At 38.6% G+C, this 72,089-nt stretch overlaps 2 pseudogenes; both read right to left on the bottom strand.

Moving 5' to 3' along the window:
* Positions 1-24,009: 24,009 nt before the first annotated feature.
* LOC129881243 (5S ribosomal RNA) lies at positions 24,010-24,129 on the bottom strand (annotated as a pseudogene).
* Positions 24,130-27,927: 3,798 nt separating this feature from the next.
* On the bottom strand, positions 27,928-60,719 carry LOC129880541 (THO complex subunit 2-like; annotated as a pseudogene).
* Between the last annotated feature and the right edge of the window lie 11,370 nt (positions 60,720-72,089).

Here is a 72,089-nt window from a genome sequence, read left to right as displayed (position 1 = left end):
AGCAGATGAAGGTTGAGAATCAAAAATTGGGAGGTTTGTCTCAAGCTATTGATATTCCTACTTGGAAGTGAGAATATTTGAATATGTACATCATTATGGGTTTATCTTGTACTCATTGTCAACATGATTCAATTTGGGTTATTGTCGACCGAATGACTAAGTCGGTGCATTTTCTTCCCGTATGACTTCTTATTCAGCTGAAGATCATGCTATGCTTTAAATTCGAGAGTTTTTTAACTTGCATGGTGTTCCATTTTTTATCATTTTGTACTGAGGTATTCAGATTACTTCTCAGTTTTGGACATCATTTCAAAAGGGTCTTGCTACTTAAATTAAGCTTAGTACAACCTTTTAGCCTCATCCTGATGGTCAAACCGAACTGACTATTCAAACTTTGGAGGATATATTGAAAGTTTATGTGATGACTTCAAGGGTAACTGGGATGACCATTTTCCATTAATTGAGTTTTCTATAATAATAACTATCATTCAAGTATTTAAATGACTCCGTTCGAAGCTCTCCATGGTAGAAGGTGTAGGTCTTTTATTGGGTGGTTTGAGGTTGGCAGGCCTATTTGATAGGGACAGAATATGTTCATGAAGCTACGGAGAAAGCCAGACTCATTAGAGAGAAGTTAAAGACTATCCAAAGCCAACAAAAATCTTATTCGGATGTGAGAAAAAAAGAGTTTGAGTTTGAAGTTAATGATTGGGTTTACGTGATACTATCACTTATGAAGGGTATGATGTGTTTTGGTGAGAAAAAAAAAGCTTAGTCCCCATTATATAGGCCCATCTCAGATTTTGAGACGTTATGGTAATGTGGCGTATGATTTGGATTTGTCTTAGGAATTAGCATCAGTGCATCTAGTATTTCTTGTCTCTTTGTTGAAGAAGTATATTGGTGATCTTACTTCTATTATGCCATTGGAGAGTCTTTGTGTGAAACAAAGTATATCTTATTAAGAAGTACCGGTTGTGATTCTTGATCGCCAAGTCTAAAAGTTAAGAAATAAAGAAGTTGCTTCTGTTAAAGTTCTTTGGATGAATCAACTAGTTCAGGGCGCTACATGGGAGGCCGAAGTCAATATGATGTCCCGTTATCCTCATCTCTTTCCCTCTGCTTTAGTTTCAGCTTGAGGTATTAGTTCCTCATGTTCACTCTTTCAGATGCATACATCTTTGTTATTCTGATGTTTCCGTATGTATGCATGTTCATGAAATCTGTTTTAGGTTGGGCCTGATAACTCCTTAGTTTTATGCAATTTGATATGTTTTGCATTCAAGTTGGATTTTTAGATCTCTTTTCCTACTTTATTCATGCTAGCTTGAGTCTCATTTGAGGACAAATATTTCTAAGGAAGAGATATTATAACAACTCAAAAGTGCAAAGGTTGGTGAAATGGGAAAATATCATATCTTGTGCAAGTTTCTGCTTTTTGGCATTTCATTAGTCCTTTCATGGATCATATAAGTTTCCACGATCCATGTAAGGAAACCATGGAAGGAGACTGAGATTTTGAGCATATCAAGTCAGGACTATGAGTGTTCATACAACACATTAAGAGATCTATGGACTGTAGATCAGTCCGTAGAACCATACCTCAAAAGTGCAGGATTTATAGACTTGTACAGGTGCTTATATGCCCGTGAAGCATTCCGCTGAAAGTAAAGACTTCCATATGATTCAACCTTCAGGAGTCCAGATCACCCTCACTTCCATGGAAACTTGCATTGTACATGGTACCTTGTACGGACCGTATAAGGGTCCGTGAAGGGGGCTGCATCAAATATTTTCTCAGGGGTATTTTAGTCTTTGATCACACTTTTAGTTTCAATACCAGTCAGTTTTGGACTTACTTAAAAATATTTTAATTAATTTTCTAAGGACTCTAACCTTTCATTCTTTCACAATCTCTCCCAAAAGATTTCTCTTCTCTCAAGTTTGCTCTCAAGCATTCCTTCCAAGTTAAGAACAAGATCACAAATTGAAGTCTCCCTCTCGAATTTTGAACTAGGATTCTCCAAGGTATGTGAAAATTTCATCCATGGATCCTCTTCCATCGATGGAGTCCTAAAAATTTTTCTACTTTTTCTAAGAATCTCAGTCAAAATTTCTAGGGTTTTTGAGGATCTTACATTGGGTTCATTCAATTATGCTTTTATTCTAACTCAATTACCTTTTATGCATGAATTGACATTGATTACTTGTTTTTGTTGAATTCCTCATGAACACATGCATTATTGCCTGTTTTATGATTATGAACTATGTTTGAAGAAGTATGCATGCATCATGAGTTTATTGACTATAATTTCAAGGATGTTTTTATGAACAGAATCAATTATGATTTCTTTGACGAAAAAGTTTGCTTCATTATAAAGAATGTTATCATAAAGGTTTTCCATAATTTTTCTATGAATGATTTTATCATGATTTGGATTCTTAGATAAGTATCTTTTAAAAAATGTTATGAAATAATGATTTGTTAAAGGACCTATTATTATGATTTTCAAATATGCTATAATGAAATTATGCTTTTCTGTGATATTCCACTAAGAGAATAACCTAGCACCGAATGGATTTTGGGATGGAGGCCCTCCCATTAGTAGAGATTGGTCTCTAAAAACAATTCACTAGTCTTGTAATTACATTCCACCGTAGGAGAAAGGATCACTCAATAGTTGAGGATCGATTCCTTAGTAGATTAGTGGATCCACTTAGGAGATGTTCATGGTCCTTACCTTGAAAAGTAGGATAACCTCTTTTTGGTGTGAGGAAGACATTAGATTCTATGTTATAGGTCACATGGTTTATGTCGGTTAATGATATCTCTCACAATGACTAATGATTCTCTCCCTATGTTACGCTTTCACATGTGATCTTCGTAAAAGTTTTGCTTTGACCATGTCTTATGTTTTCCCATGATGTTTAAAGGCTTACTTTATGATTTAGCTTGGTCATTGCATTATAATGTTTAACGTCATACATTGCATATTCTCCATACTCAGTACATTCCATAGTATTGACCACATACTTTTTTTCCTATATTATTTTATAATATAGGTCATGACGCTCCCCGTCCGGCTCACGGTTAATATAGTCTCTTATTTGCATTTACCGCTCTAGTGAGTCCTCATGATCCAAGGACAAGACCATGATATTAGTTTCTTTATGTCTTTCTTTTCAGACTTAAATTTCTCTAGATTTATCTTTCTATCCTTGCACATGTTACAACCATCACGTCTACATTTTTTTCTTGGCTCTATTTTGACATGAACCCTATTTTAACCTATATTATCCTAAAACATAAAACTAAAAAGAGAAGCTTACAAAGAAACAAAAAGTAAAACATCTTGGGTTGCCTCCCAAGCAGCTCTTTATTTAATGTTGTGGCACGACGCAGGCTCCTTGGTTACTCAGACTTCACCATGAGTCCATACTTCCACCAGCATGATTTCTTCCTCAATGCTCATGTAACCTTTAATCCTTTGCCCATTTACTTTGAACCTTGTTCAATCGTTATTCTCCAATTCAACTGCACCATGTGAGAATACTTGAACCCCCTAAAATGGTCCTATCAATTTTGACTTGAGTTTTCCAAGAAATTAGTGCAACCTTAAGTTGAATAGAAGGACCGAATCTTTAGATGGAAATGCTCATTTTTCGATCTTTAGGTCATGATGCTTTTTGATTCTCTCCTTGTACAAAGTTTAACTTTCATATGCATTTAGAAAAAACTCATCTAGTTATTTAGTTGATTCAACCATTGCTTTGATATAACATCCCAATCTAGTTTTAAACTTTTGAGAGCCCACACAGCTTTATGCTCCAACTCTATATGAAGATGATAAGACTTCCCAAATTCTAGTTGGTAAGGTGACATACCTATGAGAGTCTTCAATGCAGTTTGGTATGCCCATAAAGCATCATCAATCTCTCAACCAATCCATTCTATTCGCATTCACCATCTTTTCTAAGATTTTATTGATCTCTCAGTTTGAAACTTTGACTTGCCCAGTAGTTTGTGGATGGTAAGGAGTCACCACACTATGTCGAACTCATATTTCAGTCCCCAAAATAACTTCACTTTAAAGTTAAAACATGGAAGATGACTAAAATGCCTCTTTAAAAATTACCCAGAACTGACCCTACGACTCTTCCTTATGACTCGTAGGTTTTTCTATGAATTGTAGAGAGGACTCATCCTGCAAGGTCTTAGAAATACCTTGGGGACTGACCCTTAGAAGATTCTCTATAACTTGTCTCTACGAATCGTAGACTTGACAACAAGTCGTAGACTCGAGTCATCCTACAGGGTTTGGGAAACCTGCAAATTGGTGGCTCTGAAGTTTCTCAATGACTCGTCTTCTCTTCTACGATTTGTAACATGGACTCGTAGACTTTTCTTGAATTTGGTCCAATTTCTTTCCCTAGTACCCTCTCTACGAGTCACTCCTACGACTCCTAGAAGTCTATGCGACTCGTAGGTGGACTCGTAGATTTGGGGCAGTTCACTTTTTTAGAGGTTTTCTCCTTTGTTTTGACTTTTGACTTACGGTGCCTTACATCAAATCAATGCATTTAGTTTCATTGGACTCTCCACAAACTCAACTCATCTCAATCATAAAATCAATCATTTAACTCCATGCTCAACTCATTTAGACTTAATGCTCAACTCAATTAGACTTAATGCTCAACTAGTTTAGACTCAATGCTCAATTTATTTAGACACAGTGCTCAACTCGGTGAGAGAAAAACCCTATTGGGTATGATAAAGTACTTATTTTTAGTCCTTAGATATATAGGCATCAGTTGGAAAAAGGTGGGAAAAGACTAGAATGCCCTTCATTAAAAAAACTGTTAGACACTTTCACGGATATCCACCATGGTCTGTATAACTCACCACAATCTATGGTGAGTAGTCCTGGTCCCCGAATTAGACTAGCTTGTGAGGGTGGACACCAGGGAGACCACCATGGGTCATGGTGGTTACCATGAGTTGTGGTGCCCTCCTATGGTCTATGAATGCTCCAAGGTCCTGAGGGTAAGGATCATGGATGATTTATGGTCCATAGTGAGCACCATGGGATGTAGATCCCTCTTTCGTCCTTCCCTTACCTTTTCCGTTTTGTTAGGATTTTTCACGAGCGTTATAGCTCAATACGGCTTAGGAAGGGTCCCGTGGTCAAACTCTGATGCAATTTTCCCAATCATTTCTAGCTTGTTCCAATTGGGGACTTCAGGGGTACTGTATAAAAATGAGAGATTAGGAATGCATCATAGTTACTTGACCAAATTATACGATACCTTATGTCCAAGCCTAAGCTAAAGCCAAAGGTCCTTGAGGATTTTTAGCCTTTTTATTCTATATTAGTGACGATCTATATACAGGGCAAGCCTATGGGTCAATATATGTATACTTGAATTCATTTGTGAGAGTGACTGTCTTTGCATGATCTATAATCCCATAAAAGAACATTCTTAAATGTGTGTGATATTCTCTCTGGTGTGAGTGGTATTTCATCCTTCATAGGAATGGTGAAGTCTTGATTTCAATTAAGTTGCACGATTGTGATAAATTTGTTTGAATCTTTAGACAAGCTGAGAATATTGATGCCATTTAATTTAGATGCTTTGAGATTGTGGTTGAAGGAAATATTGTATCAAAATGATGCTTTAAAAGTGTTTTGCTTGACTTTTGCCTAACAAATAGTGGTGGAACTAATGATGAGTTGTGCTAGTTAATAGAGTCCTTTTTTAGAGTCTTTTATTTTTGTTGTTTTGAGTCAATTATGTAATTGTGCAAATCTTATCTTGGGTGTAGCTGAGCTTCAGTCCTACTCTTAGTGAGTGTTTATCTTGAGGATAAGTAATAATTATAGATAGGGGTTTGATGAGTTGGTATTTTAATGACCCATTGAACTCAAATTCATCAATTATTGACATGTTTTAATGCTATTGAAGGGGTTTTAGGCCCTAATCTTATGTGCAAGCACTCTTTAGAAAAAGCAAGTTTGATGGATTTGGAGCTAAAAACACTGAGGCACATTGGCGGAGGAACTTGGGTCACGAAGAAGCCAACATGCTACTCGTCGTCTAAACACCAGCTTGAATAAAGCAAGGCTGCTTCAGTGTCGGTGGTATAATTGCCTTGGTACAATAAATGATCGGCAGTTCACCGATCCTAATGCAGTAACTCTTGTTTTGAACTGAAGGTTGATGCGAGGAAGCGATTGGCACTCTATAATTTTGGATCAGCTGTCTGTCGGTCCAAAGCAAGCCTCGAAGCTGAATCTGATGGACAAAAACACAATTATGGAAATTAATGATTCTTTTGGAAAGTTTCAAGGACCAAAATAGGGATTTGTACAATTATGTGCTTTATCATATTCCCAATTATAGTTAGAAGAGAGATAATTTTTTTAGTAGAGAGATATCCTTTAGTAAATATATCTTCATGTAGTATAGTGAAGAAATTTTAGCTTGTAGAGGAAGAAACTCCATACTTGTAACCCTCATAACTTGGACTTTAGATTTTGCGAATCAAATTAGTTGAAGATGGATATTTCCTTTATAGGTATTATTTTTCATGACCCAAGCTAGATCCAAGGTAGACCCTTAACATGACATGGTTATTAGAATCTAGAGAAACTCCAATCAAGCCTCTTAGCATACATTACATAACATGAGATAACATAAGATAAAAAATAAACGTAAATGCAGAAGATAGTCTCAAAAACATGGAAATTTTGATAAAAGAGAATTCAAAACATCATGGTCTAAATGAAGAAAACATACCCATCTAGTCTAACAATGCTTTTACTATTAATATACACTGGGGAGGGAGGGGCATAGGACAGTCCCTAGCTCACCTAAAACATATAAAACAATCAAATTCTGAGTAAGAAATGACATAATGGGTTTTTGCTCGAAATATAAGGATTCACTAATAAAAGTAAATCTGAGTAGAAACCTAAACTAGCCACAGGAATAGACAAAAGCGTCATGACCTATATTATGAAATAATGTAGGAAAAAGTATGGATTGACACATGGAATGTCACGACCCAACCCCGTAGGCCGTGATGGGTGCCCAAACCGGACATACACGTGTACCCCTGCCAACTATACATAACCCGTCTCCTGTTTATACCCCAAATGCATCAACATGTAAGAAACATACAAGCCGGCAAGGCTGTAGTAACGTATAGGGTCATTCCGTACTATATACATATGCGAGCCGACAAGGCCGCCACAATACAAGGAACGCCCCAAATCATAAGTCATATCAGTACAACTGTACATACATATACAACTCATGTACCACTGATATACAACTCATATATAGATCATACACAACTAATATATAACTCATATACATCTCATACACCACTTATATACACGTATAACCTACATACGTATACCACCCACATATGTATCCACGGACCTCTAAGAGTAAGAAAACTGTAACATAAGGCGGGACAGGGCCTCCGCCGTACCCGTGAACAAAACAAATATGTACAATAAGGTGTAGTACCCCAAAGTCAGGCTCCAGCACAATGGAGCACTTCCGGAACGCTAAGTGGGACTCGTACGCTGGCGGATCCCCAAACTGTGTACCTGTACCTGCGGGCATGAATGCAGCCCCCCGGAGAAGGGGGTCAGTACGACATATGTATAGAGTATGTAAAACATAATATAACATAACTGGAACCATATCTGAAACTGCAAAGCAGGGGATAACATATCATATGAGAAATCTGTACCTGTACCTTGTGAATCATAAAAGCATGCATGTTCAAATTATATCATATAGCCGGCTCTATAAGAGGTCCGGAGGATACATCTACAATATCATCACAACCCAGTGCCATCATCATCTTATTACCACACATTATCATATAAATATATACACACGTATCCCGGCCCTCTAGTGAGGGACTCGACGAATAAGGCAGTGAACTGCGCACGAGAACATATCCCAGCCTGGAAGCATCTTATGAAGAACAAGCACAAAGTTGAGCCTCACATCCAATGGCAAATACAGTCTGGCTCTTGCCTCTTTTGGTGGGACAACTGGTTGGGAGTGGGTCCTTTAGCCCAATTCAACAACAACAGCTGCAGGCTTAACAACACCACTGTTTCAGCCTTCATGGACAATGGACAATGGAACACTGATCTTCTCATCCAGCAGGCCCCTCCACAGATGGTGTCTAATATTCTTGCTACTCACATTAATTACCAACCCCTCCAGCAGGACCAACCATGTTGGACACTAAACAACAATGGGGAGTTTAGTTGTTCTTCTGCTTGGAATATCATCAGAGACAAGAGACCCAAAACCAGGATTAACTCCAATACCTGGCATCAATTCATACCTTTCAAATGTTCCTTTCTTGTTTGGAGAGCCCTTAGGGGAAAGTTACCAACCAATGAGAAAATAACCAGCTTTGGACACTCTCTTTCACAATGCTTTTGCTGCTACAGACCTGGCCAAGACACTATAGACCATATCTTTGTTGCAGGAGCATTTGCCAGGAGTACTTGGAGTATGTTTGCTGACTCTGTGGGCATAAGCAAGGAGTACACACCTCTCAGAAATTTGTTAATGAGATGGTAGACCTCTAAATGCAGGAATGAGGCTCACAAGCTCATGATACAAGCACTCCCTATCTTCATATGCTGGAACCTCTGGAAGAATAGATGTGCTTCAAAATATGGAGGAAAGCATTCTAACCTTGCAAGAGTAAAGTTCTTTGTCTTTAAAGACACTTCCCACTTGCTGCACAGTGTTTTTCCTTATATCAACTGGCCCAACAACTGGAGGGACCTAGTTCTCTTGGTTGAGCAATGCTACCATGATATCAAGGTCTTCCCTGTATGCTGGTCCAAACCAACTGACCATTTGGTGAAGCTGAACACTGATGGCAGTGCTCTCACCAATCCTGACAACATTGGAGGAGGAGGAATCCTTAGGAATGCATCTTGTGATCTCATGTTTGCTTATGCAATCCCCTTAGGATCTGGAACTAACAATCAAGCAGAGATCAAAGCTGCTATCTTTGGTCTCTCTTGGTGCCTTCATCTTGTCTACAATCAAGTCATACTGGAGGTTGATTCCCAATTACTTCTCAAATGGCTGCAACAGGAAGCAAAGCCTCCATGGTCCATCAAAGAGCTGCTGGACAAGCTCAATAACATCATCAACCAATTCCAGGAATTCAGCTGCAACCACACCTTCAGGGAAACCAATTCCACAGCTGATAGCTTGTCCAAACACAGCCACAAATGCTCTGTTCCTGAGCTCTACTTCAACAAGCAGGATCTTCCCAAAGAGGCCAGAGCCCTCATGGAGCTAGACATGCTGGGAATGGCAAATTTCAGAACAAGGAGACTCAAAAGGATTAAGAAGCCCCCCTGACAACTGCCTTATTATTGTTCTAATTTGATCTTCAACTTGGATATGTATAATTACAGCTACCTTGAAGATCCTATAATTAGGACTATTGTAAAGAGGAAAGTCTCCTCTACTTATTGCTTTTTTAGACATAAAAACTTGCCTCTACAGGTAAGGAATAGAGCATTATTTCTTCTTTCTTTTCCTATCTCTGTTGTATGTGCAGGTACATACAAACCTACAACTCATCAGTCCACCAGTGGAGAAACAAATTTAGGTGCCCCATGGTGCAGCAATAGCAGGATGCAACAAACTACAAATGGAAGTTTGCCAAATCCAATTGATGCAACCCCTCTTTGGATGGCTGTTAAAGGATGCAAGAACACAGGATCATGCATAAGGAGTCTTTTGTACTGGAATTTCAGCCTGCCTCTTACCTTTATCAACAACAACATCCTCCAGCAACAAAGTCACAAACCTGCAACTTTCAGGGAACACATACAAGACAATATTAGTAGCTATTATAACCTGCAGAATTACTTGCCTGTGTGTTTTTCTGTTTGTTGGTGCAGGGTGATTTGTACCAAGTGGACATGTCCAAACACCTCCAACTTTTGCAGGATTGCATCATATACTAATTTGGAAAGGCCCAACAAGTTTCAGCTCAAAAGGATAATTGGAGACGTTAGGCGAGCGACCTGGAAAAAATCAACAGTCTTAAGCCTAAAGAGAGAGAAACTTGGTAATTGGAAGCTCCAGCTTGGGAGTCAAGCCCTCAAAATTTGCAGGGATAAAGAAAAGGCCATATATGCAAACCTCATGAAGTTTCAGGCCAAACGGAGAATTGGAGACGTTAGTCGAGCGACTTGGCAAAAGATAATAGTCTCCAAAGCTCCTACTGAGGTCACTTCCTTTTTGCTAGTTTGTGCAAGCCCCCTTTTGTTTGTTTTTGGTTGTTGTATTATTTCAGGTACCTGGAGTGATGTATCAACATTCATTAACAACAAATACATAGAGAAAAGCCCAAATACAACTTCCAACCACCCTGCAGCACTTAAGCTTCAGCAGGGCAGCATGTGCAGGGTGAGGTGCAGCTTGTGGACCTGTCCAAAGGCCTCCAATCATTGCAGGGTGTTAGAAAATAATATAATGACAAGTCCCAAGAAGTTTCAGCCCAAACGGATAATTGGAGGCGTTAGGCGAGCGACATGGAAACATTCAGCTGCCTTAAGCATAAAGAGAGGGTCTTTAGTAATTTGGATCCTCCAACTTGGGAAACAAGCCTTCAAACTTTGCATGACTAAAGGAGAGGATATATATGCTAACTCCATAAAGTTTCAGCTCAAATGGATAATTGGAGACGTTAGTCGAGCAACTTGGAAAATGATGCACACAAACCTACAACAGCTTATCCACTCCACCAAGGCCTTCTCTAATAGCTCAACACCTGAAACAGCTCCTTTCTTGCTGATTCTTGTTTGTTGTGTAGCTGCAGATGTCAGGATGGACTCATCAACATGCTTTCTCAACACCTACATAGAGCACATCACAAATACAACCACCAAAACAAATACCTTCACTAAGAGGCCTACACAAGGACTGTGCAGAATTGCAACTTCCTCCTGGTTTTTGTGTTTGTTTGGTTGCTTGTCTTTGGTTGATTGTTTTTGCTTAGGTACATCAACAACTGGGGAGCTATTCCATCAGAAGTTGGAGCTGATCACCAGGATTTCACAGACACAATCCCATAACATCCAATCCAGCCTTTGGCTTTGTTCATCTCCATCTTTTTGGACATGGCCTTTGTCCATTTATGTAGGCCCTCTTTGGAACTGCTATGAGGGCTGCAATGTCCTGGGGCTTCTAGGGAGCAGCCTTCCATCCACATTCTCTAACATCAACACACCCCAACAACAACTCCACCAACTTGCAGCACACAAGGAACATGGTTACAGCAGCTTGCAGATCTCTTTGGTTGTGGGATTTGTTGTTTTTGTTTGGCTGTGCAGGTACCCCAACTTCAGCTCCTTTCTTGAGACTGCATTGATCCCCAAGATCAATCCCCCTCAGCTTCACCAATGTAGCTGGCAGACTCTCCTTGGAAATGCTAAAAGGGATGCAGTAACCTGGGGCTACTATGGAGCAGCACACTCAGCTTACCATCCACATTCTCCACTATCAACACACCCCAGCAACAACTCATTCAACCTGCAGCAGACAAGAAACAAATACAAGTTAATAGTACTGGTTACAGCAGTGTGGTTTGTTGTTTTTGTTTGCCTGTGCAGGTACCCCAAGAAGTTGATCACAACAAAGGATCTCCCTCCTTGTGTAATTGACACCAACAAGCAACCTAATCACAAAAGAAGCAACAAGGAGATGCACATTTGCTGGTTTCTGTATTCTTCTGGTTTTGTTTGTCTATGCAGGTATCCCAAATCCAAAAGAGGGATCTACAACAAGCATATTACCACTTCAGCTACAGAGGAAACAAGAAATTGGTTACAGGAATGCAGCAATCTTCATTGCTTGCTTCCTTGGCTATTTGTATGTGTAGGTCCACATACCAGGAACTCTCCAGCACTCCCCAACATTCTTCATGACCTGCAGCAACACCAAATTATTTGGATTGCAGCACACAAGGAACATGGTTACAGCATCTTCCAGATTTCTTTGGTTGTGTGGTTTGTTGGTTTTGTTTATCTGTGCAGGTACTCCAAGAAGTTTAACCACTTCAAAACAAGCAACAAGGAGCTGCACATAAACTTGCACCAACCTTTTCACTTCCCACAATTGCTAGACCTTTTTTTAGTTGCTAAGGCAGGTTCACAGTTGCACACCTGCTACAACTTCAAAGTTGAGAATGCTTGGCTTCTCAGGGAACCTGCAGCCATCATCACCCACCCTCTGTACCTCCCATATGCAGCACAGCAGCAGAAGTACCAAAAGAGGGATCTACCACAAGTCCAAAATGCAAGCTCCAGCAACCTGCAAATTGGCAGGTTTGTATGCTTTCCTTTTAGGTGCTTGTGCAGGTATACTAAAGAACTCCTACACATGGAAGCTGCTGAACTGACACACTGCAACAACCGACAACATCAAACAACATATGGGAGTCTCTCAATATTGCAAATACAGAATTTGAGGAAGCCAGCTGCAACAGAGGAATGGCACCACATTCAGAACTTTTGGAACTACTCTTGGAATTGTGTGTTTGCTTGTTTGGTTGCTTGTTTGTTTGTGTAGGTTGTTGGAGATACAGGCAATAGTGGAACTCAGATGGAACTCCAACAACCTCATAGACAACATCCAAGAACCAACAACAATATCATGAGTAGCTGTAACATGTTACATCTCCATCAACTTCATATACATACTGTGGGAACACAACACCAAACAACTGCTCAACCACACACCAAACAACAACTCAACCACAGAGCTGAAGCTGAAAGTGCAGACTTGAAAGATGAAGTTCAACAGCATCAGCAACAACAGATGCCAAAACCAACATACTCCCATGTACAGCAACCTCTAGACTTGGTTGCTTGTGTATGTTTCTGGTTTTGTCTGTCTGTGCAGGTATCCCAAGGACTTGACCATCATCCAACAGAGGGAGAGACAACAAGGAGCTGGTTACAGAACTACAACAACCATGTTTGTTTGCTCCCTTGGCTACTTATAGGTGTAGGTCTGCAGCAACCATACATTTGGAACCCCATGCAGGTGTTCGAATGCAGCTACACTTTTCTCCACAACAAATCCAAGGATGTTGGCTACTATAGCTCCATATACTTCCTCTCCTTTCAGCCTCCTTAGCTGGTAATCATGATACTGATACAAAGGCACACTTCACCTGGATTTACTTGGTACGACAAGACTAAAAAGAGCAAAGATGAAAGGAATTTCCCATCCCATGCGAGATAGAAGTTTCGTATACTTGTTCTTCTTCAATGTAGCTATGTCTGGTACGTAGCATAGTTGAATAGGACTAGTGTAGGTTACTTTCCTTTTTTCTCATTGAAGGGGAGAGTCTCCCTCATTTATGCTTTCATAGTTGAATTGTACCAGGAGGAGTCCTCTCACAGGTTTACTGCTTTCTAGTTATAGTTAGTCTCTTTTTTGTATCGGGGATGAGTTAGCCGACCTTAATAGGTTAGCCGACTTATGAACCACCATAGGATCGGAGGTAAGGTTTATGTCCCCCTCCTTGTATTTTTATTTTGGTTATTTATGTTAAGGCTTGGGGGTGTTGCTTAACCCCTGACTGTGCACGAGAGGTGGGAGCCTCGTGTAGGCTCTGTTCCCATAAAAAAAAAAAAAAAAAAAAAAAACCATGTCCTTAGCATATGCATCTAACCAACAATATAACCATAAGCCCATACATATACATATTACGACAACATTATACAATATAAACCCCCAACAATTCACTCGAAACTAAGATACCAAAACTAGAGTTTTTAATCTTTCTTTCGCGAATTCTTTAATTGCAAAGCGGAGGGTCATGTGGATGAAACCAGCATCCCCCCACGCCCTTATCAACATATGTTTCAGCACCACATCACCTCACCACACTACCAGCAGTCACGCCCTACAAGCGCAACGTATTATTCCATTCACAATAAACTATAGCGATTCCAATTTCGCTTATTTCGAACACCGAACTTTTCAAACCTTTTACCCAACTTCCAGAAGCTCCTAAGGTGTGTAATACACCCTAAATTAACATTATAAACTTCAAATTATAGGGGAAGAACTTACCTTTCCTGAAATTGGCTAAAACTAGCCGAAATTGTATCTCGGAACTTTCTTTAGCGTATAGTAACGCCGTGGCAGCTTGCTTTCCGATTTTTGGATGCACCAAATTAAAGTTTTATACTACTAATACTTCTATATAATCGTAGTATATGCTAATTAATTAATTTACGGAACGAAAACGGGACTTACCTATTTTTCTCCCAAAACCATCGCAATTTTCTCTCCTTAGCTTTACCATTTTTTTTGTTCACGTTGCTTGCTGGAAATTTGATGAATAAACTGAAGTTTGAGCTACATATCACTTATATGGGTGGTACCAAGGGATGACACGTGTCATCCCCTAAGGGGGACACGTGTCCATCCCCTATTGGGCCACCGTGTCTATGCACTCCATGTGGGGCTGCCACATAGAAGTGCCCCCCCCCAAGCAGGTGGGTCACCTACTTGGTGGGTATTCAAATAGCTTAGGTGTGTAAAAATTCTAATTTAGGGGCGTACATTGGTAAATCGAGTCCTACGACTCATTACTTAGCCTCCTACTCCTTCCGACTACTCTTGATCTTATTTCCAATCTTCCCTACTATGGGTTGTCACATTCTCCCTTTTTAGAATTGTTTAATGGTTTCGTAACTTAGACGGCTCACATGATAGCTTTTAAGTAACTTTAGGAACCTTTCGAGTTTAAGAATGTGAGGTGTAACATCCTTTCCCCCTTTAGAACATTCGTCCCCGAATGTTAAATGCAATTTTCCTTAAGACCTTACCTAAGTTATAAAGAGGTTCCTTTATTTTATGATATCACATAAATTTCCATCCATATAATTAATCTACAAGTTCTCAAGAATCAGCGTTACCTGTAGATATCGGGAACAGGTACGGATATTTGTTTTTCATGTCCTCTTCATCTTCCCAGGTCATCTCTTCACGATTCCTATTTCTCCACAACACCTTGACAGAAGCTACGTCCTTAGTCCGCAGTCTTCTGATTTGCCGATCCAGGATGGCGATAGGTTGCTATTCATAGGCTAACTCCTCTGTGACCTAGATATCGTCTACGGGATGTACCCAGGATAGATCACCCACACATTTATGAAGCATTGACACATGGAAGACTGGATGTACGGATTCTAAATCTGCTGGTAAGTTTAGTTCATACGCCACTTTTCCTATTGGGCGAAGAATTAGGTAAGGGAAAATGTACCTCGGACTCAGCTTCCCTTTCTTGCCAAACCTCATTACCCCTTTCATGGACGATACTTTTAAGAACACCCAATCACCTACTTGAAATTCCAAAGGTCGACGTCGATTGTCTGCATATGATTTTTGTCGACTCTGGGCAGCTAATAATCTTTCCCGAATAAGCTTCACTTTATCTACCGCCTGTTGGACCATGTCTGGGCCTATTAATTGTGTTTTGCCAACCTCAAACCAACCGATAGGTGACTTGCACTTCCTGCCATATAAAGCCTCATACGGTGCCATCTAGATACTAGAGTGATAACTGTTATTGTAGGCAAACTCAATAAGTGGTACAACATCATCCCAGCTACCTTTGAAGTCAATTATGCATGCCCGCAACATATCCTCTAGCGTTTGAATCGTACGCTCAGCTTGCCCATCAGTTTGAGGATGAAATGCTGTACTAAGGCTTACTTGTCTCCCCAAGCCTTCCTGGAATGACTTCCAAAAGTGGGCTATGAACTGAGCTCCTCTGGCCGAGATAATAGATATGGGAAGTCCATAAAGTCGTACTATTTCCTTGATGTATAGTTTCGCATAGTCCTCGGCTGAGTAAGTAGTCCGGACTGGAAGGAAATGGGCTGATTTTGTCTGCCTATCCACGATAACCCATATGGAATCCTACTTTCGAAGAGTACGAGGAAAACTTGTAATGAAGTCCATGTTAATCGCTTCCCATTTCCAAGTTGGAATTTCCATCTCCTGTAGTAACCCACCCAGTTTCTGATGTTCAACTTTAACTTGTTGGCAGTTTGGGGATTAGGCTATGAACTCTGCTATATCCCTTTTCATACCGTCCCACCAATACAGACATTTGAGGCTGTGATACATCTTGGTTGACCCCAGATGAATAGAATAGCGAGCGTAATGTGCCTCTCCCAGTACTTGCTATCGTAGTCCTGCAACCTCCGGTATACAGACTCTACCTTAATGTCATAGTACTTCGCCCGATGTGATTTCAAATGGAGTCTTTCCTTTTTGGAGAGTTTCATCCCTATACTGTATTAGAACAGGGTCCTGGTACTGGCATCGTTGTACTTCTTCTAAAATCGAGGACTCAACAACTCCTCGAATAGAAACCCCGTCATCACCTGAATCAGCTAAACGGACTCCCAGATTGGCGAGCTGGCAAGTGTCATGAGTTATCTCTTTCCGCTCTAGTGGTACATCTGTCAAGCTACCCATCGACTTACGGCTGAGCGCATCCGCCACCATATTTGCCTTCCTTGGGTGGTATAAAATGTCGACGTCATAATCCTTCAATAACTCCAGCCACCTTCTCTGTCGTAAGTTCAATTCCTTCTGTTTGAAGATATACTAGAGGCTTTTGTGATCTATATAAATATCAACATGTACGCTGTATAAGTAGTACCTCCATATTTTCAAGGCATGAATCACCGCTGCTAATTCCAAGTCATGAGTTGGATAATTCTTTTCATGTCTCCTGAGCTGCCGGGAGGCATAAGCTTTAACTTTACCCTGTTGCATCGATACACATCTAAGTCCAATACGGGAAGCATCACAATAAATAACAAGGCCATTGGGTCCTTCTGGAAGGGTTAGAACAGGAGCCGTAGGCAATTTTTCGTTTAACAACTGAAAGCTCCGTTCACAAGCATCAGTCCATTGGAACTTAGCCGCCTTTTGAGTCAGTCTTGTTAAAGGCGCCGAAATGGAAGCAAAGCTTTCTACGAACCTCCTATAATATCCTACTAATCCCAAAAAGCTACGTACCTCCGTAGGAGTTGTAGCTCTTGGCTATGACTTTACGACCTCAATCTTCTGCGTATCTACGCGAATACCATCAATCCCAACAATATGACCCAGAAAAGCCACTGAAGTTAACCAAAATTGACATTTAGAAAACTTAGCGTATAATTTCTGGTGTTGGAGTATTCCCAGTACCACTCGCAAATGATCTGCATGTTTTTTTTCTGATCGTGAATAGACCAAAATATCATCAATAAATACGATCACGAACAAATCTAGAAATGGTTTGAACACTCGGTTCATCAAGTCCATAAACACCGCTGGAGTATTTTTCAACCCAAAAGACATCACTTTGAACTCATAATATCTGTATCGGGTTCTGAATGCGGTCTTTGGGATATCCACATCTCTTACCCGTACCTCATGGTAGCCTGACCGCAGGTCTATCTTTAAAAAGCATTTAGCACCCTGTAACTGGTCAAACAAATCATCAATCCTGGGGAGGGGATATCTGTTCTTAATTGTTACCTTGTTCAGCTGCCTATAGTCAATGCACATTCGCACCGATCCATCTTTCTTTTTAATAAATAATACCGGCGCTCCCCATGGGGATGTACTGGGCCTAATGAAGCCTTTTTCCAGCAAGTCCTTCAGTTGCAGCTTTAGCTCCTTTAACTCCGCAGGTGCCATTCTATCTGGGGGAATAGAAATAGGCTGAGCATCTAGTGGCATGTCTATCGTGAACTCTATCTCCCATTCGGGAGAAAGACCTGGAAGTCATTTGAAACACATCTGGATATTCATTAACCATGGGTACCGACTGAAGAGTTGGCATCTCTGCTTCCAGATTGTGCACACAGACTAAATGATAAATACACCCCTTCCTGATCATTTTCCTTGCCTTAAGGTATGAAATAAACTTACCCTTCGACGATGCCGTGTTTCCTGCCCACTCAATAATTGATTCACCAGGGAACTAGAACCGAACCACTTTATTTCTATAGTCTACATTGGCACGACAAGAAGCTAACCAATCCATACCCATAATAACATCAAACTCCACCATATCTAATTCTATCAAATCAGCCAAGGTATGATGACTATATACATTCACCGGACAATTTCTATATACTTGTTTCACCACAAGAGAGTCTCCCACTGGTTTAGCCACCTCAAATGATTCTATTAATTCTGGCTTAATTCCAATTCTATTAGCAACAAAAGGAGATATATATGATAAAGTAGAGCCGGGATCCATCAACGCATATACGTCCCGAGAGAATATTGATAATGTACTTGTGACTACATTTAGCGACTCTTCCTGATCTTGTCTACTGGCCAACGCATACATATGGTTAGAAGGGCCGCCAGAACTAGAAGTTCCACCACGACCTCTACCACGGCCTGCCGGTATATGCATACCCCGCCCTATCGGGCGCATAGCCACAGAAGAAGAAGAACCTGCAACTGACCCAGTTGGCTGAGCCATACCACCAAGAGTACTTTTAAATGGACATTCCCTCGCAATATGGCCTTGGCGGCTACAAGAAAAATAGGCACCTGTACTTCGGCGACATTCCCCAAAATGAAGTCTATTACAATAGGGACACTGTGGTACTAGTGGTCTTGACTGTTAAGAACTCTGGTCCACCTGTGTACCTGAAGCTCTGGAGCTTTGACCAGGCCCTAAATATCTGGTGCTCTCAACTCTTCCACCTGGAAACTGTAGAGGTACACTCTGAGCTGGCTGGGAGGGATACCTACCAAATTGCTGGAGTCGCCCGCTACGAAATTCCCCTGGATAACCAACTGACCTAGCCCTTTTTGGCTGACTTCTATCAAAACCTCTGTCGGGCTGTCGCCTTCTATTTCGCTCTTCTACCTCTTGGGTATAGGCTTGCACACGGGTAATATCCATGCCTGGCTGAGAAGCCATGGCTATGCAGCTATCAACCAAATAAAGGTCCAAGCCAATAATGTACTGATGCACCCTGTCTTCCATGTCTACTATAACTGTGGGGGCATGCCTTGCCAATGAGTCAAACTCGAGGCTACAGTCGAGAATACTCCTGCCGTTCTGCTTTTACTGCAAATATTTATCAACCCTGGCTCATTTCATTTCTGGAGGCAGGAAATGGCTAAGAAAGGATTTTGTAAATTCATCCCATTCAGCTAGAGGAGCACCCCCGCCCCTCGATAACTCCCAAGACTCGTGCCAGTTAGCGGCCATATCACGCAGCCGATAGGAGGCTAATTCCACCGACTCAGTCTTCGAGGCCCTAATAATTCACAGTGTACACTGCATCTATCTAGTGAACTCCTATGGGTCCTCTGCAGGTCTCGATCCATGAAATTATGGGGGATTACAGGCTAGGAAGTCATGAACCCTCAAGCTATCTTATCTATTTTCATCATCTAGGCCATGCCTCCGAGCCTGTCCTGCCATCAGTCCAGTCAGCAACTGCACTGCATCTCTCATAGCTCTATCTTCCGCCCCATGCTGTGGGACTAAAGGCTCGTGTACTGGAGGTTCGGGATCTGCAGCTACTGCTGCCCTAAACTCCTCTGGGGGTGGTGATGTAGTAGAACTTGCCGACTGAAGTACAATCCTCGGCATAGACTGGGCACGGGCCTTGGTAAATCTTGGGGTCTAACTAGTTTCCCCAGCTGCTGACTTACCCTTCTGGGCAGTGGTTGCTTTCCGTGGAGGTATCACTATAAACATAAAGGTAGGTTAGTGAACGGTCATCCTTAAACATAGCTCTATCGCACGATCTATGATAAGAAAGAAAGTAACATCCTAAATGTCCTGTAGCCTCCTGTTTATAGATGTGGTGCACAACACACCGATAAACAAGCCTCTACTAGACACGGTCTGTGGACACTCCAAGGACAAACTGCTCTATACCACTTCTGTCACGACCCAACCCCGTAGGCCGTGACGGGTGCCCAAACCAGACATACACGTGTACCCCTGCCAACTATACATAACCCGTCTCCTGTTTATACCCCAAATGCATCAACATGTAAGAAACATACAAGCCGGCAAGGCTGTAGTAACGTATAGGGTCATTCCGTACTATATACATATGCGAGCCGACAAGGCCGCCACAATACAAGGAACGCCCCAAATCATAAGTCATATCAGTACAACTGTACATACATATACAACTCATGTACCACTGATATACAACTCATATATAGATCATACACAACTAATATATAACTCATATACATCTCATACACCACTTATATACACGTATAACCTACATACGTATACCACCCACATATGTATCCACAGACCTCTAAGAGTAAGAAAACTGTAACATAAGGCGGGACAGGGCCCCCGCCATACCCGTGAACAAAACAAATATGTACAATAAGGTGTAGTACCCCAAAGTCAGGTTCCAGCACAATGGATCACTTCCAGACCGCTGAGTGGGACTCCTACGCTGGCGGATCCCCAAATTGTGTACCTGTACCTGCGGGCATGAACGCAGCCCCCCGGAGAAGGGGGTCAGTACAACATATGTACTGAGTATGTAAAACATAATATAACATAACTGAAACCATATCTGAAACCGCGAAGCAGGGGATAACATATCATATGAGAAATCTGTACCTGTACCTTGTGAATCATAAAAACATACATGTTCAAATTATATCATATAGCCGGCCCTATAAGGGGTCCGGTGGATACATCTGTAATATCATCACAACCCAGTTCCATCATCATCTTATTACCACACATTGTCATATAATTATATACACACATATCCCGGCCCTCTAGTGAGGGACTCGAGGAATAAGGCAGTGAACTGCACACAAGAACATACCCCAGCCCGGGACTCGGTGAAAGATGTGTCACTATATACACGAGTAGAGTAATGAGAAACTATATGCAATTTAAATCATTATCAAAGACTCGACCGTAGAAGCAAATTAAGCTATCGTCTGAGAATCAAGATTGTAATGTAATCACCTTAAATGCCCTCTAAATGCCATTAGGGCTATACTAGTTAGTGTTTTGGGGTCCTTAGACACGTACTAAGGTAATGCTAACCGCTTAAGGACTCCAGAATACATGTTTTCATATAGTCCTTACAACTAGGAGCCCGTATATTCATTAAGTCCTTAGTATAGATAAGGTTCAAGAAATGTAGCTTAACTGTTATAAAAGTTCATTACCTAGAAGTGAATAAGAGACACTTAGGAATGGAATTACTTCAGAGATCGCATCATTGTTTACTTACCTTTACGACATGCCAAAAGAAGAGAAAGAATAGGCTTTACATACCTCTTATGGATTCCCCGTAATCGTCCACGTCGTTGTCCACGAAACCTATTTAACACGGAATTAAGGCAAGTATTAACAACCTTAGACTTTTCATCAACTTATAATACCCACAAGTATTCATAGAACTTGTCCCCTCGCTCGCACCCTCGACTAGTTCCTTAACTAGTTAAGAAGTTAACGAAAATCGGACAGCACCTCCCCTATAATGTGCCCTATCCGAATCCACAACCATGTGCTTAGCACCTGAAGCTAACCAACAATATAACCAGAAGCCCATACATATACATATTACGACAACATTATACAATATAAACCCCCAACAATTCACTCGAAACTAAGATACCAAAACTAGAGTTTTTAATCTTTCTTTCGCGAATTCTTTAATTGCAAAGCGGAGGGTAGTGTGGATGAAACTAGCAGACCCCCATTCCCTTATCAACATATATTTCAGCACCACATCACCTCACCACACTACCAGCAGTCACGCCCTACAAGCGCAACGTATTATTCCATTCACAATTAACTATAGCGATTCCAATTTCGCTTATTTCAAACACCGAACTTTTCAAACCTTTTACCCAACTTCCAGCAGATACTAAGGTGTGTAATACACCCTAAATTAACATTATAAACTTCAAATTAGAGGGGAAAAACTTATGTTTCCCTAAATTGGCTAAAACTAGCCGAAATTGTGTCTCGGAACTTTTTTTAGCGCAAAGTAACGCCGTGGCAGCTTGCTGTCCGATTTTTGGCTGCATCGAATTAAACTTTTATACTACTAATACTTCCATATCATCATAGTATACGCTAATTAATTAATTTATGGAATGAAAACGGGACTTACCTATTTTACTCCCAAAGCCGTCGCAATTTTCTCTCCTTAGCTTTAGGGATTTTTTTGTTCACGTTGCTTGCTGGAAATTTGATGAATAAACCGAAGTTTGAGGTACATATCACTTATATGGGTAGTCCCAAGGGGTGACACGTGTACAGCCCCTATTGGGCCACCGTGTCTATGCACTCCATGTGGGGCTGCCATGTGGAAGTGGGGCCTACCTCCTAAGCAGGTGGGTCACCTACTTGCTTAGGGGATGCCACGTGTCACCCTCCCATTGGCTGCCCCGCGAAATTTTTTTCTCCTCCTCGTGGGTTCGTAATCTCGTCCTAGTTTAAGAGCCTATGTCGTCCGTGATATGCAAGCTTGGTGTGTATTCAAATAGCTTAGGTGTGTAAAACTTCTAAGTTAGGGGTGTATGTTGGTAAATCGAGTCCTACGACTAATTACTTAGCCTCCTACTCCTTCCGACTACTCTTGATCTTATTTCCAATCTTCCATACTATGGGGTGTCACATTCTCCCTTCTTAGAATTGTTTAATGGTGTCGTAACTTTGGCGGCTCACATGATAGCTTTTAAGTAACTTTAGGAACCTTTCGAGTTCAATAATGTGGGGTGTAATATGGAATATACTAAGTATGTGAAAAATATGCATAACATGATAAAAGGACAAAATAAGCATGAACATGAGATGCATGGCCAAAATATCTTGAAAAGAGTGAAGTAAACCATAAAATCATGAGATAAGGTTAATGTGTCATAGAAACATCATTTAAGAGCTTGTAAGAAAAACATTATCATTTTGTGGGATATGGACTATAACCAATAATAAAACCATGTGTGCTATAACATGGGTTGGTGTAACTCTTACACTGAAAATGAGAGACTACTTGCCAAGAAAGACTCAATATCATTATCATCATGAGCTATTTATGGATCAACTAGCTAAGTCATTTAGGACAACCTACGGGGGCACATGGTTTGGGACTAGAGATTGCTGTTAGAAGCTCCCTTACCAAGTGTTACACCCCACATCTTTGAACTCGGAAGGTCCCTTAAGTTACTTAGAAGCTAGTATGTGAGCCACTTAAGTTACGACACTATCAAACGGCTCTAAGGAAGGGAGAATGTGATACCCTATACTAGAGAAGGTTGGAGATGAAATCATAAGAGTCTAGAAGGAATTGGAGGCCAAGTAATGGGTCGTAGGACTCGATTTATCTATGTAAGCTACTAACTTGGAAGTCTTACACACTTAAGCTATTGGAGTACGTACCAAGGTTGGGTAGCATGGGTTACATAGGCTCTTAAAATAAGATGAGATTACGAACCTACGAGAGGGACGGCGTAGACCTTTAGCTCTAAGGAAGCGATAAGAAGTTGTGACGAGACCCTAAACAACATAACCCTAGAAGGTGCCTGCGTATAAAAACAAAAGAGTGTAACCATGAAAGTATATCAAATAATTCAAGAGACACTACGAAGGAGAATGATAGCATGCTAGACCAAAAGCCAAAACGTTGGTCATAGAGTTAGTCGCAAATGATGTTGCGATAGATAAATAACCAAAGGAAAAGAAATAGAAAGCCTCCTGTGGTAGTAAATGAGGAGAACATAAAGTGAATGGAGGATAGTGGAGCTAAAGGTCTACGCCGTCACTGGATGCAAGATAACAGACGAAAAGACAGGGCAAAACATAAAGACTCGAGAGACAACGCTGAGGTAACTCTGGAGCTAAGTTGAGTGCCCGCACCTCGTGGAAAAGGTTAAAATGAAACGCGACACAAAGACTTACCATGGAGGTCACCCATCCTGATATTACTCTCGCCCCAGCACGCTTAACTTCAAAATTCTGATGGAACTTAATGCGTTAGTGCTAGTGTGATCGCGCGAGATGGAAGAATCTGAACTAGTGACGGAGAAACGATATGAGATTATGTACCCAGAGTATTATAAGATACGTTAAGGAAATTATAACAAGGTCCTAAGCAAAACAAGAAGGATTAGCTAATTGCTAATTGACGACGCACTCGAATGCCACAACTCGTCAACATAGAGCTAGTTAATGAGAGGGAAACCGCAGAATGGCTATATGGTCCAGTGGGCGAGGGAATTTTGACACCACTTGGTAGCCAACTTTGAGGGCAAAAAAGCAGGATCCAAAAGATCGAACGCCATTTAAAGTTATGAAAGGAGTCGAGAAGGACTATACGAGGCTAACGGTTCCCAGATTATCAACGTCATTATGAACCTATTTTGTACTCTATAAGAGTAGGGTGCTATATGGGTTATTGTGAGTAGGCTAACGAATTAGCTTATTTGCTTCCAAGCAAGACCACCTATGCCGCTAGAACTAGGTGAAGTTATATGACAAGGAAGTAGTAAGTTTCCGTGAGGTTTCCTCATCTAATATCCCATATAAAGGGACTTCAATTATAATTAACGCCTTGAGATTAGTCCAAGAAGAGATCAGGAGCACAGACAGGTCTTAGTACCGCATTCCTCCCTCGAGCTACTAAATAGACTTAGCGCACTATTAGATGCTAGAAGATATGTCACAAGCTGGGAGACTAACTTTGAAGGTAGCCGGAATGATTATCCCTCACTTATCAAGTTGCCTACAATAATAATTACTACTCCAGTATTCCAATGGCCCCAACATGATTAAGCAAGCTATTGACTAAAAGCCTAGAGTTGGCAAGAATGATATACAGATAATCGACATCGACATACAGAGTTCAAGTTGATGATTGGATGTTCATCATAGGGTCACCTAGAAAAGGAAATTGACCCAAAATATGTTAGACGGTATCAAGTTACTCATAAGGTGGGCAACGTGGCTGGTAAGTTTAGCTTACCACCTCATTTGGAAACTATATGCCCAGTCCATCAGATAAGAATACTTCACAAAGATACTGATGAGACACCCAGGGTATATGCCATAGGTGAGGTCCAGGAGATGGAATCCGGTAAGGAAAAACCTACCGCCATCCTAGATCGGCGAACTGAAAGATTGTAGAATAAAGACGTACCTTCCGTCATGTTACGGTGGAAAACCAAAACCAAAAAGAGGATGATCGGGGAACTGAAGAGAACATGAAATACAAGTATTCGCACCTGTAACTGATGTCTATAGGTAACTCCAACTCTTGAGCACTCGTATGTTAATAATATAGATGGGAATGTATGTGATAACATAAAGGAAAGGAACCCCTCTATAATTTATATAAAGTCTTAAAGGAAGTTGCATTTAACATTCGGGGACGAATGTTCTAAAGGGGGGAAGGATGTTACACCCCACATCTTTGAACTCGGAAGGTCCCTTAAGTTACTTAGAAGCTAGTATGTGAGCCACTTAAGTTACGACACTATCAAACGGCTCTAAGGAAGGGAGAATGTGATACCTCATACTAGAGAAGGTTGGAGATGAAATAATAAGAGTCCGGAAGGAATTGGAGGCCAAGTAATGGGTCGTAGGACTCGATTTATCTACGTAAGCTACTAACTTGGAAGTCTTACACACTTAAGCTATTGGAGTACGTACCAAGGTTGGGTAGCATGGGTTACATAGGCTCTTAAAATAAGACGAGATTACGAACCTACGAGAGGGAGCAAAAACTAGTTTCCAAACTTACGAAAGTTAAGCAAGCAGGTGACAAGCAGGCAGGTGACTCACCTACTTGGGATGGACCCCACGCTGCCACGTGGCAGTTTTGTGTTGGAAGCTTGGACGAGGTGTCACCCTAGGAGGCTGCCACATGTCACCTCCTAAGAAGGTGTATATATACATGTTGGCTGACTCTTTAACTTATTTTCCATCCAAAAACATCGGCCAAATGAGAGGAAAAACGTGAAAAACCAAACGGAACAAGGCAGCAACGTTTTTGAAAAATTAAAGGTGAGTTCTTCCATTTTTCCTCCGTGAATTAATTAGCTACGGTGTTTCTCAAGCACGGGGAGATGTATATATGTATATATATGTATATTATGATGACTAAGGCATTGTTTCTTTAACCGTACACCTAGAAACTTGAAAGAAAGTTGAAGGAAAAAAATGTTAAGAACTAATTAACCAACCCGTTTTTGGAAGGGACTGTTGTTGGTAATATTGGTATAACTTCTTGTGTACAGATTAGTTTTGAATGATTTAATATGTTTTGGAAAGGTATTGCATGGGTATATAACTTTCATTTAGACTCCAAAATCCAGTTTTACTTTTAGTAGCTCGAAAAAGGGTTATGAAGTGTAGAGGAGGTACTGCCCAGATTTGGTTTTGGAAATCCTACAAGGACAACTGTGAGTATTTTGGTCATATCATTTTGTACAAAATTGATGTAGGGATGATTCAAAATTGTTTGCGACCCTAAGACACATGTATATAACTTTCATGAAGGACGTAAATCCTGTTTTCCTCCATTACCCCTTCGAAATGAAGCGACAAGGTAAAACAGTAAGCTGTCCAGATTTCACATTTTGGATAGTTTTTGCGAGTTTTACAAGTTTAACGTAAGGTAAGGCCTTTCCTTTTATATTGGAGTTTATGGTATTGTTATATGGTGTATTACACCCGTTTTATGCTGTTGGAAGTTTAAGAATGTCGTAGAAATGCTCGACGTTCGAAATAAACTAAATTGGAGTCGCTAGAAGTGAATTGTTATCGAAATAAAGTGTCGTTCTTGTGAGTTGCTTCTGCAGGGGTGTGGCTTGTTGTTGCAGGGACTGAATATGTCCTAATGTGGGTTAGGGTGCTGCTGGTCGAAGCCACATGACCCCTCGTTACGTATAACTAAAGGCGTCACAAAATAAAGCCTAGACGCCCTATTTTGATATCATATTTTTGAATAAGTCGTTTGGAGTTTATGTTGTATATTGTTGGTATGAATTGCTGCAGGTTGTTGTTGTTGGTTGGCTGTAGGTCTTAGGGACCTAATTGGAAATTTGGATAGGGCACATTACAGGGGAGGTGCTGCCCAATTGTCGTCGACGCCTTAGCGAATAACACAACTAGTCGGGGAAACGACTAAGGAAATAGATTCCATTGATACTAAGGTGTAACCTAAGATGCTAGAATGTTAAGAGGGGTTGATATTTATATTACTTTCATGTTGAATAGGTTCAAAGGACGGCGAGGCAAGAAGGATAAGGAATAATTCAGACAAGGTATGTAAAGCTTTTTCTTGGCATGTTTTGGTATAAGTTCATACAGCTATCTTTCTTTCCTTTTGGCAATGTTTAGCCTTAAGTGAATTGTATAGGAAGTGCGGGGATAATTCCATTCCCATAATTTCAAGTATGCCTCATAACCCCTATCCACTGTTCAGTATTAGAGTTCCTGTGAAGATTAAGTATTGCTTGGTAGGGCTTCTATGTGCCAGGGCTCTGGCATATCCAGTAAGCTCATGACATTACCCAATAAGTTTTATAACTGGATGAAAATAATCTTCTTGGATAAAAACTTCAAGCACCAGACTAACTGGATAGTTTAATTGTACTACATGAACTGTTCTTAGAATTCGAATTATCTGCATGCACATATCAAACTATAGCACGATTTATAAAGTTGGAACTATAAGTACTAGTGCTAGTTCCTGGAGTTCTTCCATATTTTTTATTAGGGGGGATTTAGTACAAATACTTGTGTCAAAAGTGACAATTTATTTTTTACATTTCAAACAATGGCTAAATAAACAGTGCAAGAAATAATTATCCAACCTAAATTTATTTTTCCAAAACTGTAAGCAGTATTCATATTGCCATGTAATAATGTAAATATAGAGTTCCGAAGCATTTTGCACAAAGAAACACAATCTTCTTGCCTACTTACATGCATATAATAATTCAAACCCCATCGAGGGCCTAATAAAACAATTGACTAAACAAAATTGGTCTGGGAACATATATGACACAAGCCAAAAACCCCACTAAGTAAATTTTACTTCGACAGAAACTTCAGTTGTCTAGTGGTTTAGCAATTACTTCCGATGCCGCCTCTTGGGCTCAGCTCTTTGTCTCTTGTCGTCATCCCACTCTCTGTCATACATACTGCGGTGCATAGTTAAGGCATCAAATATAAACAGACTTCAATGGCAAGCCATGACACTACCTTTATACCAACACTGCCCAAGTTGAGTTAAAAAAAAAGATTAATTACACTAAATCATTGTACTTTTCATGTAATATATCAATTTATGGAATCATAACTGATTTGTAAACCTATATACAAAAATTGACTTTGAACAAACTCACAAACCCCTGATAGTGAAATATGGGCAACAAATTTTGGGTAGACCATATGAAATAGTAAAAGTGCATAAAATTTATCTAATTATAATTGTATTTTTTTTCAATAGTAGTCAGTATGCAATAGTAGAGGAGTTGGATAAAACAATGACACAAAAAACATTTCTATCAAATGACAACCACTAAAAAGGCCATATAGATTGGTAGCATTGTACAGTTACAGCCAGACTGGTATTTTGGATGACAAGGCATTGCTGATAAAAGAAACAAATCTTCAATTCAAACAAAAAAAATAGCATATGTTGGTTTATGCAGCAGATGGTCAAAAGAAAACGCTATAAGGAATTGTATGCACATGTATCAATAAGGATACGAGTCCGCATCACGACGGGGTGCTTTGCTGGCACTTTCTTTTCCATGAATCCTAAGACCTGGCTCGTCCACGTAACCTGGACGCTGCTGAACAATAATACCCTTTTGCTCTCCCCTATCTCTTCCATCACAGGGCTGCGACATATTATTAGAAAGAGGAGGAGGATGAGCAGCGGGTGAATACTCGCCAGGTTCTGAAGCCATATGCTCTCTTTTAAGTTTACGCCTCTTTGAGGCATTTGGATCCATATCTTCTTTCACAAGGCATATTTTCTCCCTCTCTCTTTCCCTCTCCTCTACCTACATCACACAAATGAAATGTAAGTAACCACTAACATACAACAAGGCGGCAAGAGATCCAAAAACAAGGGTTTTACTCGAAAGAATCTGACGCTTAAAGCAAGAACGTAAACTGCAAAATGTAGGTAAACAACAAATAAGTCTTAATTCTAAACAAGTTAGGTCAACTATATGAATCCTCACTCACAATGTCGCTCCAAACTTGTAGGATATATCACACAAAAAAATAAATTTAACAAGTACTAGAAAAAAAAATTGATCAAAAAAATCCAAGAAACCATATAACCTATCCACAAATGCATGCCTCTGACCAATATGAAGACAAAAGGTTATTTTAAGCAAGGAAAGAATAGCATTAGAAAAGATTTGAGTATTATTGTTAAGCCAACACAGAAAATCAACTTAAAAAATCAGCTTCTACCATCCTTATCACCTCAACTGGAAAGAGGATGCAAAAGGTGTAAGGAAAGAATATCCCAGCTGCTACATCTCAATAAGGTAACATGTCAGTGGATACAAAAGTGTTACAAGTCAAGAACTCAAAAGTGTTGCAGGTCAAATGATTAACAAGAAAGAGACGCAGGGAATGTTTTCAACATGCAAAATGGATAGACATTTGACAAGCAGCTATGGAAGCAGATTGATACATAAAATTTAGACAAGCAAACAAAACGCAAACCTATTCCACAAAAATGTTCAATGTCTTCCAAAATGTTGGACTCTTAACCTAAAACCATTTACACTAATATGGGGAAAGCTTATCAAGTACAACCCAAAATATATCAAGACAGTCCAAATGATTAAATGAAGTTAAAGATGGATCTATGGCCAAATAAACATATCATGGTCTTGGGCATATAAGCAAGGCATCCTGCTACTTCTAACTTTAGTCCACTAGGGCCTTAGTCAATGGTCAACCTTGGTCAAACCCTCCCAGTCTTCACTTTTAATCATCATTGTGAGCACATTATACTCCTTGGGAAGCCTCCCAAATACCAAGAAGTTCCTCCACCTTCTTAAATAAATGAATCTCCTAGATTCCCTAGTACAAACTTTTTAGGAATTGTGATGCTTCCTCCTCTTGAATAGGGTCACTGGAACCTAGTCTGTTGTTACTCAGACCTCAAGGGCCAAAAATATAACTCAAAACAGGGAAACTACTCCCTCCATACTTTAGAGAACCTAGTTCCATGTTGCCAAGGTCAAAATATGAACGTTAGGGCAAATTATCACATTAGAAATTAAAATACCTAGAGAAAAATATTAGTTACATTGGCAACTGAGGTAAAACAATTGAGCAATTGTTCAACTCGAACCACAGGAACAATAATTGGGATCTAAATGCATTCTTGCACAATAAAAACTCAAGCTATAGTTGTAGAAATAGATCAGAAGAGGTACAGGATGCAACGGAAAATATAAATATTAGAAAAGCTTTCTTGTACAGATGAAATCATCATAGAAGTATGGAGAGGCTGGAGTAGGATGCCATACCAAGCTATCCAATATAACACTTATGAAATGGTAGGATTTCCAATGCGTGCAGCAGGATCCTGATGCTAATTAATAAGAATAAATAAGATATTCGAAGTTGTCCGAACTATCATGGCATTAGGCTTATGAATTATGCTTTGACTTCCATTTTTTTTCTATTTTTGGCCTGCTATGGACTATTTTTCTTTGAGATGATAGTCCATCGAATATAATCTTTCTATCTCTGAGATAGCGGTAAGGTCTACTTACACTCTACCCTCCCCAGACCCACTTTGTGGGACTACACCAGGTATGTTGTTGTTTCCCAATGGACCTACAATGTAAGCTATATTCTTGTTAAGAAGATAATTGAAAATTTATGGCGAGAAAGAAAGATATGCACATGGTAACCGTTGATCCGGAAAAAGCATATGATTAGAGTCCCTAGAAAGGTTGTTTGGTAGGCGTTGGACAAGAAAGGAATTCATGTTAAACATTCATAAAGGACTTCCATGAAGTAGCCGTTACTACTGTAAAAATAGAAGTGGGAGATACAAAGGACTGTGGGTTTGCACGTATTTGCTTATGGTAACTATGGGTAAGCTAATGCACAAAACAAGAAGAGGTCCTTTGGTGTATGCTATTTGCTGTCAATGCTAATCACAAAACCAGCAAGGAGGTCAAACAAAACTTGAATTATGGAGAAGCACTCTACTTTTAGCAGTAGCCGAGGCCATGAATGAGAATAGGTCTTCTAAATACCACTTTTAGGGAAAACTCTCAAGGTATAATTAGAACATTTAAACATTTTGAAGGGGAATTTGACTCTTTCCCTAGAGAAGGAGCACCACATGTTAGAGAGAAGATTTTCACCAAGTTCTTTGCAAATTCAAGCTATTCAAGGAGTATAGTTAGGTTTGTGAAGCTTTGTCTTTACTCTTTTTACTTTAGCTATGTGTTGAATCAGTCTTGTTTGCATCTTGGTGACTTGAGCTACATGTAGTAGATCTTATAGTAGGGACTAGAGCTGTCAAAAAGGCTTGGCCCATGAGGCCGGCCCAACCCAACCCTTGAATTAAGAGGGGTTGGGCTAAAATTTTTCAACCCAATTAAGAAGAGGCTTTTTAACCTAGCCTCATTTGACCCGCCAGACTAATAGGCTTAACCCGCGAGCTTCAGAGGCCAACCCGTGGGTCGTGAATTTTTAAAATATTTATTATATATATTTTAAGTAGTGTTTTATTTTGTGAAATCTACAGCAACTAGGCAATTGAAGGTAATATAACTATGAATCTGACATCTTTTACTTTTATGTTTATGCCTAATTTTTCATTTCTCCTTTCTTGTCAAATTTATGAAAAACAAATGATCATGTAATGTATGTTGTTTTGATGAATCATATGAATGTTGACTGTTGTATCTTTGCCTATTCTGTTATTTTGTAAGTGTTCCACTAAAGTGTGTGCAACTCATAAATATGTGAATTTTTGACATATTGTTATTGTGCTCATCAATATTCGATAATATTTCTAAGAGGCCAATGTTGTCCATCTTTTGATTGAAGGGTCAACCCATCCCAACTCGGAGCCCGCTTAGGACTGAGTTGGGCTGCTATTTTATAGGCCCTTTAGTTAAGAGGGTCAACATGTCCTAACTCATTTAACTAGCTAGCCCTTTAGGGTTGGGTTGGTTGGCCCGGCCCATTTTGCCAGTTATAGTTGGGATGTAAGGGGTACACAGAGGGGTAGGGGTGGGCTGAAAAAAGTATTGAGGAGGTGATGTGATTTGACATGACATGACATAACTTCATATTTTCGAGGACACATTCCTTTAGATAGAAAAGAGTAAAGGTCGAGTACTAGGGCAGAAGGCTAGTAGGGGTAGAGTATTGTCTTGCCTTGTAAAGGTTAGTGCCAAACATAGGACTAGTCATGCCTTGGAGTTCTTGTCATATGTTGTTTATTGCTTTTCGATTATCATATTATTTTGATGTTGTTATCGTTTCTCTCTTGTAGACTTTACACTGCTTTTCTTTTTAACTGTTATGCTCTCTCCAGTATTTTCTTCTTCTTTTACTTGAGTTTGATACACTTGAGTCGAGGTCTTTCGAAAACAACTTCTCTACCTCTATGATGTAGTGGTAAGGTTTGCGTATACTCTACTCTTCCCAAACTCCACTTTGTGGGATTTCACTGGGTATGTTGTATATGGATGGGACTTGGTATACTAATTTAAGTTTAATCTTTCTAATCCTACACCCATGTGATTGTTAGAATTTGAGAAAGAAAAGACATTTTTTTATATTTGAGTATGTATTTACATCCAATGAGAAAGGGTAAATAAGTGAAGTCAAACTAATTGAGGAGAGACAATCAATTACAATAAAAGAAAAATTCTATAATTACGTTGGAAAAGGAAAATAAAGTCTCCTAAAACCATGTTAATTAATAAACACAATCAATACCCCCCCCCCTAAGTTAGAGCAAAGATGTCACACATGCCTAGCTTGCAAACCTAAATATAAAGTCATTTTGCAGATGTCTTTCGTAAGCATGTTCATTAGTTGTTTTTTCTGGCAGTACATGAAGCAAACTCAAGGTGCTACTAGTAACTTTCTCATTGATTCAGTACCGATCAATTTCAATGTATGGTTAGTTATGTTGAACAGGAATCTGAGCTATACTGGTCGGAGCTTTGTAGTTGCAGTACAAGATATTTCCTTTTACCAGACAATCTCAATTCTTCCAATAACTATTGTAGCCAAAGATGCTCATAAATACCGAGGCAAAGATCTACATTCTGTTTCTGCACTTGATCATGCAACTACCCGCTGCTTCTTACTTCTACAAGTAACTAGGTTCCCTCTACAGTAATCAGATGTAGATCTTATGTCATCTAAAGATAGACTCACTTTCGCGTCTGTAAAAACTTTAATTGAAGGCAGCCATGTTTAGAGACACGCAAGCCTTTCCTTGGAGCAAACTTAAGATCGGAAAATGTGAAAGACAACTTGCATAAGACAATTTTGGGGATCATGCATATGAATAACTCACCAAGCTGACTGAATATTTTTCAAAGCACCCTATCCAGTGATTGTAGTTGATAAATCAACTTGTAACAATTGTCAATATAAGACTGTAAAACCAACCTCCTCTTATTACCTTATCATTTGTATTAAGTCTATCAAAGTCGCCCTTAATTTGATTTCTATTAGTGAACTCATCAGAGACCTTAATTGTTATATCTCGTTCTTTCACAATCATTGTCTACTTTGTGAGAAACGACATTTATTTGATGATCTCTTCATCCTTGATGATGGAAGCTCACACTAATTGTCTTCTCTAGAAGTTCACACTTAGTCATGTCAATTTGCGAGAAATCACCACATATCATTTGGACCAAGGGGTTTTAAGCGAATTGAGAGTTGGTTCATTCTAATGTTTGAGGACTATGTCATGTTGTTGCCAAAACTAGACATAAATATTTCACTTTTGTTGATGATTTCTCTTGAATGACTTGGATTTATCTTACGGAAAAGGATCAAAAATGCCCTCATTTAATAGTTTGGTATAAAATGCCCTTGTCATCAATAGTTTGATCAAGAATGTTCTTATTGTTACTTAATGGGTCAAAATGCCCTTTTCCAAATAAATATATTATTTCTTTTCTTTTTAAACACATTCTTTTCCCAATGATGACTTTTTCATTAGAAAAAGTTAATCCTACTTCAATTCATAAAAGATTAAGAAATAAAAAAATTGAATAAAAAGGCCAAGAGACGTGAGTTATAACAAAGAAACTGTCTATGTACAAAATAGCTTAGGCCCAAGCCATCACGACCCGACCGAAAACGCAAAAGGAAATAAACTAAAAACTAAGAACAAATCTGAAGAAAAATCTAGAAATTAAACATGAAAAGGAAAGTGAGGAGGTTAGTCTTCCTCTTCCTCATCTAAGCTAGAATCAGAACACATCCGGTACTCTTCTTCAGCTAGAAACTTGGAGATGATTATTGAGCTGAGACTCTGTGATGCAGTGGGAAAGATTGTTGCGATGCCTCTCTGTGATGCGGTGGAAAATGTTTTTTATTTTATTAGGAATTTTTTAATCGCTACGCAAATGAAAATCAATGATGGGGTTAATATGATCTTATATATAACCTATAGTATCAGTTAAAAAGGTACATGGAGTTATTCTATTTTTATTGTTAAAATGAGATTAACAAGAAAAAACGATTATTTCCTACTTATTTATCAGTTAAAATGATTTTTTTAAAAAAGAAAACAAGAATAGGGTTCTTTAAAAGTAATATGTTTGTCAGGAATAGAATAGATTTTTAAAGGAACAAAAATACTAATGTATTTATCAGGAAAAGGGCGTTTTTGACCCATTAAGAGTCTGTTTGGAATGGCTTTTTTTAAGTACTTTTAAGCCAAAATAGCTTTTAAGCACTTTTAAATTGTTTGGATAAATTAATAAAGTGCTTATACGCACGTGATTTTAAGTTGAAATGCTTTTAAAAAGAAGACAAAAATCATAAGTTAGAATTTCTACGTCAAAAGTCAATCCAAACAGGCTCTAACAATAAAGGCATTTCTAGACCAAACTATTAGTAGAACCATTTTTGGACCAATTTATTAATAGCATGAGCATTTTTGGACCAAACTATTAACTGGTGGCATTTTTGTTCAATTTCACATAGTTTAAGGGCATTTTTTTACCCTTTTCCATTTATTTTATGAAAAGTCGCTCTAAAGTGTACCAACTTATGTGCCTTTTGTGTGGAATCCAAAACTCAATCCAGTGCTTCAGTGCATATTCTAAGGACTGATAATGCTAACAAGTATATGTTAGTATTGTATTCTTCATCAATCTTCATATGTTGATACCATCTCTGAAAATGGAGTTGCAAAAAGGAAGAGTAGGACTTGAGACAACTCGAGCACTTTTGGTCAAATTGAAGGTTCCTAAACAATTTTGAAGGGATATAGTCTCTACCGCTTGCTTTCTGATTAATCACACACCAATGACTGTTCTTGTTGGTAATGTTCCTTTTTCAAACATGTCAATATTTCCGGTGGAACCTAAGGTGTCTGAAAGAACATGTTATGTTCGACCATCTATTACCAGTTGGACCCTAAGGCATAAAGTGTGTTTTCTTGGGCTATAACATCTGGTATCAACTGATATTTGGGACAGAGTCGTAGTTTCTGGCAACTGGGTCAAATTAAATATGAAACCAGAAATGAGATGTGCTCTTGGAAACGGAAAGCTTCTTCAATTTAAGAACAAAGGTCAAAGGATTAAAAAATAAGTAACTGGCCCCTAGAAAGGGAGATAACCTGACAATAAAGCATATTGTTTCTTTCACGGGGCTTCACTTCCATTAATCCATTTTGATAGCCAAAACTAACATTGAATTACGATGAAAGATTAAAAAATGTACGAGCAAATAGGAATCTGCTGTATCTTGAACAATTATGCATGAAATGTAAATCAAGCTTACCTTCATTGAAAGTTCTCTCTTCCCGCTTTCTATCTCGAAAATCTTCTTCTCTCCTTCTCTTCAAATCATCCTGCAACAATGTGTTATTCTCTTCTGACCGCCGTCTCTCTCTCTCATCATGCCTTGGAGAAAGTCTTTGACTATGCCTGGCAATTCCAAAACGTCTATCAGCATCGTCATCTCTCCTGCCTGCATTAATGGATTGTGGGACCATGTGAGGAGGCAATGGTGGAGGTGGAGGCAAATTTTGATTGTGAAACCGATCATCTGTATGAGATTTTTCTACAGATGCTTCATTATGTCGCAGCTTGCTCCTATCATCTTTGATTCTTTCATCCTTACTCAACCTATCAAAGTTCCTATCAGCAACTCTTTCATGCACTCTCTCAATTGAACGTTCTCTTCCATGCCGCTCCGTTGACCTATCTCTAGATTTTTCAAATGCATCATCCTCGCGAGACCTATCAGGACGGTCCCCTCGTTCTCTGGGGTCTCTCTCAAGTCTTTCACCACCCTTATCTTTTGATCTATCAAGAGGCTTTTCAGAGGCTCGGTTCAATATTTGATCATCAGAACCATGTTTATCATAATCTGCTGGATGAAGTTTATCTGCAGCTCGTGCATCTATCAACCGCTCTTTCTCCGATGAACGGGTATCACCACAATCAATATCTCTACCGTCAATTTCACCTTTCCGGCGTTTATTCAGTCTATCAAGCTCTTCTGCAGGAATAGATCTCTTCTGTACTTTATCATTAGCTTTAGAAGCATCCTGTCTAGGCGAATGAACCAGACGCGATGTGGACTCCTTATGCACATCAAAACTTTCAATGACATCATCTTTTCCAGCAGAAACCCTCAGATCAGCAGACTTAGTAGCTGTAAGTTCAGCATTAGATTCATTTGAAAGATCTAACAATCTCGTTAATGAAGCTGCACCTCTAGGTACAGTAGAAAACATGCTACCATTCCCTGAAACGGTAGTAGAAACATTAACACTCCCACTTGCTCTGCTCTCAGATGGATAAACAACATCACCAGAAACAGCTCCAGATGCTCTTCCAACAGCTTTCCCAGACTTGTCATCTTTTGCAACATCATGCTTTTGTTGCTTTGAGAAAGATCCAGCAGGAGTAGCTCGCTTGCCTGTAGCTCTTCCCTGCAGAAAAGAGTGAATATTTTTTAAGTTCAAACAAGTTGACAAAAGAGAACTGCTCAACTGAATAATGAAGAATCCATCCATATGCATAAGATTCATCGAAAAGGAAAGCAAAGTGGTTACTTCATGATACATATCACACACTAACAATTAGGGTGGCAAATGGGCGGATTGGGTTGTATTGAGCGCTTTGCCACACGCTTTATGGGCGCTTCAGTGTCATCATCAAAGCTCTGAGGCATAATTTTCCTTGCTAATGAGTGCAATCCTGAAGATGTGACACTAAATAATTGATATTTCGCAGTATTATAATGATTTTTTAAAATTTCTTTGTCTATATTTATTATTCATGCTTACGATTATTAATCTTGGACTACAGATACATATTTGCAGTTTTCCTCCATTTGTGCTTTTTTCAATTAAGCCCATATTTTATTTACACTTAATCCCCAGAGGATCTTGGAGCTTTTTTGCACGTTTCGTTTTCTGATAACACTGATATAAGTTAAACGAACATTACTCCAAGTACATTGGTTTCAAAAAAAAAATCCCAAAAAAATTAAAAAAAATTACTCCGAGTAGATGCAGCGAATCACTATGATGAGATTGAGAGGATCAGATGGGTTGAACTATTGAAGCATCTTCAATGATGATTTCGAAATGTTGAAGTAGCAGCAACTCGAGGGATTACTGAAATTGGCTACATGGAATCCATATACCGTGTCTGGAACTAGCAAAATAAACACACACATGGCAAGCCCATTTTTACCTATACTAGTATGGGTTAAATATAGGTTGAAATCCACATTTCACCCTTTGGCCAAAATCTTGGCATGATATTGAAAATAGTTTATCTGTAAAGCCCTGGTGACGCTGATTCGGGTTAATTATGAACCCAATTACGTGATTAAAATAACCCCGATGTATGTTTGGACCCACACATGGTGGGTGGGACCATTAGGACATGTTAACATATGTGCATGGTGCAAGATGGAAAATGTATTGAAGTGCTGAAGTGGCTAAAAGTTTCAAAATGGAAAGATGGAATCAAGTCCAATGCAGTGCCATGGCGTCACGTTGCATGCCTAATGTGAAGAACTTAAAAGTTTTTGAGGGAGAGTGCCTGGCGGGGACAGTAACGTTAGCCCCCCATGCAAGCTCATCACATACTCATTCCCAGGCACTAATATCAGGGCTCATGCCACTAGCACATCACGAGAAGGATTCTTCAGCTGACCACCCAGCCTTGTGATGGTCTCGCGCCACAAGGTAAGGTAAGTCGAGGAACAATCCAAGCTATGCAGTGAGCTCATGTTGCAAGCCTATTCTGAGGACCCTCAACATATTAGTGTCTGAGGTGAGACTTTGCATTGTTCATGGAGGCTGCCGTTTTAACTATATATATTTTGTATCGTTTATTTTCTTTTCTTGAGGTTTGCATGCCCTCAATTAGAACTCATGTTATTCTATTAGATGCTCCATAGTCTTAGTGTGGGATTTGGGCTAGAGATTTATTATTTGAGTGATCGTTGGACTTCATAAGTTGATATATAATTTTGGTTGGATAATTATTTCGTATCTAATGACCATTATGTGTTTGGACTTGCACTTATTACCTCTCAGTACTTACATAAGTGGTTAAGTGAATGGAGAACTGATTTGCTTGGCAGGTGGTGTTAGCGGGTGACAGTCACGTGTGGGTGTAGTTTGGGATGTGACACTTTTTTTTGTATAATGTGGTATAATTATGCATGTTTTTCATAAATCTCATCCCATCTTTTGAAGGGAGGTTGACGACACTTACACAGTACATAGTCGTACTCACATCTGTTTTCTATTTCCTTCCTATAAGAGAAAAGTGTTCTAGGTGACGGTATTACAAGTTAGGTATCACCTTTTAGTGAACCCTATTATAGATCCAGTGGAGGTGTCTTAGTTTCATTCTTTTGCATAATTGGGTTGAAAGACCCAGACTATGATCATTCTTTTGTTATTGTTGTCTTTTATTGCTTATTATGGATATGAGTGTCAAAACGGTAAATAGGGTCCGTTCTCTCGATGCGAGTAGAGTGTTATGTGCCAGTCAGGTAGGCCTGAAAATTGGGATGTGACATTATATGAAGGAACTAAGAGTCACCAAAATTTTGTTCCATAATAAAGCCTTCCAGGTCAAAAGTTCTGGAATAAAATCAGCAAATGAGAGCTATCAAGAGAGTCAACTACAAGCCTACAAGACAATAAACTATTAATTAGTTATGCAAAAACAGCACATCAAAAATTTAGTTAAGACTGATAATTCGTGTAGGAATAACTGTCGAGCTAAGTGATGCTATATTAGTGAAGATTGTGAAAGAACAGATCCATCATGACTGAAACATAGATGCTCCATCAGAATACAGGCTTTTCAACAAAGGAGTTCCATAAAGGAACAAAGCTTATGTTACTAACTAAACTAGGCATGGTTTACACGACCATCTCAATATCATAGTCTGTAGTTAAACAATAGAGGTGGTTATTTAAGATGCTATGATATAATAAAAAAGTGAAGTTCAATACAACTACATTTAGACAAACTACTCTAGGCTCTTTCAACTATCAAATACGATGATCGATGTGAACATAATTTGACAACAATCACACAGTTAAATTCAAAAACCAAAGCCACCACACATCCACAAAAATGGCTGCTAAATTAACATCTATTAGATTGTATTTGGACGGTCAATACTGTATGGAACATACCTCCTGCTCGCCAGACATCTTAGAAGCAGCTTTTATGGTACTCTCTTCCCTACACATAGAGTCATCTACGTGTTTTTGACTTGGACTATCAGAATGCAGGGCAGTAGATGGCATAGATTGCACATCCAGTCCATTAATTGATTGACTGCCTTTCTGTTTTACCTGACCTAAATCAGGTTTTGGCATAGAACTGTCTGGCCTATCCAACTTGCCATCAGCTACTCTTCCTGCCAGCACAGTTCTTCCAATAGAAGGCTCACCTTGAGAAACACTAGCGCCGCTCCCGTTTGGTATGGCCACTGAATTAACAGCCGAAGACTTAGAAGCAGGTGCTGCTGCAAGTTTTAGTTCTAGGTAACCCATTCCAAACTCTTCATCTGTCACCCATGATGGCTGGGGGGAAAAGAAGGCAAGCAAATTGCAAATATCAATTAATTAAGTCCCTGAATCAAATCTAACAATACAAAGTAATTTTAACGTCAAAACAGAAATAATCTCACTGCCCCAATTTTTTCCTTTTGATGTTTCACTGAACATGGAGCTTAATGGAATTTAAGAAATAAAAGAAGACTGCCTGACATAATCTTTATCTCCATGAAGTCACATCAGGTCCTAACAATAGCATGTCACTAAAAGCAAAAAAGCGTAAAAGTGGGCAGGGTATAAAGATAAGAAGTGCTAATTTTTTGGCAAAAATTGGGACGAAATAAGCAATATTTCATATCAGGCTTTCACCAGCCAATGTCATCCTGCCCTCAACAGGAAGATAACAAAGAAAGAACAAATACCACAACATCAGGTGAAATAGAAGAGCAAAGAAAACTCATGCTTACAGAAGTAGAAACTCTTAAGAAGCCATATAATATGGTTTTTGATTGTTGTAATCAGGTAAGGTATTGCTCATAATCAGTTAAAAACTACGATAAAGCTTTACTCAAAATTTACCTTTCTAGATGCCAAAGCTGCAGCAACCCCTGTAGCCAATACTTTGAGATCCTCTCTTTCATCAGATTTAATTTTGGCAACCTAGAAGAAGACTAAAGAATAAAAGAAAAACCTAAGAGCTTGATCTTTTAGAGCTCTAAAGATACAAATTTGAATTTGCAATCAGGTGTACCCTCTTCTCAAGGTTTATTCCACTCTTCCGAGTAACTGGAAAGACACTGGAGATCTTTGTCAATAAAATAAGAGCATTTCTGATTTCCATGTACTCAGTTGATTCCAGACACTGTATGAGCAACCTCGTGATTCTCTGACTCCACTTCCAGTGTACCTTAACCAGAATTGCAACTATTAAGTAATAAGGTAAACAAAGAGTATTTAGCACTAAGGAAACAAGAATGATAGGTGGAATAAAAGAAATCAAGCATCATAACTTTTTTTTATCACACAATAGGAGATAAAGGAGGAAATCACATAGAATATATAATATATAAATAAGAACAAAAAAAAAATTTATGAAAAAGAGAAGTAGAAGAAAGAGAGACTAAAGGAGGACCACCTCATGAAAAAGAGGACACCTTATATACACTTTTTGAAGAAATTTAGTGTTGTGAAGTAAAATTCAATCACAAATTTACGTGTTAGGATGATAATCCACTGTTTGTAGACCCCTCATTTTCTGCTGCTGAGAAATGCTCCTAAGGAGAAAATCTTTGGAAGTGAAGTGACTTGCCAAATTATCACAATAAGGGTAAATAAGGAACTGAGCAGTTTGTTCCCCGCAATTTAAACTGCACTCATGTTTTCCCATTGTATGCATATGAAATGTCACAGACTAACCTTAATAAACTGGCCATACGTAACACGCTGGCTGTTTGGATATCTATAATAGACGGCAAATCCAGGCATGTTTCCACACTCACGTTCATAAATTGATTCATCACCCTTCAATTTGAAATTTAAAAAGTTAAAAATGGTAGCTAGTATAGCTGCACATTGTTAGAAACTGCCAGTCAAACGACTATTTCTGTCCATTGAAGGTATTATGCAACAGTGATGTACTGAATTGTACCTTCCAATAATAAGCCATCTTCAATGTCTCATACAAAAATCTTCCTAGTCGACCTACTTCATACTCGGTGCAACAACAGATCATGGGTTGTAATGTCTTACATATCAAAACGTCTATGTGATTCACAGTGTTGAAGAAAGGCGTTCCAAGGGAATGAAGAGTATTAACAAACACGGCGCAATACACAGCGTCCGGCATACTGAATGTACAGCGTGGAAATATACACCGCTGAAGGAATTCCATGTTGATCTTTAAAGTATCAGGACAGGAACTCAGCCATGTATCCTTCTCACGAGTCAGGCGTCTCCGAACAGATGTTACATGCTCTTCATGCCTCTGAAGCTCCATAGTTAACCGATCTAGAGACTCTTGAATTCTTTCTTTATCTTTTTTCCTTTTTGTGATTGCAGAACTTGAATTATCAGAAAGTTCTTCCAGAGCTTTAAGAGCAGCATGCTGCTTACCAATTTCAGACTCATAACGGGATCTAGGAACATGAAGATCATAGAGTGTAAGACCCCAAAAGGTGGCATACAAGTCTGGGGACAAGCTATTCCAGGCTTTTGAAGGCAACATTGTTTTGATGGTATCAAGAAGGTCTGTCCATCTACACAAAAGATAAGGAAGGCTGAATAATACTTAAATTGATCGTAGAAGCAAGAAAAGAAGATTCTGTGCAACAGACATAATTACATGCAAAACACTTATATAAAGACATTCTCTAACTACTCGAGCATGGAGTTCAGAAAGTATTACGAGATAGGTTTCCAAGAAGAACCAAGATCAAGGAGTAAGCAAGCAGATGAGTCTGATCTTTCAGACTCCTTTTCAGCATTGGCTGCACTCACTGCTTCATCACTATCTGAAGGCCAAAAGACATCTGAATTTCTCTGACACCTGAAGAGCCTCATAACAGGCCGATAGATCAAAAATGCTACCTGAGGTAAGAAATCGCACGTGTTATAGGAAATTCCGAAGCATATTACTTACAATGCTGTGAGAACGCTAGAACAGAGAAGACCTAGAGAAGACCTAAGAGGAGACCATTTGGATGGAAAGTTTTGCTGCCATTATTTTTTTAAGGATTCTCACTGCTACAAAATATAATGTAGACTCTGCCACTTGGGCAGGAGCCTCTTGAAGTGCAATGAAGGTCACCAACCTATTTGCACCTATTTGGATATACATCAAAAGAGATCTTGAATTGTAATATAAACTCAATAACAATTCATTTCAAATTTTATTTTCAATTTATTTTATAACCAGGAAATCCCAGAGAGCTCGCTAGCACATATTTTGAAACTCGGGAGATATGGACTCACCCCTCAACCCTTATCTACTTTATATACCCAGCATTAGTCCATAGAAGAGCGAACTCGTAGCGTGCTTAACCGACATGCCATGCGTCACACTCTTATCAGGGAACCAAAGTCAAGGGGGCTCTTATTTTGTCTTTTTAAATGACAATTATGTCCTTTAGCATTTATATATTTGAGATGCCCTCTCAGTCACATGGACCCAAGACTTCAACAAATTTATTAAATCAAGAATCATATGAAACATAAGAAAAGTTGGAAGACACCAATAGACATTGGGATAACCTCAGGATCAAGATGATACACATGTACAAGCTCATCCAGAGCTGGAATAAGAACAGCATAGGCAGCTGTTGGAGTCACCGCACTAGACAAAAATTCCACATACTGAAGAAGGGCTCCATGACACCTATCAAACTGTTCACTGACCATTTTAATAAATGGAACTTCGGCATTTATAACTACCCTGCAGAACAAAATGCAAGATTAAAAGAAATCAATCAACACAGTTGTTGAAAAATGTAATAAGGGATTCTGTATTTAAGCGCGAGAAGTAGCTCGAGCCTCTTGATTGGATCTCGATCAATATAATATTGAAATAAAATTGGATGAGCCCAAAAAAAAAAAGCATAAACTCCGTTGATGTGAAGGAAGCCACAGTATCCTTCTATATACTATCCTTCCAGATATAGAATATTCAGCATCTTTCAACTAGGAATCAGGAAAAGAAGTTGGACTTGATTTTCCCGGGAATAAATTTTACTCTTCATAACTACATGCTTCATATTTTGGTTGTGGAATTTTTCTACACACACTCAGTATGGTATATGCTTACAGAGAACGATGTTGAGCAATGAGTAGCAAAAGTGGAATTGCCAACTTTGGTTCATCTTTTGGGAGCAAAGCATCTCTCAGCCTGTTAGTCGATTTAATCAATGCCTGTAAGAAGAGCCACATTTTAGGACACTCAGTCAAATTAGGATGCTAAATGTCAAATTAGAGATCTACAGCAGGCACACAACAAGGTGCAAGAGAAATACGAAATGAATTGCACAACTATATATTTAAGGTTTGTGGAAATCTGAGCCTACTAGTGAAAACAACATAGACAAAATACAATGTACACCTCAAGCTAAAGTAAGATTATTTTTTTTGGCTGGAGAGGGAGAGGGAGAGGGAGGGGAGGTGATAGATTTGTATGTACCCAAGGCTTTTTAATGATGTTGTATCAATTCATAAATGTTTGAATAAGGGAAAACCAACAAATCAATGTAGATACATTATTTATATTTATATTTTTCATTTGATTGGTACATAATTTATGTTTATCTATAACAAATAATTAAAACTTATCGTATACCATGTCCCACTTTACGTAAATCTGTTTAACTTGTCACGAGTTTACGAAATAAAAGAAGATTTTTTTAAGACAAGATAAATATATGCAAAGTACCAACACTGCCCTTACTACCATTACTAAATACGTCACGGTAAGAGTTCCACATGTCTTTTCATTTTCCCTCCTCTAGTAACAAATTAGCTTTTAGAGTAAGTAATTTCAACCAAGTCATGTCATTAAGGAGTTATTGGTTTGTGGGATAAGGTATAATTGCCTCAAAATAAAATACAAGATTAGTTCATCCCCCGTATGGTTGAGCTTTTAATCAAGGATTAGCAATCCCAAGATTATTTATTCCACAATTGTTGTGAGATAACAATCCCAAGATTACTAATCTCCGGATAGAAAAACATAATGACAAAGATGTCATTTTCATTTCCCCCCATAGTCTTTTAAAAAGTCAAGGTAAAAATTAACATTAAAGTTTCACCTAATTTATGTTGTGTAAAACCAAACACATGTTTTATGATATACCCTGTATATTCCATTTTTAGTCCATCAACCAAACATCTACCAATAAAACTATATCTATTAAATAATCACATCATTATTTAATACTCATATTATAATTCAGATATAACTTGTCCATACCAAACAACTCCTAATGGTAAAATTGGGAGGCAAACTTCAAACATTTTTTATCTAGAGAAAGGTGTGATTATTTTTTGATAGACTAAAAAGAAAAGTGTGTCGCACAAAACATGACAGAGAGTATTAGATTCAAAATTTATCTAGCTTATCCTTAAGAAGAGATAAGAATTGCTTAATTCGTAAGAGTCGAGCCTTTTTCTAGTTTGAGGCAGTCTGTACATTCTAGTTACGCATATAGTTTGTTTTAGGAGTTCAAATTGCAAAGAAGCTTGTCCTTTATAAAAAAAGACACTAAAATATTTTGGAATAGACTTAGGGCGTGTTTGGTATAAAGGAAAATGTTCTTTTGAAAAATAAGTGGGTTTCTTACTTATTTTCTAGTGTTTAGTACGTAAGTTAAAAAATATTATATTATACCAAGAGCATTTACATGTAATCTAATAACAAAACACTATGGGTGTGGGATGGGGTAGGGAGTGGGGGTTGAGGGTGGCAAGGGGTGAGATTGGCGTTGAGTGGGTGGGGAGAACACAACGAACTTGTAATGTCACTTATGGAACTGGTTTTCCTTACTTCCTTTAAGGAAGTAGTTTTCTCATTTTAAAGGGACTTGTTTTTATAGAGAATATTTTTGAAAACATTTTGGCCAACCAAACATGGAAAAATTGAAAAATATTTTCCCCCATACCAAACACACCCTTAGATAATATGTAATTTGATATTGACATCCCTCTTTCTGCTGAATGATATAAATTGATTTAATATTTATTAGTGAGATGCACCAAGGCTGCTGACTGATATAAATTGATTTAACATTTAATACTGAAATGCATGGATGCCCCGATACAAAGGTGTGAGGTTGGCTATGGATGGTTTCAAGAGAGGTAGAGGTAGGCCGAAGAAGTATTGGGGAGAAGTGATTACACAGGGCATGATGCACTTGCAGCTTACCGAGAACATGACCGTAGATAGGAGGTTGTGGAGGACACGGATTAAGAAAGAAGGTTAATAGCTAGTAGAGGGTTGTCTTGCCTATCCATCCATACTAGTGGTCATAGTATTTTCCTTGTAGTTTCTTCTCCTTTGTTTTCTGTGACTATCTATTGTCTCTTGTACTTCGATTATCGCACTATTTTGTTGTAGTTAATGTTTGTTTTATTCATAATGTTTTGAGATGCTTTCTATAGTATTTTGCCATATTTTTTTCACTCCCGTTATTTCTTTTCTAATATGATTGTCCTTGAGCCGAAGTCTATTGGAAACAACCTATCTACCTCCCAAGGCAGGAGTAAGGCTACACGCTACCCTTTCCACAGCCCACTTGTGGGATTCCACTTGATATGTTGTTGCAGTTTTTGTTACTGCTATTCCTCTTTCTCTCTCTTTTTATTAATCTATCTTCTCGTGCATTCTCCAATACCTCCCTATTTTCTCCCATTTCTCCCTTATTGTCATGCATCGCAAACAAAGGGAGGGGCACAAATCGGAAGATGGAGCATTCACATTTCAAAATATTTAAATTGCACAATGAATGATCAAAATCAATAAGATTATCAGATGTTCACTCCAACATAGAAAGATTTCAAAGCTACTAGCACTTGCATATGTAAAATCAAAATCAAATGGAAATGAAAACCTTTCCAACCCAATTCTTTTGAAGACATTTATTTGTAAGTATCATGCTCCAGCACCATTGCAGATTCAAGTAATCATTTTCCAAAAAATAAATTTCTGAAAACTTCTGCAACTAAAATGAGTTTCTAATGCACCTTATTGTTCCGTGTTATACCAAATGAGGTAGCCTGGTAGCGTAGAGTGTCACTTCCAGCCATGGCATCCAATTGCTCCTCTGTCATATTTTCTGTATAGTGTACATTAGCCATTTGCTGAATGAGCTCCTACAGATTATCAACAAAATTCCAAAAGAGGTGTGTTTTCAGAAGAAAAAAACAATTCACTGTGTCACGTATCAAAATAATAAAATAAAATCCATACCTGCATGAAAACAAGCTCAATACCATTTCCTTTCTTCAACTGATTCACAAGATACTGAAAAAGGCCCCTCAATTCCATTGACGGATATTTTTTACACCTGGAGAATTTACCAATGATTATACTAAGACTCAAGCTATGCAAGAATGTAACATGGTATTAGGTTGACATCATTCACTCTGGCTGAAAAATAACTTATTTTCGATCAACAAGGTAATTGACTTTCTTTAAGTAGCTTATAACCTAAAAGCCATAAGTTAGTCATACCCAATGTTTGGCTTTTAGCTTATTTTTCTATTTTTTTGGCCAAAATAAGTTCATAATAGCACTTTTTGTCTTTCTCAAACACCTCCAAAAATAAAAAAGAACTTACAAACCAAAAGCTACTCAAAATAAGCCAAACCAAACACCCTCTTAGTCCATTACTGTTAAATAAGTTAAATGAAAAATGCCTATTGTGTGATTATAAATTGCTACGAATATAGTATTTCTAAATATAGCAATAACAAAAGAAACATCTAGAAACATTATAGTACAATTTAAGGCACGAGTTCGACTGACAGATGCAAGATCAAAAGGACAATTAGGGACATAAAGAATGGAGTTCAGAGTGATAAAGCATACAGAAAATATTGTGAATAAACAATATTTGACAAAACTGATTTATCATCAGAAATATGATCGGAAGCGCCGAAGTTTACAACCCACGATCCAAGGGTATTAGACTGTGAAGCACAAGCAACAAAAGTATCAAGCTATGCAATTGAGGCTACTTGTAGAGATGTCTTACTTGCTCGATGTTATTAAAGGAACTTATTATATTACCCTACAAATAAATAATCCCGCGGATTAGTCTGAGCAACATTAACATTTTTGGGTGTCGACCATGTCAAAAATAGCATACTTCACAAATGTGTCCAAACCTAAAACAATAACTACACTAAGATCGAGATATTCCAAAATGACCTCCTCCATGTTGATTCTTCACAGACCTCGATCTTCGATTTCCTGATCATGTCATTTTTTTATTTGTTTTGTCTTCTCATAACAAGTTCTGAGGTAACCATAGGACATCAATTTTGGACTTCCATAGTTTGGAATTAAACATATCAAATCCAAGAGACATCGTCATGCGTAAACTACTGTCGCTACGAAAATTTGACACGAGTGCGCATATTAGGGTTCCGACGGTCAGAATCTTCAGAGAAAATATCACCACCACTTAGAAATCTCGAGAAACAAAGGGATGTGTAGCCGCCGGAATCTGGCCTAAAACAATCTGGAAAACAATCTCATGCACCCAGCCAGTGTTCTGAAAGGCGAGCGCCATGTCGTCTTTGGCGAGAGGCGAGGTAAGGCGAGGCCTTGTCGCCTGTTCTCTTCGAGGTGAAGCGAGATCAAAATGGTGAGAAAAGGCGACAGAAAGGCGAGAGGCAACCAGGCGTGGCAAGGCGACAAAGGCGGACCTTTGTTTTGCGTTTTAAAAAAAACATTGATTTAATAATAAAAAGGAAATATTACGGTTTATTTGATGTTTTGGCAAACCTGCGGTCTCGTCTCTCCTTCGGGACAACCGACGACTCTTTTCTCTCTTTCGCATGAGTCGCGACTCTTCTTCAGTTCGCGCGGCATTAGCTGCTCAAGTCTCAACAGGTACGTTTTCAGTTCTTCAGTTCATCAATTTTTTTTCCTTCTTTTTTCTTCTTCAGTTCTTCTCCTCTTCTTCTTCCATATGCAGTCAGCACAGCAGCGTGCAATGTGCTCTTTTTCTAGTGCTTTATTTTTGTCTTATGAATTATTGAGTAATTCAAGTTCTAGACTTTAGTATCTACTATTAGTTTTTGAATAGAAATATTTGTTAATATATGTTATTGTTATTGAGATTTTGAATATTTATATATGCAATTCAATATTTTAAGATTTTGGTATTAATTGGCACCTCAATTCAAAACGACAAGCGCCTCGCCGTGAGGCGAGGCAGACCCTTGTCGCCTTTCGCCGTCCAAAACACTGCACCCGGCGCATGTAACAGGCGAGTTGCCTGAGCCAAAGGTCCTTCCAGCACATGACGGCGATTCTAGCGGTGGTGCTTTCTTGGGATTTTTATCTCCAAGAGTGTTCTCTACCATGTTGTGGTCTAGGATTTCGCAGAAGACCCACGGGAGAGAGACTAAGCAAAAACAACCCTAGCAATGGCCAAAAATTGAATACAGCACTAAATTTTCTTTCCTGGATTTTCTCACCAATGCTCTAATAGCATTGTGAGAAATAAAGACTTAGAAAATATTATTAAGACGAGTTAACTACACTATCACACTAAGCCTTATTTATAGACACTATATTACAATCTTATTCCTATTACTATTCTAACAATTCACATTGGTTACCAAAACAAAACATAAGAATTGTTTCTAGTCGTGAGTTCACGTGTGACTTCAGTGCTCTTGGATGAGGTGGGTCATTCCAACAAATCTTTCAGAAGGACCCAAATCTCATATTTGTAACACTTACTATTTTATTTATAACTTGAATAACAACAAATTATTCTAGTATTTTATGAGCATATATATACATGGCAGCATAAACAAAAAAATCAAACAAAATATGCAATCAACCTATACTTCTTGGCCATAGATGTAGTCAAATCAATCAAGTTACATTGCCCAAATCTGATGCGGATCCAACACTCACACCCAAATTGTGTTGGATTGAAATGAGCTGATTTTGAAGGATCCGAGCAACATAGCAAAAGATTCTCCAGCTTTTTATGTTGGAAGCTAAAAGATTCACTAGATGAGACTGAAATAGGCTCAAAACTAACTACCAGACACTACACAATAAGCACTTCACTTTCACAGATAACAATGAAACTCAATCATCAACTAAACCACCCCTCCTCCCGGAAAAAAAAAAGAGAGGAGGAATATTTGAATTGTCTTGAACCTACAAAAAATCTCAATGGTACAGCTTTTTCACTTCTGGTAAAACAGTTGTTATCGTTTGGTTATATCATTGATACACTAGGATTTTGTTAGCCTTGATGATTTATACTGCTCCCTCTGTCCTGATTTATGATGATTTATAATACTACCTATGTCCTAGTTTTTGTGACACTTTCATTTTAGTCAATCCCAAAGAGACTGACACTCTAATATTTAGTAATAATAGAACGTTAAACTTCCCATTTTACATAAAATGATCTATAGCCACATATATCTATGGACTGTTTGAGACCATAAGTTTCAAAATTCTTCCTTATATTCTTAAACTCCATGCTCAGTCAAACATCATCACATATATTGGGATGGAGCGAGTACTAGATATGTCGCCTGATAGTTTACACATATAAATATGTACCTACATGCATATACAGATATGTATTAGTTATATTTCTCTTTTTATAAACTTGGGACCAATTGTGAAATACCCATTTTCTGATAAAGAAGACACTCCCAAAGTCCTCAACATGCATCCATAATTATGCCATAGCATTGATCATACTTATCATATCAAATTGAACGACACCCTCAACACGAAGCAAAATACTCAAGCACATAAATCTTATTTGTTAGTCTTCTTAATTAGAAATAAAAACAAAATAAAAATCTTCATTCCCAAATGAAAGGATTCATAGATGCATCCAAAACATACTAACCGCCATGCATCTATAAAAATCTTCATTCCCAAAGTCCTCAACATGCATCCATAATTATGCCATAGCATTGATCATACTTATCATATCAAATTGAACGACACCCTCAACACGAAGCAAAATACTCAAGCACATAAATCTTATTTGTTAGTCTTCTTAATTAGAAATAAAAACAAAATAAAAATCTTCATTCCCAAATGAAAGGATTCATAGATGCATCCAAAACATACTAACCGCCACAGCAAAAAGACTCAATTAGCAAGCAATAAATATAAAACTTACAAAAAGAAAGGGACTTGTAAATCTCAGGGACCACTGATTGGCTGTGATTACAAGATAGTGGCCAAGTTACTTGCAAACAGACTGAAGAAGGTCATTGGCAAACTGGTCTCCAACTTTCAGAATACAACAACATAGCCAGTGAAATTCCACTATGTGGGATTTGGGGAGGATAGAGTGTACTCAGACCTTACCACTACCTCGTGGAGGTAGAGAGGTTGTTTCAACAAGACCCTCGGCTCAAGAGCATCAAACCAAGTAGAAGAAGAAGAAAAAAATGAAGAAAGCATAGCCATTAATAAGAAAAGCAATGTAAAGTCTACAAGAATGAAACAATAACAACAAAATAGTGCGATAATCAAAATACAATAAACAACATGTGGAAAGAACTAAAAGGGCACGACTAGTACTACGTACCCTTGGCTAACAAGCCTACACATATGCACGATAAAACAACACTTCACCTCTAGTAACCTTCTAACATAATACGCGATCTCCACTCCTTTTTATCTAGAGTCATGTCCTCGGTAATATGAAGTTGCACCATGTTTTGTCTAATCACATCTCCCCAATACTTCTTCGCATACCTCTACCCCTCGGCGTACCCCCTACAACCAGCCTCTTGCACCTCCTCAACGAGGTGTTAGCACGCCTCCTCACTAGGGCGTCAGCACGCCTCCTCTACAAATGCCCAAATCATCTCAGTCTCGTTTTCCTCCACTTTTCTGCCACACAAGCCACTCCTACTTTCTCTCAAATAACCTCAACCCTAATTTTGTTGCTCCTAGTATGCCCACACATCCATCTCAACATTCTGATCTCCACCACATGTGAGTTGTTGATTGGCCAACACTACACCCCATACAACAAGGAGTCAAGGACGATCTAAACACTACTCTGTAAAATTTACCCTTAAGTTTATGTGGTACCTTCTTATCATACAAAAATACAGAGGCAAGCCTCCATTTCATTCATGCAGCCCAATGCGATGTGTGACATCATTGTTGATGTCCCCATTACCCAGAGTACGGACCCAAGATACTTCGAACTTTCTCTCTTGGGAATAGTCTGTGTGGCAAGCCTTACTTCCACATTCGCTTCATCCAACGCAATATTGAATTTGCACACCAAATTTTTCATTTTGGTCCTGCTCGACCTGAACCCTTTGGGCTCCAAAGTCTATCTCCAAACCTCCAACCTAGCATTAACTTTGTCTCATGTCTCATCAATCAATATTACGTCGTTCGCGAGCTTTCAGAATGCCTTTGTTAAAAGCAAACAGAGTACACATGCAGTTCTAATAGCAAATGAGACCTTGGACTAGAGACTAAAATCAGGGGAGCCTGGAATCATGTGCAAGCTTGACATAAAGAAGGGTTTTGACAAATTGAGATGATCTTATCTAATTTCCATTTTGAAGAAGATGGGATTTAGCATTAAATGGGCTAGATGGATCAGATTCTACATCTCAACTTAAATACTCAGTATTAGTCAACGGAGAACCAGCTGAGTTCTTCACACCACAGAAAGAGATTAGAATGGGAGACTCTCCTTATTTTTGTTCATTTTAGCTATGGAGGGCTCAAGTGACTCTGACATGTTTGTTTATTAAAGTTTCCTCCAGCACTTGAAGTGCTCAAAAGCCTGTGTTGGTGTGACATCAGTCAAAATAGTACTAGGTTTTTTAGGTATAGATACACGACCTCTATTACCTAGTGGTATGAAGGTCTCCTCTTCTCCAATTATCTTTTTCCTTCTCACGGTCGTCGGAATCTCACACCAAATCGATAAATTAGAAAATATAATTGTCACTTTCTATCTCCACCTCTTCTAGAAATTTTGCTCCGTCGCCCTTAACTTTGAATCTAACAAAACATTGATGATTTTTAAGAGTTATTCCTCCTCTGTTTCAATCCAACTCCTAGACATCTCCTCGATCTACTTGAAGGTGGTTTGCGACCACAAGTGTAGAGGCAAAGCATAAATAAAGATTCATACCCATCTTCTTGTCACCTCTTCAAGCTAGCATCCAGCTGTGGGGGACCACCATTCTAGTGAAAATTTTGACTTCTTCCATCTCCACTCACCATTGATGAAATGCTTTGCTTCCTTTCTAGATGGAAGCTCGAACAGAGACTGAGAATCATTCATAACGTCTGCATCGATTCCATGAGATGACTTCCACATACTACTAACATATCTCCATACTTCATTCAAAGTTGGTGTTTCTTGGCTGAGGTCTAGAAATCTCCCCACAACATGTCTGCCAAGCACATCCTCTACTCTTAACTATAGAACTTCCAGGGAAGTTGATTTTGCAGTTGGTTATCTGCGGGATCAAGCCTTTTATTTCTTCTGCCGACCATTCATTGCCTCTAATGGCTTCAGCAAAAGAAGATTTGATCTGATGTTTTATAATAACTGCTTCTTTCTCGCCCCTTTCTAGGACCCTGATAAACCTTGTAATTTTGTGAGCTATTGCTAATCATCCAACATATAATCCAGTATGTGAGTTTTTTCATCTGTAGAAATAAGAAAATTGAAAGCAACTCAAATAATAAGTCATGGTATTGCATTTTTACTACTCCCTCCTTCCCAATTTATTCAAGTTAGTTTGGCTTGACCGTCCCAATTTATGTGAGTTAGTTTTACTTGACATGCAGTTTAAAAAAGAAATACGGACTTTTGAAGCTTGCGGTCTAAAATAAGTCATAGATGTTTGTGTGGCTATAAATCATTTCAATAAGGTTAAAATGGGCATTTTAAAGTTAAATTGTTACTAAATACAGGAATGTGTCATTTTATTTGGGAATGACTAAAAAAGAAAGTGAGTCATATAAATTGGGACAGAGAGAGCATTTGAGAACACCCTGAGGGTGAATATCACTTCAGATTTGTTTTATGTCTCAAAATTATCATATTTTATCATTTATCTATTTAGTTTTTTTTTTATTCATGAAGAAGTGATGTTTTAACTATAATACTAGTAAAGCTTATTGATTATTTTCTTTTGGTGAGGTAAATTGCATAGCATGATAGTAATATATTTAAGAAATTGTGATTCTTTTATTGTTTGAAGGTTAAGATGTTAGAGTTGTTTTGCATCTCATAATAACCTTTATATCATTGCATTATTTATACTTGTAAAATCATGTTAGAAGTTTAGTTTTTTATGTGTTTCTTGAATCATGTTTTTAAATTTTTTTAAACTATAAATATATTTGTAATTATTTATCCTGTTGTTATACTATTTTACTACAACAACAACAACATACCCAGAGAAAATCCTCGGGTGCATCAAACTCAAGTACAATAAAAAGAAAAAAATAGTGTGATAATCAGAACACAATAAATAACATATGACAATAACTACAAGGAACATTCGCAAGGCAAGACAACACTCCACCCCTACTAACCTTCTACCCCAATATGCGACCTCCACTCCTTTCTATCTAGAGTCATGTCCTCGATAATCTGAAGTTGCGTCACATTATATCTATCACCTCTCCCCAATATTTTTCGACCTACCTCTACCCCTCCGCGTACCCCCTACCAACAGCCTCTCACACCTCCTCATCGAGGCTTCAGCACACCTCCTCTTCATATGTCCAAACCATCTCAGTCTCGTTTTCCTCATCTTGTCCGACACAAAGGTCACTCCCACTTTCTCTCGTATAACCTCATTCTTAATATTGTCGCTCCTAATATATCCACACATCCATCTCAACATCCTCATCTTCGCAACATGCATCTTCTGAACATGTGAGTTCTTCACTTGCCAACAATCCACCCCCATACAACAAGAAAGGTCTAACTACCACCCTGTAGAACTTACCTTTAAGTTTAGGTGGCACCTTCTTATCACAAAAGACTCCAGAGACAAGCCTCCATTTTATCCATGCTGCCCCAATGCGATGTGTTACATCATCTTCAATGTCCCTACTACCTTGGATTACGAACCCAAGATACGTAAAACTCTCTCTTGGGGATAGTCTAGGTGGCAAGCCTTACTTCCACGCCCGCTTCATCTAACACCACACTAAATTTGCACTCCAAATATTTTGCTTTGGTCTTGCTCAACCTGAAACCTTTGGCCTCCAGAGTTTATCTCTGAACCTCTCTAATCTAGCATTAACTCTATCCCGAGTCTCATCAATCAATACTATGTCGTTCGCAAATAACACACAGTCCCACACCACGGAACCTCCTTCTAAATGGACCACGTCAACTCATCCATCACCAAGGCAAATAAGAAAGAGCTAAGAATTGATCCCTGGTGCAGCCCCATCTCAACTGGGAAGGGCTTCGAGTCTTATCCCACTGTTCTAACCGGAGTCTTGACTCCATCATACATGTCCTTTATCGCCCAAATATAAACCATCAGGATACCTCTAGCCTCCAAGCACCACCAAAGGACATCCCTCGGGACTTTGTCATAGGCCTTTTCAAGATCAATGAACATCATATGTAGATCTCTTTTCCTTTCCCTATACTATTATTTTACATTAAAAATTAAAAATTTACAGATTTGATGGGCTTACACCTCGCCTCAGGCCCCCACCTTTTGAAACACTGACCACAACTACATAAAACGACACAAGTGTATGCAGTTGCTAAAAATCCCAAGTGACATACTCGTTCCTTAAGGAAGAAGTACAACAAAAACCAGTAACATCATATGCAACAGAATATGTTCAAACTAGGGAGATAATAATGAGCAAGAAGAAACTACACATACAGGTGACCCCAAAATGATGCCAAAGACTGAAGCCAATCAGACAAATTAAGGCCGTCATCTTTCAGCTTCTCTCTCCCACTTTGTGCCAACCGTTCAATAACAACATATTCCAAAATATCATATTCCAACTGTTTCAAAAAATAAAATCAATAAGTTAAGTACAAATAAATCAGACTAATATCCAATTTTAAATTAAATAAACTCAAAATGTGATCTGACAAACTATTGTATATCTTTCATGGACAAGTCATAATAGTTTTTTTAAAAAAAGAATACAGAGCAGCTTATGACAAGCCATAATGGGAATGTAAAATATTGGCACAAAGTTCCTCGACAAAATGATAGTCAAGGCAAGATGCATGGCCAATGGTGTACAAATTTCTGTAACTTCTGCACAATCAGCAGTGATATGGGGACGTCTATAAGGAATCGGAATCCCTGGGAAGAAAACCAACCTTAGTGCCTTTGAGGGAGAAAAATTTTAAACAGTAAGGCTCTTGCTTGAATGTTGGCTAGATGAACCAGAAGATATATTTCCACAATTATATAGCATTGCAGTAAACCAGGAGCCAGCAATAAAAAATACTAGTAAACCGTATCGCTGACTTCGGCATTTCATTGGACATGTCTTATGGCGTTCAGGAATGCATTAAGAGTGCTGGGAAACTGAATGTCCAGAGGCATCCCTAAAAAAGTTCTGCAGAGCTATTCCTCTTAGCATAGCTAGGACTATGAGGGTGTTTGGGTGAGCTTAAAAGCTGGTCAAACCTGCTTTTAAGCATTTTTTAACTTAATTTGGTGTTTGCGTAATATTTAAAATGCTTTGAAGTTAGGTGCATTTAAGCCAAAATAAGCGAGAAGATGTAGTTAGTCACCCTCGACTTATTATTTTTTTACTTAACAGCTTTTTTAGTTTGCCAAAAAAAATTACTTTATTATCCCTTAAATATCTTATAAACCCCAAATACCCTCCCCTCATAGAAACCCTAAGTAGGACTCTTTTCAATTCAAAATTCTTGACTCATTTTTCTCCGGGAGTCTTTCTCCGGAGAAGGTAACTTTCTTTAAATACGTCGTAATTTCTTCCTCGTCTTTGAGATAGAAGTAAGCGTGCAGTAAAGAAAACCTTAAAGTCTTCCATTGATTTTGCTTCTTTCATGTATTTGTTCTCACAATTCAAATTCATGTTATTTATATGTGATTTTTTTTATAGTATTGGAGTATATTTTTTATTTATAAAAGTCAAATTATACCATAATAGTCATTTAAAAAATAATTAATATTTATTCAAAGTTATCAGAGCAGTTTATAATTTAAAAGTGAATTGAGATAACATCATTTACAAGAGTAAGATTACTCTAACTATATAAATTTCTAAGACATTTGGTCTGTCAGGGAACTGTTGGGAGTTGAAATGCCATCAAAGCATCTACATTTCCTTTCAGTCCAAATACACTAAAAGTCACATAGGAGCTACCAATTGTTGAAACCTAATTTTATCCCTCTTTTTCTCTATATAATATTTTGGCTCTATAATTTATGCTAAGCCAACAAGGTTACTAGTTTCAAAAAAAAAATGCAAAGCCAACATATTATGTTATCACTACTACTCTAGTATTATTTTCCTTTCACATTGTGCTATATTGTTCAGGAATATTAAAGAAATAATTTTAAAATTACTGCTTTTAGCACACCTAAATATTTATCTCATATTTAAGTTATTTCTTTAGTTTAGTTCATACATTTATTTTATTTTGCACCGACTTATTAATTAATGATCTACTTATTTCCTATTTACTCTCTTTGAATTAATTTGTTACTTTAGTTATTTATTAATCATTTTATAAAAGCCCAAATCAAATAAATTGAGAAGTAGGTAAAAGACCAGTCCATTTATACTAACACCACTAGGCGCCCATTTTATTTATATCACCAGACCAAACCCACTTCCCATTTGACCTATCCGGAAAACCCAAATACCACCTCACTCTGGCCCAACCAAACTAACCAGTCAGCCCAAAACTATCACCAAACCCATCCATACGACTCGAAGATCTGCTAGACCAATTCAAACCCAGCTGAATCTCAGCCATCCATCAAATCCCATTCAATGGCCCGCGTTTCCCTATCCTTTTATATAAAAAAATCTCATCAAAGCAAAACCTTATTTCCTAAACCTAGTCTCTCAACCTCCCCCCACCCCCCTGCCTACCCCCACCCCCATCCCAAAAAAAATATGGCCCTACCCCAGTCTATATTGCCTCTCCCTATTTTCCCAAACCTCTATTTCCTCTTTCCTTCTTCATTTATGATATTAGCAGACCTTTCCATAGAGGAACCAATACAGGATACGATTTTCCCCTCCTTTTCATTTCCAACCATACACCACCTTCGCCATCTTGGTAACTGGAATATCACCCTGGTATGATACACATCTTTCCTTTTACAGAGAATTCAACGCCGGCCTGGACGAACGAAGATACGAGAATGCATGGATGTAAGATTTTGAAGTTCAGGGCCTCCACGCAACCACCAAAGCCCACCAGATATGAATTAGTTAAAACATCAAAGTCAATAACAGTAGTCCTCTTTAAACTTAGGATTTTGATCAATGTCAAAAACATAAGAAAGATTAACTAGCTACAAAACTGCTGACAACACCCAACTTAATTATCATACTGCTTAACATAACATTTAAGATCTTCTAACAGACAGAAGACATGCAATGACCAAGCAGCAGCAGCAACAATATACCCAGTGTAATTCCAAAAGTGGGGTCTGGGGAGGGTGATGTGTACACAGCCTTGCCCCTACCTTGTCGAGGTAGAGAGGTTGTTTCCGATAGACCCTCGGAACATGCAATGACCAAGCACACATGAGAAAGAGATACATAAAGAGAAGTAGGAGCAGAAATGGGAGAAGAAACAACGACTAGACCTGAGTCAGATACTTAAAAGCGTCTACAACAGGTGTAATCATATCTCTGTAAGCCTCAATCTGCACAGATGAATTGCATGTTATATACCTAAAGTTACAACCTTAAATCTTGCAGGACTTGAAAAACACAGGCCGATAGGCACCAATTAAATGATACCTGGTGAACAATTGTTCGCAAGACTGTCATTGGGTTGGCATGAGCAAGTTTGGCAACCATTCGACCAAGCTGCTTTAGATTTTCTTTTGCAAGGCGCTTCAGGATCCTCCTAGTGTCCAACTGTCACACAAAGTAATATTGCAATTAACACAGAGACATGACAACAAAATAAAATGCACTATTTCTAGACATCAGAATTACACCTTTGCTGTTTGCCTTGCAGCCAAAAGCATTGGAAATTGGTCATCATCTTTCTCCCATTAACCATACAAACGATAACGCACCTAAAGCAACTAATTTTTTATCAGACCAAATAGCAGCAAAGGCTGTAACATGAAGGTTAAAATCTTAAACCAACCTCATACGGAAGGAGATTCATTAGTTCCCAGATCTCTAGTCCAACTGCAGGATTTGCTGGTATCAACTGTAAGGAAGGAAACAGGCATCCTCCTAATGCTTCTTCAATTCTTGACCTAGCATCCTTCAGGTGCATTCGAGGAGTTCGATCTCCAATGGTAACAGTTTGGGAGATAAAGCCTGCCTCACCACTAGTGACAAGCTCATGTGCACAAATGTAGTAACCTCTCAATACTCTGCATACCTGATTATCCCAAAATCAGAAATATTAATCTTAGGAAATATTTCAAATACTTACATTAGAGTCCTAGTAAATAAGCAAAAGTTAAGTCATAGCATAAACAAGAAGTCATATTATCATCAAATCAGGGGCACCAAACCTTCTGTAGCAATAATGTATCTCGATAAAGATGAGGTCCCACAGAAGAAAGCGTCTCAAAAAGCTCTTTTCGAAGATTGATATAAGATCTATTGCTTGATGAATTTGCCACTTCCATAGAGTTGTCAGTGACAACTCCAGGAAGTGAACCTAAAAGTTGCATCTTGCAAACAAGGTCATTCGGTTCAGATATTGATTTTTCAATGAGCCTGATCACATGAATGAAAATAGAAGTATCAGCCAGCAAGATTAATAGGAAGGACAAATGGCAAATATAAAGAAACAATTATTTTTGATGTTTAATAGGAAGCCCATAACTCCCTTAACAGACATTTAATATCTCCTAATTTTCTACCCAATTCCACTGGTGTACTAGCTTCTTCACCAACTTTCTCTAATTACCCTCATCTAATTCCCTAACATTCCAAGAAATAATTTAGGTTCTCATTGATCACCAATTGATGGCCTTCTCCCCTTCCTCAATTCACTTCTTGGTTCCCCTCCCTTATACATTACATCAAAGATTAAATTTCTAACTTCATTTGGAACTAGTTGAGTTCTATTGCTAACCATTGGTATCCCCCTCCTTTGATAAAGCTTCTGGAATAGTACTTCTGCATCCTTCTCCAAACCATCAAACAGTCTGCATTGCTTGCTCAATTTGATGATGTTATCTTGTACCCAGGTAGAGGCACCAGCCTCCACTTCCTTGATACACTCACTGGAATCATATTGAATTGGTGTTGGTTACTCCAAAAGAATTATTTGGCTTTGCGAGAGGTCCCCTGTGTTCTCCTTGTTTCCACCTGTGTCAGCCATGTCCAACTCTGAGATCAGAATCTCTGAGGCTAAGGTCGCCCCCACCACAAAATTCACCTACCCCTTCTTCATGTGTATTTCAGAGCTTCCTTTGATGATAAGATCTCTGTTTCATCACCATAACTGGCACTTGAGAAAAATCTCTCCTCCGCGACATTTCCAAGAGTTAAATGAACTCTTTCTATGAAAGGCTCATCAACTAAAGGAGCTCCCTTACATTCCATGTGACCAGCTTGACTTTCATTAGTTAGTTAGGGATAGAATTCTCCCTCTGGATCTTGATTCTCAATCTTTGAAGTTTACATCGAAAAACAAGTTCCTCGCCTCTTTTGGGACAGTGCTCTTTGTAACTGAAGTCACTGCCTTCAAGCAGTTCCCGTTACCTTCTCCCCTTCTTTTATCCAATTTTGACAATAATAAAAAGGCTTCCTTCTTACAGCCTTTGAAGTCCACTCCAAATTGTTGGCCAAGTTTGAACATGTTGTCCTGTACCCATGCATTAGCATTAGCTGCATAATTTTCTTCTTCATCACCATTGTAAACTTGTAAAGGCTCTGGGTCTGCATACATGACCAGAAGAGAATCTGAAAAATCAGTCTCTGTAGCATCATCATCATGGACCAAACTGGTCTACTTATCGTGCTCTTGGCCCCCATATTTTTGTATGGTGTATTGCTCCTTTTCCTCGGTTCCTTAACCATTGTGTCTTCACTTTCGGCTCTTTTATCACTTAGCTCCGTCTCGCTTTCAAAAAGAACAAAATTCTCATGAACTTCTTCTTTTCTTTGAGGTGTGATAAGTTCTGTGAAAGACTCACAAAAAAGCCTTTTGTTTTGGTTTGGGCTTAAGTGAATTAAATCAGCATCAGCCGTAATGTAGGAGGGATTGGCCTTTTTGGTTGAGAGTCCACTACTTAAAAGCCCACTAAGACCTTTGTCTCTTGAAACCCTTCCATCTATTGACAGCTGTACTCCACAGGTCCCCACTGCACTATTCAAATTTTGGGCTAGCCCCATATCCTCCACATGTTTATCTTTCCCCATAAGTACTTCTTCCATGTAAGTATCAAAAGATGAGACACCTTTCCCTACTTTTTCCTTACCTTTTCCATGCAAAGGTCTGAAAAGACCTTATTTCACAGCTAGACCCTACCTCCTCCTTCTCCGGCTCCCTTTTCCGATAAGATGCCGGTTCTTCACACCAGATTGGTAGTGAGGAGGTCAGATTTTCATCTGAGACTTCAATGGAAGCTGGAATTTTTTCCCTGGGCCCTTTCACTCTAATTCTTGCCCACCTCAGGTGATAACTCAGCTACCTTAAGATCCTTAGCATTTAGAAGTGAACACGAGTCAAGAGGCTTTACATATATTACCTTTTATCCTATAGAAGCCTTAAAAAGGCAATAGCTCAACTATTACTGGAGTTCTACCATTACGAAGTGGATAAGAATTATGAATTGTACTCGGAGCTTTACGAATGGAATTATTCCCATGTTTCATATACCAATCATTCATAACGTATTTCTAAGACATGCCTAGAAGAAAAGAGAGATAGGCTGTACATACTTATGCCAAGAACATGCCAAGAGAAAGCTTCACATACTTATGCCAAAAACATGCCAAAAGAAGGCTTCACATACTTATGCCAAAAATATGCCAAAAGAAGTCTTCACATACCTGTTATGGGTTAGTCTTTGTCTCGATCGCCTTGTCGTCCCGTAAACCTAGGTAACATGAAATTAATACGAACATCAAACTCTTTAGACCTTTCATCTTCTTACATTACTTAATAGTATTCATAAACCCCATTCCCTTGCTCGCCTTCTCGACTAGTTCCTTAACTAGTTAAGGTTTTAACGAAAATCGGACAGCACCTTCCCTATAATGTGCCCTATCCGAATTCTCAATTACATACCTAATTACTAAATCCAACCAACAACAACAACCTGCAGCTCATATACAGGTAAAACATGGCAACATTACACAATATAAACTCCACCCGACTTGCTGAAAATTGTAATACCAAAATAGGATTTCTAGTCTTTGTTTCGCAAAACCTTTAATTATACGAAATGAGGGGTCGTGTTTCTGAAACCATAAGAACCCAAACCCCTTTTAAAATACATTTAGTCCCTGTAACAAATCATCAAACACCTTCAGCATCACCCCACACGCACAACACCCTATTTCGACTATAATTTAACTACGACGACTTCACTTTCGATTGTTTCTATTGTCGAGCATTTCCACGACCTTTTTTATTCTTCAAGAAGTATACAAGGTATATTATACCCTACATAACAACCCCATAAAGTACAAATTTAAAGGAGAAGTCTTACCTTACCCGAAATTAGCCAAAACTCGCCAAAACTTGCCTCGGAACTTCTCTAGTCGCGCTGAAACTGTGTGGACTATTTGCTGTCCATTTGGTGATGCTCCAAAACCTAAATTCACATTATTCACATCCTCATAACATGTCCAAATCCTTTACAAAACGTGGGATAAGGGAATCAAGCCATAGCTTATCATATGGCTTCCCAAACTTGCTGAAAATTAACTTCGGAACCTCCTTGACGCGGCTGAAATGTTGTGGCTGGTTGTTACTCATTGTTACTGACCCAAATAGGTAAGTTACATTATTAACCACCTCCTCTTGATAGAATAATACCTTAGCTTATTAATTTATGGAGCGAAATAAGGATTTACCTATTTTTTTCCTCTAAGCCGTCACGTTTTCTCTCTTATTCTTGGGTTTGCTTTTCTTTTTGTTTGCTGAAGTTTAAGTGTAGGAACTGAAATTAAGACATGATATATATGTATATATGTGGTCCTAGGAGGTAACATGTGTCATCCCCATAGGGTGACATATGTCCAGCCCCTATTGGGCCACGGATCCATGCCTTACCCCTAGGCTGCCACGTGTCTTTGTGGCCCCACCTCCAAGTAGGTGGGTCACCTACTTGCCCCTAAGTAGGTGGGTCACCTGCTTGCTTAAGGTGCTGCCACGTGTCGCTCCTCATTGGCTGCCACGTGTCATCTTTTTCCCTTCCTCGAGGGTTCGTAATCTCATATTATTTTAAGAGCCTATGTAATCTGTGCTACGTAAGCTTGGTATGTTCTCAAGTAGCTCAAGTATGTAAGACTTCTGAGTTAGTAGATTACGTAGGTAAATCGATCCCTACGATCCATTACTTGGTCTCCAATTCCTTTCGGATTCTTATGACTCTATTTTCAACCTTCTCTACTATGGGGTATCACATTTGTCTTTCTTTAAAGTCGTTTGATAGTGTTGTAGCTTATACAGCTCACATGATAATGTCTAAAGAACTTAAGAGACATTCCGAGCTCGAGAGTGTGGGGTATAACATCCCCGCGGTAAGCAAGAGTCCATCTTCTACCCAGAAGCGCCTTGTGTTGCCTTGAGCGGCTATCTCCATAAGCCTCTTTGCCTATGGATCATGCTGTAGACCATCCTTGATTGCATCCTGGATATCACAATATGCTATGGTGATGGCAGCCAGCTCAAACTTCCTGCTAAGGGCATCGGCCACAATATTACCTTTGCCCGGCTTGTTCTCCAACTCGTAGACAAACTCGGCTAAGAAGTCTTGCCACCTAGCTTGCTTCGGGGTGAGTTTCTTTTGTGATTAGAAGTAGCTAATGGCCACGTTGTCAGTCTTGACTAAGAACTCGGAGCCAAGTAAGTAGTGTCTCCATGTGCGTAGGCAATGGACGATGGTTGTCATTTCCTACATGGTGTACCGGTTCTGTCTCGTTTAGCTTGTGACTCTCGAAGGTGATAGGGTGCCTCTCTTGCATCAATACTCCCCCAATAGCATAGTCGGTGGCATACGTATGCACTTCGAATGTCTTGGAGAAGTCAGGCAACGCTAGGATCGGCTCCTCTATTACAACAGCCTTGAGGTCTTCAAAGGCCTCCTTGAACTCCTCGCTCTAAACCCATGACTTATTCTTATTCAATAGCTCAGTAAGTGGAGTGGCTTTAGCGGAGTAAGCGCTTATGAACCTGCGGTAATAGTTAGCAAGTCCAAGAAAAGATCTAAGTCCGATTACCTTTGTGGGAACCTCCTACTCTTTAATGGCCTGAACTTTTGCCTCGTCCATCCATAGCTCTCCCTGGCTTATAGCATGTCCCAAGAAGTGCACTTCATGTTGGGTAAACTCCCACTTATCCCTCTTGATGAAGAGCTCATTCTCACGCAGAACTTGGAACACTTTCTTTAGATTCTCCACGTGCTCATCCAAGGTGTTTCTATAGACGACTATGCCATCCAAGTAGACTATCATGAACTGATCTAAGTAGGGGTAGAAGATCTTGTTCATTAATGTGAAAAAGGTGGCGGGTGCATTTGTTAAGCCGAAGGGCAATGCGTACTTGGTAGTAGCCCTTCCTTAGATCCACTTTGGTGAAGTACTTAGCTTGTCCAAGTCTATCAAATAAGTCGGCAATGAGCGGGATGGGGTACTTTTTCTTCACGGTCACCTTATTGAGTGCCCGGTAGTCTATGCATAGGCGCAAAGAGCCATCCCTCTTCTTCTGAAATAACACCGGCGCACCATAAGGTGCCTTGGATGGACGGATATGACGGCCTCGAGGAGCTCCTTCAACTGCTTCCTCAACTCCTTTAACTCGGGTGGATCCATGCGGTATTGTGGGTATGCAGGAGGCCTCGCTCCCGGCTCCAGCTCGATCCTGTGGTCTACCTCACATCTCGGAGGTAGGTGTCTTGGAAACTCGTTGGGCATCACGTCCTTTGTTTTCTTTAAGCACCTTCTCTATGCAAGTTGGAAAAGTCTCTTTAGCACCATTGTCTTCATCTAATCTCGCAATGGTGGCTACGAATGTCGGCTCCCTCTTCTTTAGGCCCTTCACAAGCTGCATAGCCGACAAATGGGCTTGTCCTTCTTTCCTCGGCATCTTAACTAGGGGTACCATGTAGGGTCCCTCTCGCTCCATCACGAAGAGTTGTTGGAGATAGGGGTCGATCATTGTGTGGTACCTTTGGAAGAATTCCTGCCCAAGTATTATGTCAAAGATATCTAAGGGGGCGATAGTGAAGCTTGTCTTACCTTGGACCATAACTTGGCCCCAACTTTGTTGTCGCCGTCTTGGTCATAATATTGGCTTCTGCTCCGGAACCCACCATAGCACGAGTTGGTCGTCCGTTGATGGATATGTCAATATACTGAGCATAGTAATCCCCCGCCTTCTCAGCTTGCTTCGTGATGGCTCCACATAGCCCAATCATGCCTAGCTGAGTCATGTCCGAACCCTGCCCTTGGTCCACTTCCTTGTCCTTTCGCTCCCGCAGTATGGCACCAAGATTCTTCATCTCTGGACACCTACCATAGCCGTGAGGACCTCTACATATGTAACAGTCATTGCCCTTCGTAGTCTGCTCCTTTCTCTCGGCGTAGCCCTATCGCCCGAACCTTCTTCTATCGGATTTATTAGAATCATGGCTCCTGGGTGGAGGATGTTGCTCTTTGCCTTTGCCACGATCTCCCCCACCTTTGGCATGACTACTCCTTGTCTCTTTTCCCTTGCTCTTATCATGCCTAAAGTTCGTTAGGGTTTTAACTTGGGTGATCGCCTCATCGATGGTGCTGACTTGACGATGCTCCAACTCCGTCTTGGCCCAACTCTACAGCTCATCCATGAAATGGAAGAGCATATCTTCATCTGTAAGGTTGGGGATTTGAAGCGTGAGGGTAGTGAACTCCTTCACATAAGCCCATATGCTACCCGTTTGCTTCAGCTCCCGGAACTTGGGTTTGGCCTCATAGATGACATTGTCAAGGAAGAAGGCATTCTTGAACTCGTCCTGGAACTGTTCCTAGGTGTTAATGGTGCATAGAACCTTCTCGATCTCGGACTTTTTGCGCTTCCACCATAATATGGCCATCTCCGAGAGGTATAGCACGGTCGTGTTGATCCTCGTCTCGTCACTCTTCACTTTGTTACACTTGAAGTAATTCTCTAAGTGCCAAAAAAAATTCTCCACCTCTTGTGGATCACGGGCACTTTTGAACATTGGTGGCTTGGGAGCCTCAATCTTGGCCTCCCGATCCGCACTGGACGTCATGCATCTCCCATCATCTATGTCTCCTTTGAGTGCTGCCATCTCGGCCTTCATGGTCTATATCATGCTTAGCGCGTCCATGAGCCGACACTCCAAAGAAGTGATCACCTCCTTCATCTCGTACTCAGCAGCCTTGCGCACCTCCAACTTTTTCTGGATATTATAATTTTCCTCAAGGGTGAACTCCTCTAGAGACTTGAACTTACCATCGACCTTGTTCAAGCACTTTCCCAATATCTCTACGACCTGTTGGGCAACATCTACCCTTGCGATCCACTCTATGCCGGGTGTGACATCTACGGGTTCCTCGCCTCGCTCATCGTGGGTGAGTAGGATGTTAGGGCCTTGCTTGGATTAGGTTCAAGCGGCACCTCCTCATTTCTCTTAGAGTTCTTCTTTCCCTTGCAGTGCTTCCTTCCAACATCTTGCTTGACGTTGGTGGCGGTAGTGGCATTGATGTCTCCCTCACTTGCCATATCCCTTAGTAGAACCTCGCTCTGATACCAAGTTATCACGGACTTAGACTTCAACTAAGACTTCCATACGGCACTTGACAACTTACTCACGTTTTTTTCACGATCTTATAAGCTTAATTAAGCCTTTAAGACTAGGTCGCTAAGGGAACGCTAGATTGTAAGAAAAACAAGAGAGTTTTTATGAAGAAGGCTTTTGTATTGTTTTTGGAAGAATGCTTGATTGCTTGATGATTTGCTACAAATAAATGCTCCCTCTATTTATACTATTCCTAAGGGGCCTACGTTAAATAAAATTTACTATACAAGTCCCTCCATATTTACAAAGAAGTCCCTACTTTAGAACCCTCTACATATTCTAGAGAATTCCAAGTCTTTCAAGACTTCTCTACAAGCTTCTACAAGAATCTAAAATCTTCCACTAACCTCTCCAAGACTCTAGGTTCTTCCACCTTCTTCAAGATCAAGTGGCGGGTTATAACACAGTGATCTGTAAAGAACAAAAGTGAATTTTTTTGTGTATTTGATACTTTCATTATAGTCTATTTTAATTTAATATGTTCTTTATTTTTCTTATGGAGTGAAATTAGTATTCTTTAGCCTCTTCTGTTAAGTCATTTTAAATTGTTTTAGATACTATTTGTTGATGTGTTTTTTTCATTGTTTTGGTGTATTATGAACTTTGTATTTAGCCTTTTGTTTGCTATAAATAAAACTACTTCGTTATGTGACTGATTTAGATGTTAAACATGTTGTTTTGAATCTTACATTGGAAAAGTTGTGAATCAGAAATCTTTAAACATGTTGTTCTGATTTTGTTATAGTTTAAGCATTAAGTATTGGATTGTAGTTTATTTTGAGCTCATGGTTCTTTTAAATATTATATTCGTCTAAACTTGATTTATCTACCATTTGATAATTCCATCTTGAAATATGTGATCACTTGCTTAGTTTGAGCTCTTTTCATGTCTACTTTGGTCTCCTATGCTTTGTGTGCTTTCCCTGCATATTTCTTATTCATTTGTTAGTCATAGCCTATTCATTTTTTCCTTGCCTAGCAGTTATATCAATATTTTCTCTTTAATAGTTTCTTCTTAGTTTTTATTAATGATCAATTGCTTGGTTTCTCTTTTAAAAAATGTAACTTCATGTTATAATGCTTTGCTGAAACATCTTATATGCCTTTAAACTTTCTTGTTCTTCTAATTGAGGTTAGTATGTTGATGATGGTTTTGAATGTTGCTGCTGATTTTAATTGAGCTTACTATATTGCTGGTGGTTTTGAGTCCTATATGAGGGTTCATGTTAAGATATAATTATCTATAGTGGTAGATTGATATTATTTATATACAAAATCGTAAATTCTGGAGACATTCAGATGTTTTGTATTCTTCAAGTAGGTGGTTGTCATATACTGATCATGACATAATTGAGAAGGCTAGTACATAGTCTCGTTATTCTTCCGTATTAATAGGGGCATTATCGCACTATAATTTTTTATGCTTTGACTTCTGTTATTATCTCTCTATTACTTTCTGTACTTTGATTACTCTATTTTATCTGTGTTCTTTCGTTATTTGCGTTATTCATTATTTGCTTTCTCATATCGCTTTGAACTTCTTAGCCTTATCTGACTTCTTTTTATGCTTCTAATGAGCCGAGGGTCTCCCGGAAATAGTTGTCCTACCTTGGTAGGAGTAAGGTCTGCGTACACTTTACCCTCCCAGACCGCACGTTGTGGGATTTCACTGAGCTATTGTTGTTGTTGACATAATTGAGAAAATAAAATTTTCTTTATCTGAAAAATGGCTTAAGTTGTTTAGGAATACTTGTTTTGGTTACTTTCTTGATCTTTCAAAAGTGACCACACAACTCCAACTTATTCATAGTTTTATGAACAAGGAGTTAAAAAACACCAGATGATGTGTTTACTATTGAATTAAATGAGAATTGGCTATTTTTTGAGTTTAGAAAATTTGGGTTAATTACACACTTAAATTATGTTAGTGATGGTTGTTCTGTTAATGTTCCAGATTCTCCTTGTCACTTGTTGAGCAATTATTTTTCTGAACAAATCACTGTTCAAAAGAATCATCTACGCGAGTTATTTTTAGCAAAAAAATTCATAGATGATGATTCCACTATTTCCCTAGTTGTTTTGTTCTTTATTAATGATTTTTTTTCTCATAAGAGAACAATGAATACCAAATTAGTAATAGATATTTCTACCTTATGGAAAATGGACAATTCAATTCTTATCCATGGGGTTTAGATGTCTACAAAAAGTTGCTTGATAATGTGAGGTACAAGCTTAATTCAACCAATCAGTACTATAGATTAGGTGAATTGCCTCTTGTCCTTCAAATTTGGATTTTTGAGTGTTGTTCTAGAGTTGATGAAGATTTAGCTATTCGAATTTTTGATTCCATTCCAAGAATTATGAGGTGGAAAGCAGTTGCTGAAAGTCCTTGGCAAAAGAATATTGAAAATGACATCTTCATGCCTACGAAACACTAGGTATATATACAAAGTTAATACAATTTATGACATATATATATATATTAGTTCAACTCAAGCTAATACATTTATTTGTTTCTGTATTTTAATTTCAGTTTGAGAATATAGTGGAAAGTGAAGATGAGACATCTAAATTTAGGCTTTCTGAACCTCGTGATTACCATTCTGAAATCTTGAAGTTGAAGACGAAAGGACCAAAGCATAGTCTAGATATGTTGATCAGGGAGGTTATAGAGTTGAGAAAAGAACTTGTAAAGGTATAAGCTAACTTGACTTTAGGATTTATCTTTTTCAAAACTGTTAATCTAATATTTGTGTTATATTTGATTATATACTAGGCGAATAAAAATCACAAAAGCTCTTGAAGAGAAGATAGACTTACAATCTATTCAAACGGAAGAATTTGTGGTGAATTCCAACAAGCAATTGTTGAAGGATATTTCTTTGTTTTTTGCTAAGAGAGATGTCAACAGTTCTTTTTACTCAAAAATTCAGGGAATCATCTAATAAAGAGGCTGGCGAGATATTTTCGAGTGAATTAGACTTCAATGGAGGTTCTTTTATGTTTTTAATACATCTATAATATCTTATTTTGCTTGTTGCAAGGGAGTTAACTAGTAGTTTATTTACTGTTTAGATTTTTTAATTATCTAAGTTGTAGTTTAAGTTTGATTTTTTATTCACATGTTTTTCTTGTAATATATTTTAATTACACACACATCATTTTTTTCTTGTGTTGATGTATCAATACATGTATCAAGAGGTAATGATGCTCAAGTTGTGTAATCAAATCAACATGAAAAATATCAAGTGTTTAAAGCTTCAGTTAAATTTGTTGCTGTTGGAAATTCTGAAAGAAAAATTGGTAATGAAGAATTTAATACAAATGTAATACACATTTCATATACTTTCATTCAAGTTTTTTTAAAGTGTTCATGTTATGTACAATGAAGATGTTGCAGAAATTACTATTGAACAAGTTTTATCTAAGGTTATTGCTGATATAAATGGTATTAGTTTTATTTTGAAAGTTCAAATAAACTTCTTTCCCATGTGATCTCTAATTACTCTATCTGCTCCTTCTTTACTGCATTACTAAAATATTTAATTTGTATATATGTGAAGAGGCTACTGATCTTAATGCAGTTGAGGCGCAATCTAATAGTAGTGCAGCTAATAAAGGTGAACTAGATAGTGGTGCGTCTACTGATGTCGATGCGGCAAGGGATTGTCAAAAAACTTTTCAAACGCTTGATGACTTCATGTTGTACGCTGAAGATCTTTCCCAGATCCGTAAGATAGAAGCATCATATCTAAAAGAGAAAGCCACAGTTGAGGAAAACAAAAAGAAAAAGAAAGCCATTGTTGATGAAAATAAAAAGAAAGCGACACTGAAGAAGCGTGGAAAAAAACATCCAGGGAAGTCAATTAAATTTCCTTATATGCAGTATTTTGAATCTGAAGGGACTTTATGTGTAACATGTCAAATATTTTAGATAAAACATCATTTTCACTTGTAATCCGAGTAGATAATGAATCTGATTTGTAGATTCATTCACTTCGTGACTTTATACAGGTATAAAAAAATGATAATTTATTTATGTTTGTTATGTTATATGTCAAAAAATTTCTTTAGTTTAAATTATATATTTTAAAGGGGAAAGAAACCTTATCCAGATTCTGTTGATGTTCTCAAGCCAGTATTTGAATTAGGTGTTTGCAATGTACAAGCAAAAGAATGGGTTTTCAAATTGGCACATTCTGGACAAGCATAGAGTGATGAGGTTAGTTATGTAAACTCCAGTTGAACACCCTCATTTTTCTAAATCAGCCTCTTCTCCCATTTTTCTTTCACGATTCATATCTATAACGATTATTGCTACTTACTATGGAGGCTTTTTGTATTTTTAATACATCTATAATATATTTATAATACATTCTTGATTTGATTTTGAAAAGAACTCCAGTTATGTAAACTCCGGTTGAACACCCTCATGTTTCTGAATGAACTTCGTCTTCCATTTTTCTTTCACAAATCATATGCATGATGATTATTTCTACTTACTATGGAGACTTTTATATATTTAGTAAAGTTTAGCTGAACAGACCTATCCTGTTCAAGAGTTCAAGGCTTATATAGCTGATTCTGTTCAAAGTCAAGACCTCGTGGAAGAGCACAGATTTGCTGAATAAGAAAAGAACAGAGTTAGTTAGAAACTAATGATTCTGCTTCTAATGAATAAGACAGATAATAAAACATCAACAAAATAAGCTATATCTCAACTCTCCTGACTAAAAATATTTTTGAGTTCCTGCAAAAGTAAAACCATTTTAGGAT

The sequence above is a fragment of the Solanum dulcamara genome, chromosome 2 (assembly GCF_947179165.1).
Source record: "Solanum dulcamara chromosome 2, daSolDulc1.2, whole genome shotgun sequence".
In the NCBI taxonomy this organism is placed as follows: Eukaryota; Viridiplantae; Streptophyta; class Magnoliopsida; order Solanales; family Solanaceae; genus Solanum; species Solanum dulcamara.
The sequence above is the reverse complement of the archived record's forward strand: the minus strand, read 5'-3'. Positions and strand labels throughout refer to the sequence as shown.